We start from the raw sequence: 72,089 nt of genomic DNA on the forward strand, positions 1-72,089 counted from the left end.
GCTCTGTGAAGATTTTGAACTTACCGTGACACAGCTGAAGAGCTAATCCTAAATATCTGGGACTTGGCCATATACTTATGTTCAGCAGAGTCCCATTTTGCACTGAGTTCCTAGTGGACTACTTCTGAAAGACTGAGGCCTCTGAGTTACTTAAGCTATATATTTCAAACTAACCCTTTTCCAAAAATTACATTTTTTAATTCTATCAAATATTGTTGCTATAATGTATGTTATTAAAATAACTGTTCCTTATTTTGTTTTCCTTTTTATTTCCTTTTAAGTATAAAGTTACCAAAGCCCTGCATTATATTTGGGTCAAAAGATGATCAGCTTAAATGTGATGTTTATTTAATAATTATCCATGGAAAATGAATATGAGGGTAGAAAGGTGAATTGCAGGTCACTTAATCAGAATTTGAGCCTGATATTAATTGGACATGTTGGCTTTTGTTCTTCACTCAATAAAGACTGTGGCTTTTAAACTAGTAGGACCTAAAATGAAGTCTGTTATTTTATCCTAGTGGCATTTATTTTAAAGAAGATAAAAACCATAGGGTAAAAAATCTACAGTCATAGAATCCCTGAATGGCCAAGGTTGTCAGGGCCCTCTGGAGGTCATCTGGTCCAACCTGGTACTCAAGCATGGCCACCCAGAGCAGGCTGCCCAGGACTATGTCCAGGTGGCTTTTGAAGTTCTCCAAGGTGGGAGACTCCACAACCTCTCTGGGCAATATGTGCCAGTGCTCTATCAACCATGTGGTAAAAAAGTGCTTCCTGATGTTCAGTTGGAGCCTCCTGTATTTCAGTTTGTACCCATTGCCTCTTGTCCCAGCACTGAGCACCACTGAAAAGAACCTGTCTCTGTCCCCTTTGCACCCTCCCTTCAGATATTTATAGACATTGATGAGATTTCACCCCTAAACCTCCTCTTCTCTAGGCTGAATAGTCTCTCTTATCCTCTTCTCAACAGAGAGGTGCTCCAGTCCCTTAATTGTCTCTGTGGCCCTACCTTGGTCTCTCTCCAGTATATCCACATCTCTCTTGTACTGGGTGCCCTGAACTGGACACAGTACTCCAGGTACCGCATCACCAGTGCTCAGTGGAGGAGAAGGAACACTTCTCTTGACCTGCTGATGATACGTTGCCTAATGCCACCAAGAATGCCAGTAGCCTTCTTAGCAGCAAAGGCACATTGTTTACTCAACTTGATGTCCACCAGGAGTCCCAGGTCTTTTCCTGCAGAGTTGATTTCCAGTTGGGTGGCATCCAGCACGTACTGGTGCCTGGGATTGTTCCTCCTTAGGTGCAGGACTTTGCACTTCTGCTTGACGAACTTCATGAAATTCTTGTCAGCCCATAAATCCCTTATCATAAAAGAAAAGTGAGCAATACATGAATGTTTTCTGAAAACTTAAAAGGAAAAACAATGCTTAGAGACCAACGCTCAGATCTCTTGGTGTATCTTCCATCTGGAACACACTGAACTCTGGGAGATTTGTGCTACTGAAACTTCTTCTGTGCTTCCTGTTCTCTCTTTTCTTTCTCCTGAATGTCTTAATTCCAAACTTTCTCAGAGTTCAAGTAACAGAGTAATTAAAACTCAATTCCAGTGAAAAATATTTTCTTGTTAGAACTTGTCTGTTACCTACTCAACATTTGCTTTTCATCTGTTGTTCCTACGAAAAACTCTCTATGTGGCTGTAAGCAGTTTGTTTTCTTTCCCAGTGTTGGAAATTTGGAATTTTCTGTTGGAAATTTTCTCTTACTAGCTAAATAAGAGTTTTGTTAACTCCAGATGTTCTTGATTTTTTTTTTTTTTATTTTATTATTTTTTTTAACCTTCTATCCAAGCACTCATCAGCCACATGGTATGATTCCAATTCTGTGTCCAGTACCTGGAAGTGCTACTGTTCTTCTTCAGTGGTTATAGTAAAGCCACTAAATCTTTACTCCATAGTTTATTGAGAAGACTCAGTTTTCTTGTGTGTAATGAAGACATAAGAACATTACAGAATATATAAATTGTGGTCTGAAATTTCAGGGCAATCTGAAAGCATTAAGAGTGAAGCAACTGTGAAATATGTAAATGTTAGTGTGATTAATCTCTGACAAATCTCTAAATGTAAAAGTTAAGGTACATAAATATACTTCTGTCTGCCTGCATTTTCACATTTCAGCTCAGTTGTTGTAATGTATGTATGTATGTATTTATTTTTCTCCTGATACCTTTTTAATAGTTAATTTAGTTAATTGAACCTCTCTTTCTTTCTTTCTTTCTTTCTTTCTTTCTTTCTTTCTTTCTTTCTTTCTTTCTTTCTTTCTTTCTTTCTTTCTTTCTTTCTTTCTTTCTTTCTTTCTTTCTTTCTTTCTTTCTTTCTTTCTTTCTTTCTTTTTCTTTCTCTCCCTCTCTCTTTCTCTCTTTCTCTTTTTCTTTCTTTCTCTCTTTCTTTCTCTCTTTCTTTCTCTCCTTCTCTCCTTCTTTTTCTTTCTTTCTCCCTCTGCTCTTTTTAATGTTGTTATTGTTATTATTATATAGGAAAGATTAGTGTTATTTTTGTTGAATGGAATAAAAACATATACAGAGGTTGCCTTACTTTCAAGGACAGAACCAGAGACTTTAAAAAAATTAGAAATTCATGCAATCTTCTGAATCTGAAAGCTGTTTGACATTCATCACAGCCAAGAGGCACTCAGTACATTTAAAGTCAAGGTGCCTAAATATGGAATTAATAGCTCAGTATGAGGCACCTCTTTTGAACACCTGAAGGTTATAAGAAATGAGAACAGGGATCTAGAATGCAAATTGTTATGCGGCTGTTAGTAGCTGCTGCTGTAATAAGCAAACTTTATTATTATGTTTGCCAGGTAACTGTGCAATCTTTATAGAGCCAACTAATGTACCCAAGTCATATTATTGCTGTATTTATAGTATTAAGAATTGACGGAACATGAATTAAAATAAGGTACTTGGAGCTATAGGTAGGACTGCATGTGGAAACTTTGGAAGATGATGAATCTGAACTCCTACACTAGAGATTACAGAGATCAGCTGTGGATTTGGGATCCAAATTTGCCTTTGTTCCTCAGAAGGTGAGAGTAGGAGGACAGATCTACAGCCATTTACTGCAAGCTGCACAGCTACTCCATTTCTAAAAGCTATGGTCAGTGATGAAGGAAGTCCAAGATTCGTGGCCAAATACTGCAAAATCCAGTGTGTGTGAATTCTCCAGCTCTCAGCTTGGTTTGGTGGCATATGCTCATCTTGTGCCCAGCCCTGGAACAAGCCCTCATCCATGCCCAGCCTTGCCCTTCCCCATCCCCATACCGCTCAGGTGTGGGGAAGGTGAATTGACCTTTACTCACAAGACTGCAGTGAACAGAACTTTGCGCATTGTGAGTTCTTGTTGGACTCTAATGGACAGCTGATTTCCTTTGCTCTGTTTACATATTCTTCTGTGCCAAAATGGACTTTGGTGTCAGCAGCACTTCATTTAGAAGAAGTGTTTATCTTATCAGTACTTCGTTTTGACAGTCTCATTATACTGTTTGGATACTACAGATTCAGCAATGTGCTTCACAAAGCAGAATAAGCACCTTCAAAGGATTGTATTGAGACAGCTGAAGGGAGAAGTACCAAACACAGACAGCAGAGCTGGTGATATACTATTCTTTCTTTGTGTCTGAGAATATTTGGGTAGGTTACTTAAACTGCAGAGGTATCTGGGAAAACCAGCTACTTATTTTGCATTGTGACACCTTGACAGTAACAAATTCTTGCTGCTTATTGCCAATTGATTTTCAGTCTGCCTTCTCAAGGGTGACTTTAGACAGCAAAGGAGCCAAGTGCAGATAACTGAACATGGGAGCAAGGGAAAAGAGGTTTAAATCTCTCTTGGGATGTGCTGCATCATGTGAAAAGATGAACAAAACATATTCCATCTATGAGGTTAGGAAATGAACATGGCACTGGGCTGCTACTGTGTGTCTGTTTGTGTGAGAAGTACATTAAAACCCTGCCAAGGAAAGTATACAGTCTGTGTAAAGATGCTCCTTTTTGTTTCCTTACCAAAAATGTTTATATATGTAGCCCTTTCCTGAGAAACTCCAATTCATGTGGCAATATTTGATGTCTATAATTAGAAAGCATGGATAAGATACAGGACTTTATTTTTTATTAATTATTTTTATATTTATAATGTTATTAATTAACAAACTTATAAATATATGGAAATGCATATATAATGAATGTCATTGTTTCCAAGCACGTTTTGTTTTGCCTCAAGTTTACTTGTTTAAAAAGTACATAAAAGCTTGAGGGGGGAATGGTCAACTCTTTCCTAAATTAGAGCATTACTTATTTGTAAGAAAGATATAGTTGATTAGCAAGTCCTGTAAAATATGACTAATAAACGACCCATCTAATATAGAAGTGACAGCAGAGGATAGGATAAGAAAATTAGTCATTTTAATCATAAAAATTTAAAAGGTTAAATCCTCATAGTATAGAGAGCTGGTTAGAGCTCATTGAACTCAATGGACATACATGATCACCTGTGGACTTTGGGGCCACTTCACCTCCAAAGGGGGGTGATTTGAAATCTCACTGAAAATGCATTAGACCCTCATTTAGTATAGAATTGCTTAGAAAATTAGAATACATTTATAATAATTAGAAAAGTTAAATGATGAGCAAAGAAGTGTGTATATGTGTGTATGTATTTGTGTTCTTGTCCCTTGTGGTAGTTTTTAGATTAGAGTTTGTAACCTATAGAAGACAGCAACTTCTCTGGGCCAGTAGCATTTCCTTCTTCATACCTTCTTCATACCTATGGACTGTGTGAGGTATAATCAGAACTTTGATGATTTTCCTTACATACATGTGTCCACAAATTCATTTGCTAGATCAGAGAGGAAAAAATAAAATTAAAATAAAATAAAATAAAATAAAATAAAATAAAATAAAATAAAATAAAATAAAATAAAATAAAATAAAATAAAATAAATAAAGATGCCAGACGTAAGTTCTGCATAGAAGAGAAAAACCTGGAGGAACATCTGCCTTACGTAACAATGAATTGCTCTCCTGTTCACTTGTGGCAAAGCCATTACTGAGCCCTAAAACAGCCATAGCCATCAGGTTCTTAAAGCCAAGATCCGAATCAAAAGAAATATCAAAATCCCCTCAGACCGTACTTCAGTGTGGATATCAGGTGGTCACTTTAAAATCCTTTGAAGACCCTTCCCACATTCCAGGGGAGTGGTGCAGCCTAATAACAGTGCCAGAGATGAAAGGTTTAATCTGGTAGCTGGAAAACAAGTTGTACTGTGTGAGGTTTGCAGAGTTAGATCTATCTGTCTTATCTAGAGAAGAATGGGAGGTGGCTTGCATGTTATGTATGTCTAGGTACTTACATATGGAAAAGACATTCAGTTTCAGGGACTTTCTCAGCTTGTTGACAAAGACTGAACAAGGTCCATGGCAGAGAATTCAGCCTTGAAAGAAGTTATAGCTTTTTAGCAGAGAGGATAATTGAACTAAGTAACAGTCTTCTAAAATGAGTGTGGATGTGGGGTTGAGACTCAGCATGGGTTTAGGTCTTTAAAATAAATCTTAAAATCCTTCTAGGAGATATAATTTAATCCCCCTCAGAGGGAAATTCTGTGGCTCATAGGTCTGGGGACTCAGGTGGCGTAGTTGTGGAGGTGCTTCCTGACCTTAATGCTTGCAAATGTATGAATTAATTATTTATGTCATCCTTTCATGGACCAGGGAAAGTATAATAAGTCATGCATTACCTTTAGAGTGCCCGTAACACCTGGAGCTCTGTGCTAAGACCTCCACTGTAACCAAAGCTTATCAAGGCTTCTGGGTATCAGTGAAAAGATTTCCATTGTACACTGGGCAGATGTATTCTCAGGTCTGATGTCTTAATTTGTCTTTTTTTCTTTTTCACCTCATTCAGAAACATCAGAAGTAGCTGCAGCTGGAGACAGGTCAACAGATGTGTAGAATGCAGATGCTGGATTCTATTTTCTATTTATTTACTCCACAGATCTCCAGATTTGTCTTTTCTAAATTAAATCAGCAAATACATTTTTTTTATATTGATGTTATTACCAGAGTTAAGATGAAATCATTTGAATATCCTCTTTAACTGTCAAAATGTGCTTGGTTGATGGAAACCTACTTTAATTTTCCTCTTTTTTTTTTTTTTAATTATTATTATTATTTATTTTTTTATTCAGTTAACTAATGAGTCTTGCTATGTACAGAAACTTTTAAAAGATTACATACCTGTAAAAATAGGTTATTGAAATGGAGACAATGAGGAGGTGATGCTTCCATAGCAGAGGCTGCAAAGAAAAGCAGAACTGCCCCCAAATTCCCCATTTCTGAATAGCTAAAGAACAGAAGGGATAAAACAATGCAAAACAAACAAACAAACAAAACAGCTCTGAAATCAAAACGGCATTACTCTGTAAGAATGAATATCCTGAAATGTAAATCAAGTATAATTTTTACTGTTTTGCAATGTCACTCTGGGTAATGGGTATTTGGAAGAAATAAATGTGGTAGGAGTGCTTGCTTTGGCAGGTTCCACTGTATTTGTACTTAGTTTGTAGCAGGAGGCTGTAACTACGGTTTGTTCAGTTGAAAGGAGTCAAGAGACCCCCAAGGGAATCATGCTTTGAAGCAAATCTAAGCAAATAAGCAAAGTGACACACAATTGAAACCACTGAACAAAAATCTACAAATTAAGCAAATAGAAGACTTCAGTGCTATCCCACACAGTGGGCAAATCCAAAATACATGCAAGTGGAAATTCATGGTCAGTGGCTGCCCCAAAAGAAATAAATTATGTCTAAAAGATAAGGCAGTTCTGTCTCTGTAATTCAGCAGTTAATGCTGTGATAAACAGCAGGGGGCTAGTCACATATGGACTGGTATGAGATACTCTTTAGAAAACCTATTCCTGCATTAAGATTTCAGGATGCCCCAGATTTCCATCACAATCTCCTTTCCCATCAAGGGGAATGCACTCCAGTTTGAGAGTAAGAAGACTATCTATTTTTCATTTAACAAACTTTTACCTACCTTGCCTGTTAAGTATCCAAAGTTAGACATTCAGGTAAGGTCACTAACCTCATCTTTGGGTGACTTTGTGAAAGTCACCCTAAGATTATGCTTATCTCTGTCATCATGCTTCTTGAGGAACACAAGCATTAACAATGTTAGGCAGCAATAGTTAATAATGCACAAACATTAGGTGAACACATTTTACTTAATTTCATTGAGATTTGGGCACCTGTGTCTTTTAAGCTCCTTTAGGAAACTCACCATTTAATAAGAATACTAAGCAAAAATATTGCTGGAAAAAGAAACTCAGTAAGCTTTTTCCTAAAAAGACTGATTTTATTAGGAATGTGGAAACAGATTACCATGTATATCACACTGATGCTTCTCTTCAACTCTTATCCTAATCACTGTAGACTGAAAATTATGAGGTAAAACTGGAAAAAAGAAAAAAAAGCCACACATTTCAAGTGTTGTAACAGATGTGCTTATGTGTGTATGTTTGAAAGAAAACACATGCAATTTCCCAACCAATAGCTAAAAGAACAGTCTGGTCTGATTGCTGATTGTGCTTTGAAAGTTAAAGTTCCTTAAAAAAAAATAAAATAAATAATAATAAAAAAAAAGGTCAAAATAAAGGAAAAAGGAAAATCTGGAATTCCAGTGATCCTGGAAACCCTGGATAATTAGAGAGTTTTACTTCCATCAATTCATGTAGGCTGCAGTTCCCCATCATGGGCCTGAGGGTTCCTAAGGAGGCCAGCTAAGGAAGGCTAGCTGGTAACGCCCCTAAAAAGCATTCTTAAATGTGTCTTTGTCAAATCTGTGGGCATTTGGTGTCCATGAAAGATCTGTTTTGGTTTCATCTACAAAGAATTCAGCCTGAAAATCAGGCAGGGGGTCTAATGACTAGTTTAAAATCATTTGTCTTATAAAATAAATATGTCAAAGGATACAAACAAACAAACAAAAACCCTTACACTTGTATATACACACGCATGCACTCTTCCAAAAATAATTGTCCAAAGTATATCTAGTATTATGAAAGCAGAAATTAAAATCATGTTTTTCAACATAATCTTCCTGGTCATTCTCTGGTAGAAGTGCAAGTTCTGCAGCCTGTGATATACTGACTTGGAAAGAAGGAAAACATCTGTAGGAGACTGAATCTCAGAGGGCTATACTGTCCTTCAGACAAAGTGGTTAGATTGGGATAAACGTGTTTTCAGTGTGAGGAGTGAGAGAAAGGGTCAGATTTAATTTTATATGGGCACAAAAGGATTGGCAATTCTATTCTATTAGGGCATAATTTTGTAAAAAGACAGCTTTTTATGCAAATAACAGGAGGCTCAATGCTTCTGACAAACATGTGAACAGAATTAAGGAGAAGGTTGAATGATAAAATGGAAGTCACAAATTTCCACTCCCAAGGCACTTAGATGAAATAAATGCTAAAATAACTCTTTTATTTTATTTAAACATTCATTAGAGTTTTCAAAGATATGTAGGAAATGCCATAATGATACAGCTATTTGTCTTCAAGAGAATGTTTAAACCACAGAGTTTTTGAACTTAAGTTCAAAAAAGAGTGGATTTCCTAGGGACAGTCATTGTTACATTTCCAAAAGGGGAAGCTCTCATGAGAAAAATCAAGCCAGAAGGAATAGGATAAAAGAATTAGACCTGGTTTAATTCATTTTTATTTATTTATTTATTTTTAATATCTACATGACAAACATAGAGAACAGATACAAACATACATTACTTAAATTCTTTAATTCTTCTGTAACATTACTTTGAAACCTTTTTTTCTATTGAGCAGAATGGATTTGATTAGTTGCTATTTGACTGGAACTATATAAAATCTAAGAAAGTATTTTTTTTCGCTTTATTGTCAGCTGTGTTCACACATTGTTGGAAAAGAGCAAATGAGTACAACATGGCTACCCTTATGCAATAGAGTTAGCATTGGCCATACAGCCCACAACAGAGATACTGGCTCCAGCAACCAGGTAGGCCAAATCACTGAGATCCATATGACATGGACTGTCCTACTTCTGGCTTTCTGATCACTGTTAGCTTTAATGTCCCTGCAGCATGAATTGTGACCCACTGTGCAGTGAAGAAAATACAAAGGCCGGGATCAGCAATCTGTTGCTCAGGGACAAAGGGCTTGGTGAGAGGAGATGTCAAATGGCATTCTGCAAGACTGGGAACTGAGAACTGCTTTGTCTTGAGGGAAACATCTGTGAACATAATCTGGCTCTTGGCTCCCACTTGGTTTTGCACTCAGACACAGGAATTTCTTTTGTACCTACTGTTTCTCTTTCAGTTGTACCACAGAGCACCTAGTAGTTCTTGGATCAAGTGGTGAGGGCTTTAATGATAGAAACATAGCGTCACATCAGAGCTCTCTGATAATCCTCTGTGCCTATAGCAAACAGCTTGATCTGCCTCATGAGAGGTGTATGTCACGAGAGCACATTTTGTATCAGAGGTCTTACTCTACATTGCCATTCAACCTCTTTGCATTCAGAGAATTGCAAAATAATTTCCTCCTGCTGCTGCCACTGGTGCTCTTGGCAGATCTTGGCAGTTTGAGATTATTCTGTGAACCTGGGAGGTAAGTGGGACAGTATAGTCAGGACACTTCAATTTTCCTTTCTCCAAATCACAGTTTTGGAGAAGGGAGACCAGACTCCACAGCTCAGGTTCCATTAAAAGTGTCTTTTAGCCTGGAAACATTCAGCTTTTTGCTAAAACTATCCGTATCTTGTGGATTTTGTGAAAAAGCATGGTTACCAACAAAGTACAGATACTGGTGTGATCTCAGCATATACTGAACAGGCCACTCTTATGGGAGTGGTGACATGATGGTGCTGCTAATGACTGCTAATAATGCATGCTAATATCGAGAGTGCTAGGGATCTGTCAACAGGTACTTCCAAAGATGGGAATTTTAGACTTCATCAGTTTATGCCTGGATTTTTATGTCATGGGGAGGACTGGAGTGTGAGCTGATATCTTAAGGTACAATTGGCCAGAGGAAAGAATTCTGGAGGAAGATGGGACACATATTAAATGGATTTATCTGGACTAGATGGTCTCTGGAGGTCCCTTCCAACCTCAACCATTCTGTGATTCTCTGATATCTGCACCCAAAATCATCAAGCACCTGACTGATCCCCATCATAAAACAGCAGCTTTAGCAATCTCATTGTTACACCAAACTCCTAATTTGGAGGGAGTAAGTGAAAAAGCATGTCACATCAGCTGTCAGGTTTAACAATGTGTCCCTTTGTAGGCCAATTTTTAATGATTTATGAACATTTATTTTCCAGAGATACAATTAATTTCATCAAAATAATGTAGAAACTATTTTATGTTGATGCTGAATACAAATGCCAGTGGATTTAAGAAAATTTCCTTTAATTTCAGTGAGCTTTGATTTGAAGCTGAAAGGTGAGTACATATTGTAGTCTAACTTACACATTATCACCTTATTATACTTTGTTTTATTCCTGAGGGTGCAATTATGTATAAAGAGCCTAATTTTTACCTCCAACAAATCATTTTTGGATTTAACCCAGAATTTTAATGGTCTCAAATTAGGTATGTCATGTTAAATATCTGAACTTGGTTATAGTAAAACCTTTGCAAACTGATACAAATGGGATGGTTGTGTATAGTGCCTGGATTATTTATGCTAGTAATAATAGAGAAGAAAAATCAAACAACCTGAGCTGAAAAAACAAGATTAAAATTGAATCACGAAATTTAATATATAATCTACACGCCGAATCTAGTCTCAATATCCAGCTTGAAATCAGAAGTCTCGCAAAATTTCCATGTTTTGGGATTGGTGTAACTAATAAGAAAGCACTGTTTTTTATCAGTACTATTCAGCTTAATACATTTGTAGTGTAGTAAAGACCTAAAGACCTATTCATCAAATTGGGGACAGATTGTGCAAAGTGCTATAATGTATGTAGATAATGTATGTAGATACAGCCTCTGCTCTGAAGGAACTTTTGTACAGTGAAGACAGCTGACACATTAAGAGCAGGGAGGAAAGATTCACTGTAATGTGCTCATGTGTGTTTGTCCTTTTCATCTTCCTTCTATAAATACACATAATTTTTAATTTTATATGTCTTTATTTCTCATAGATACCACTGTTAGCCAAAAGATCCTTCAATATATCTATTATTTCTCCAAAGAATGAGATTCTTATTAACTTTCTGAAGGGATATCTACTTGCAGTTTATAGTATTTGAAATTGTAAGAAGGATTCCATTCACAGTTATAATGCTATTTTATTTTGGGTATAGGCTTTAAGAATAAGATTTTCTGTGTTACTACAGTAAAGCCCTTTAGGACAAATTTTCAGCTAGGATCTATTCTTGTTTAGCCATAGAACATCTGGCTTCAGAACTGTATTGATGTTACATCATCAGTGTTTTTACCAAAATATGAGTCAAAGCAGTAATAGAAAATTCCACATTCTGATAATGCAGATGAATGTAGAGACACTAAATTAAGCATCCATTCCTGGACATAGATAGGGTCTAGTGCCATGGTGTGCAGTATCGCTCTCAACAGGTGACACCTGCTCAACAGGCAGTACTTATACATCTGAGTTTCCAGATGTATAGACTGAAATATCATGTGCCAATATCTCATGTCAGTGACATCATTGCCAGGCACTGTGTGATGCCATCAGCCAGGCACTACAAAGCCATGCCAATCTTTCAGCTATAGGCAAATTCTAATCTAGACATAGGTTTGAGTAACTATTTCCCCTATTCTGGGGAAACCCCACTTTTGTGCCCTTTTATTTAATGGGGGTAGAAAATGTTCCCAAGCTTCTTTTCTCTGTTTTTTTTTTTTTTTTTTTTTTTTGTTTGTTTTGTTTTGTTTTGTTTGTTTTTTTCCTTTTTTTTTTTCTTTTCTTTCTGCAATTCAACCATTCAACGTTGTTTTGAAGAGTCTTATGCTCAATGGTCACTTACTCCCTAATACCTTGGGAGAAAGCAGAACGCTGTAAGTGAAATTGAATGGAATAAAGCACTGAAGGCGAAAGGCTGTCAAGAGCAATTGCTTAAAACTAGAAGGATAGACTACTTAAAATATGATCTTGAAGCTAGAACATAAGGTAGTTATTTAATTTTTTTGGCTTACAGTATCAAACTTGTCATTACTCTTTTAGGAAAGGTCTAAGAAAATTGTTGAGTACACGAAAGTAGCAAAAGTAATTTTATTTGATAGAAGAGGTTGGTGCTGGTAAACAGATACATTCATTCAATGCATCATTAGTCCCAGAAAAAATTGGATTCTTGCCAAAGTAGAAGAAAATTCTACTGGGAAAGAGAACTGATCACAGCCAGATGAATTAGACCTATTATTAAAAAAAAATGGTAATATGTCAATCATGATAAATTCTCATTTCAGATATTCGTGAAACTCTTAGAAGATATTTACATATAGGGCAATCCAAATATAATCAAACATAAACTGCCCACTGCAAGTATTGCCAGAACTGGATAACTGCTCACACCGGCTGTGGGACACTCCCTGCTCTGAAATGCCTACGATGGAAATAGAAAAGACTGAGGAAGAATGTAAAGTCACTGGCATGTCCATGTTTAGAGGGAGAGCTTGCCTCTTCTCCAACAGGAGGGTTGTTTTCTAGAACTCACTGTGGAAAGCAGTTCTGCTGAGCCCAGGAACCTGCAAGGTAAGCACAGAGATTTACAACTGGGAGAAATTACATTCTACCACCAAGTTTGCTTGAAAAACCAGGGACTCTGGGTGATATGTCAGCCTGCCTTTGAGGCACTGTGAAATAATAAAGGTGCAGAGGGTAAAGAAGGGAAGTATGGATGCAGAAAGAGAGATGGAGACAATTCCTGAGAAGTTATGAGCCAGCATAGAGTCAGCTACTTGAGACAGTAACAAATTCAACCTAATTTTCAAAAGAAGCAACAAAAGAGAGGATCAGCTTTTGATAGAGCACAGCAGGAAAAGCATATAAGTCATCTGCAATCGATAATTTTGCCATAAGGCTAAGCTACTTCCATGATAAAGAGCTGGCTTTGATGTCAAAAGGAGCAGGTGCCTGTGGGAGGTCAAAGTTTGAAATGAGATTACTCACAAGGATCAGAAAGATAATCAAATCTGCCCACTTCTGTGGCAGTGACATATCAGTACAAAAGACTCAAGTTCTAAATAGCCACAGTTAGGAATGAAAAAGGATAACTGCAAAATCCTGATGAGAGGACAAAAGGGAAGAACGGTTTCTGAGGGCAACTCATTTCCGACTGACTTGAAAGGACCAAGCTCACTGGCCTGTTAAATGGCTTTTGCTGTTCAGTAGAGAGGGAACTGGAAGCAAGGACACTCAGACCCAGATGCACAGATGGGCATGGGCCTTGCAGGGTTAGTAAATCTTGCAATTTTAGGAGTGCAGTACATGAAGCCCAAGTAAGCATCCATGGCCCTTTGCAAAGAAGGGAGAAAGAGTGACTGGGAGAAAACCAAAGCTACCCATAAGCAAATATTTAGGAATGTGTCTTAAATCCTACCTTTCTCATAAATGTACTCATAGCCCAGAATTAGGCATTTCTGTAAAACTGGGATTAGCAGACAAAAGCATCCTCCTGTGTTGTGGTACTAACACATTCTTGTGTAGTTGGTTTTCTAGCTCCTTTTCTGTCCTTGGAAAAGCAACTAGAGCTGTTTGCCTCCTGTACAGTGCCCAGTGGTTATAGCACCTGTCTAGCAACTGCAACAACAGGGTTTGAGGGCCTGGGGCTTTAAAACTGCACATCCTACACTTTAGAGTGCTCTGACCTCCGGAGTAGGGTCTGGGCTGGTGTATTGGGCTGATTCAACTAGATTCTGGACCACAATGCTGAAATTAATGCAAGGTTAGTAGAGCCAGAAAAGGGAGTAAATGTAGAAATATTCTCTCTCACTCAGTGCTGAGCTGATGTCACCTTGAAAAGGATAAGCCAAACATCTGCACTGAAAAGAATTGCTTAGTTTCACCACATTGAAGTTCTTTATGGATATTGATCATGCAGATATTCGAATATCTGATCTCAGAGGTAGGTACAGCTGAACTATACAGAAAGCTTAGTGCAGTAGTAGTGAGTTCAATGTAATTTCAAAACCTTTGTTTACAGTCTCTGTCAGGGGTGATGAAAGTATCTTAAGGGCAGGTAACAGAAAGTGTCTGGAGGACTGCCTCACAGTCTCACAGCTCTTAGTCTCTGGTTTGCAGCCAACACATGGCACCTAGTCTACAGCTCCCCAGATCAGATCCCTGAATTGATATCTTTAGTTTTGCCTATGCTAATAAACTGAATGAGGGCAAGCACAGCATCAGGTGTTGTTTGCACATCGTCAACAGTTTTATTGCTAGTGTTTCTGGCCAGAGTTGGTTAGCGCTCTCCCAGATAATTTCTGGACATAGTTGGAGGGATAAAACAGGCCTGGGACTGTCCCTAACAGGCAGTACAGAGGGGGTCACCTTATTTGAGGGGGGAAAGAAATAGAGGCTTGCATCATGTCACACCATTTATCGTCAGCCCATTTACTACTGTGAAAGCAGCATTAGTGTTCACACATGCATAAGTGTTTGTTCTCGTCACCAGAGCTGTGGCATCCTTTTCTGACTGAGCATGAGCCCACGCGCATAGGGGGATTTGAAGAGGAGGTTCAGAGTGGGAGCTGAAAGTGCTACAGCACCAGAACAGGCTCTGTCCAATGCTAACACTGATTGGCCTAAGTAGGACAAATATCCCTTCCTCCATGCATTTTCATGGCATCCCAAAGGAAGACAAAATGGCCTGGATGAGTTTGGCTAAATGAAGTGAGTAACCTGTTGTGATTTAGCCCTAGTAGGTAGCTCAGCCCCATACAACCATTCGCTCACTCTCCCCAGGTGGGATGGGAAAGAGAACCAGAAAGGTAAAAGTGAAAAAAAGAGAAATTCCTGTAACAAGAAACTCATATCATGGGTTACAACAATGTAAAGGTATATCCATCACAATCTCCACCCTTTGTCCCTTCAGACCAGGTTACAAGGTTTAACACTGAAATAAATTCCTCCCCTTGTCCCTGGCCTGGCTAGCAGTGAGGGGTTCCTGTCGTACTATTTCCTCTAACATGCAACCAAATAAGGAGAAACAACAGTTTAAAGATATGTCCAGAACAATCACCACACCTGGTCCTTTTGGACCAGGCCATAGGGTTTAACATTGCAATGAATTCCCCTCACCTCTGCTCCATTATGGGCTGTTCCATTGACCACAGTCGCTTTGAGGTGTAGCTGATGTGGAGTGGCCTTTTCCATTGGCCACAGCACTGTTAGAGGTCCCTTCAGACACCTGCAGTGGCATGGAATTCTCCATGGCCACAGATACTTTGAAATACACTTGTTCTGAAGTGGACTTCTCAGTGGCCAGAAGCACATTGGGGTGTTACATGCTCCCAGCTGGACTCATCCACAGGACATCCTAAGATTTGAGTTCAGTCTGGGGTTCCAGCCTGCCCTCTAGAACAGCACAGGAAAAGCAGCAATGCCCTTGTCATCGGCCAGCCCAGGCAGATGGCCATAGCTGTTATCAAAGTGTCCCCAGACACAGCAAAGCAAGATGATAAACAGTAGAGCAAACAGCAGAAGTAAAAAGAGCTGATAACAAGAACTGGACTCTATCATACAGTAAGGCAAGCATGCCCCGTGGCAAGCCCATGAACCTGCCAATTAGCAGCTAAACAGCTATAACATTTATAAACTTGGTCTAGCACACTCCACACTGCAATCATATCTGTCATCATCCCAAACCTTTTGGGCCCCATGGACCCCATTTCAAAAGGACTGTTGTGGTTTAACCCCAGCAGGCAGCTTGCTCACTCTCCCCAGATGGGATGGGGGTGAGAATTGAAGAGGTGAAAGTGTGAGAGCTCATGGGTTGAGATAAAGACAGTTTTCTAGATAAACCAAAAGCCCCATGCAAAAGCAAAGCAAAACAAAGAATTCATCTGCTACTTCCCACTGGTGGGCAGGTGTTCCTTTGGAAGACAAATACCATCACTCCAAATGTCCCCCCCTCCCTCCTTCTTTTACCCCAGGTTTATTGCTGAGTATGACACCAGATTGTGATGAGATAGATGACTATCTCTTTGGTCAGTGTGGGTCAGCAGCCCTGGCCTGTGTCCCCTCCCAACTCTTGGTGCACCCCCAGCCTCCTTGCTGGCAGAGCAGCACGAGAAGCAGAAATGTCCTTGTCTCTATTTAAGCACTGTTCTGCAACAACTAAAACATCCCTGTGTTATTGCCACTATTTCAATCAAAAATCCAAAACGTGGCATTGTGTGAGCCTCTAAAAATAAGATTAACTCTATCTCAGCCAAAACCATGACACCTGATCAGCCTACTTGGATGATATCAACAAGACAAAGTTCAGGGTGAGAGTATCATGATAATCTTTCATCAGACCAGAATGGTCTGTTTGTAACTAGACAACTGCCATGGAACCTTAGAACATCAATAAAAGCTGTATTTCCCCCACCTTATATATATATATATATATATATATATATATATATTTCCTTTGTAGCTGTTTCTGCCTGTTTTGTCAAAGCATGGAAAGAAACCATCATTTATAGATCATACCTGAACAACAGAACTAACTCTTTCATCCTGACGAAGAAAGATTACTTGAGAGAATCAGAGAGTGTATCCAAAATCCTGTCTCTGAAAGAAGGGCTTTGATACAGTTTGATTTTTTTTTTTTTTTTTTTTTTTTTTGCTTCGTGTAGAAATTCTATTTTAGGTTCAGAGGACTCTTTATTTTGTTTTGATTCTTTGCCCTTTGTGTATCGTGGTCAATAAATGTCCAGACTGGCACTGATTTCTCACTTCGTTGTTGCAACTGAATAGACTGAGGTCCTTATTCTTCAAACCCTGAGCCTCGTTTCACTGTTTGATGTTGTTCGGTAATGTAAATACCTTTGTCATCCTGAGCTTAATTATTCTATCAATATTAATACAACATAGTCTTATCAACAATTGTTTGTAACAACTAATCAGCTACATTAATACAACTCCAGGCTGTAGATTTACTGTCACTAGTTCCAACAGGGCTTACTCCCAGTTCATGAATGCTATCTCTATCATCTCCCTCTGTCATCTCTCTCTCGTTCTTTCTCTCTCTCTCATCTGTATCATCTCTGTCTTGATCTATACCTCTGTCTCCATCTCTCTTTCCTCCATCTCTGTCTGTCTCTCCCTGTTTCTATCTTTATAATTTTTATCTTTATTTTTCTTTATCTATCTTTATCTAAAAGAAATAATGTTATTAAAATATTAGCTTGAGTTTCAAAAATTCTACTGATTTCAGCTGTTTGCTTTGAATGTCATTTTTTATGCAATTTTTAGTCCTGCTATCGTGTTTGTGGAGTTTCCTAGGCATGAATTCAAGGTCATGTACTTCTGTGTGGCCATGTTATAGCTTGTTCCTGTTCTCTTCATGTCTTCAGGAGACACATAGCTGTTCCCATGCCTTTGAAGACTTGTGTTCTCAGCCAGTACATACATTGTCCTTTAAAATCTTGTCCAATTTGTATGAAAACTGCTTCAAATAAATGATCTCACAGTACAATTTTGCCCCAGTTTTGTAAGTCCTTCCATAAATTCTCTTGACGTCTTCACTAAATGTCTTCAGTGTTCATATCTTCCTCACTGGTAGTTTACACTACCTTGATGCTTTGTGCTTGGCACTCATGCAGATATCTATTTAAAAGTACATTTTTAGCCCAGGGATTTAGCCATCTGATTCCTATTAACAGTAATGGGAACTGCATGACTGAGTCAATTACCACGCACTGTGCTGAACATTTACTAAGTACCTTGCCCTTTGCTTTCTGTTTAAGATATTTTCTAGCCTTTCTGAAATGAGAGTACTGATCTGGCTATCAGAACTGGATATGGGTCACTAAAAATCCTTCTCATATTGATGGGTATTTGTTGTTGTATATTCTGACAAAATTGAAATGCCTCTCTTGGTATTCCATGACTTCAGTAATAGTCTTTGAGCTTTTTTTTTTTTTTTAATTTAATTTAATTTTATTTTTTAATGCTGCTTCAGATACACCCACAAACAAGCAGATGATCTGTGATTTGGAAAGAGGGTACCTCTAGAAGACTCTCACATGAGGATTCTCACTGAGTTTATTGTGGGACCTCTCCAAGTCAAGTGCGTGTAAAGTATGTAAGAGAGAATAAAAATGAGCCTGAGCTCAACTCTGAAGTGGGTGACACAAATGTTTCCCTTCTGATTGCTGCTGTTTCCCTCATTGACAAGTGCAAATGAAGGTGCGGCTGAGCAAATTCAAGAGGGTAAAACTAAGTTTATCAGTGAAGGGTATAATTGGCAAAAACATAAACTTTTGGAAAGATCATTACCATGCCAGCAGTCAACTCTCAAGCTTGTGTGTGGTCTTAACATCCCGACAGTTGCATTTTTGCTTGGGGAGATGGTACTTTTTGCCTTTTTTTTTTTTTTTCTTTCATCTTTGGCTTGCAAAGAGACTTTGTCCCTTCTTTTTAGATAAGGACCTAGTTAGTATGACCTACATTTTCCTTTTGCCATTGTAAAGATAGAACAGAATTTCTGTCTGAAATGTTAAAGGAGCCAAAGAAAAAAACATGTCTAAACCTCTTTTTTAATTTTAATTTGAAGAATGAGTGATTTTTTTTTTTATTATTATTTTTTTAATCTTTCTTTGCAAACTCTTTTGGAGAAAATAAAAAATAAGCAAAAAAGTAAAGATGTTTAGCAGATTTATCAGAAATTTTGTTTCATTAGATGTTCAAAGCTTCCCAGACAAGAGAGCAAAAGGAGGACTGTGAGGACTGGATATATATTGTAAAATTAGTCCACTGGGAGTAGACTATTAGGTGGGTGAAGAGAGAGAGGCTAAAAGCTCTTTCTGCCTCACTGTAGTAGCTGACCCTTTCCTCAGCAGGAGCAGAAGCAATAAGAGGAGAAGGCTGCATGGATAAAACACAAACATTATCTTTTGGGATGGTACACTAGTCTAGCAGCTCATCTTTGTATTTTATACACAAAGCAGGTGGTCTCCTGTCCCTACTTCTCGTACATATTCAGAAGAGTTGTCTATGCCTAAATGTGGATCATCAGAAGCAGTTCAGCACTAGGAAGATCATCTAACAGCACAATTATTCACTACCTTCTGATACAGTTCTGTCCCATTTACTCAGCTATCCACAAGCAACTTTAGAAATGTTTCATAAAAGGATAGGCCTCTTGCTGAGATTAATAGTCTGTGTTTAGGTTCATACTAGCATCTAAGCATTCTAGCCTCTGTCTTTTTCTTCTGAATTTCAGCTCTTGCTAAACGAGATGCTTAAGTGAAAGGTTGTAAGGACCAAATAATTACTAAATTTAAAATAATTTTAATCAACATGACCAATAATTTCAAATAGGATAACCTCTCTTCTGTGACAAAATTGGTCATGGAGCTTCCATAACCACTGATTTTGTTTCTTAGCATATCCTGTAATACTGTGGAAGTCTTAGAAGGTGTGTAGAGATTTTGATAGGATGAACAGAGAAATAGTATATTGTTCCTCTGTAATTTGTAAATTTTTCATCTGTAATACTGACAAATTCTTTGTAAAGCAAGTATGGCATGTGTTCTGTCATGAGTTAAAGAATAGTCATATAATAAGTGCCAATCAGGATAAGTTTTGTAGAAAACAGATCCTGTCAAACAAACGTGTAATATTTGACTTCTGAAAGGTACCTTAGTACAACGTTTCCATGAACAAGACCAGCTAGTCCCAATCCACAATAAAAATAATGAGGATTAAAAAGATGTTAGCTGAGAGTTGACCTCCCCCTGCCCCCCCAAAAAAAAACACCAAACCAAACCAAAATAAAACACCAAAAACCCCATCAGAAAACAAGGAATTCTTCTAGTAATGAGGCATTCAGCTGCAATTGGACAGTATGGTAGATACTTCATTATGGCAGGGTGCAATCCCTCATAAGCCTGCCTCATACAATTGGGGCATAGAATTGGGGCATTCCTAGAGGGGAGTGCATTCTAAAGATGATATGACTTCATGATTTTGACATGAAATAAAACCTTGTAAATTATACTGAAGCAAGTACTCATTTAAATTTCCTAACAACAACAACAATATATGTATGTATATATTATAGGAAAAAAAAAAAAGTAGATTTTATGGAAGATGTATTTTTGGCTAATAGTCACCTGAAATGAAAACTCTTAATGAACTATAACTCTAATTGTTCATGGTCATACACTTAAAAACAATTTAGGTCGGTATTCCAAAATGAGACTGTATCCAGGAATACAGAGACACTGGCAAGTGTCTTGAGACCATGAATATAAGCTTTTGCACCTTTGCTCTCAGTGTGCTTGTGCCTTGGCTCTACAAGCACAGGAGTATCAGTTAAGAATATGAAGGTTCTTTTTTCTTTTGTATACTGCTAATGAGACCATAACTGAAAAAAAAAAAACACATGACTATTTCTGGTGTTGCAGTTCAAAAAGCATTCTGTAAAAGTGAGCAATGTTCAAAAAAAGATAAATGAAAGGTCTGTGGTTTGGAAAACATATTTCATACTGCGAAACTTAAGAAGCTTCATCTACTTAGTTTGTTGAAGAGAACGCTAAGGGATAGTTTGATCATGGCCTGTGTGTACCTATGTGAGAAACAGATTTCTCGTAGCCAGCTCTTTAATCTAACAGGAAAAAAAAAAAAGCAAAAAAAAAAAAGCAAAAAAAAAAAAAAAAAAAAAAAAGCATAATGAGATTCAGCAGTTGGAAGCTGAGGCAAGACAAATTTAGATTTGAAGCACAGAACACATTTTTAACATGGAAGGTATTTAAACATTGGAATAGCTTATCTAAGAACGTGGTTGTCCTCCATTATGTGGACTCTGTTTTAGGATTAACTGTCCCTCTGAAACATATGACATAGTTCAAACAGAAACTTTTTTTTTTTTTTTTTTTTCCACAGAAATAACTGAGAGGTTTATGTGGCTATGTTCTGTTGAAAGAGAAAGAAGATAATCTTGATGGCTTCTTTCCAACTTAAAATTTATGAGTTTTACCAAGAGCGTAAAAATATGAACTGAATATTAACCATTCCTAATGTCTACCTGAGAGCACAGAAAACTTGAAACTTCAGATCTGAGATGCAAACAGCATATTTTAAAAAGAGTGATGATTCTCATGTTTATAACTGTAGAAATGTCAGCTCTTTCTCTCCCTATGAAAGCAAGAAAAAATAAGAAAATTCATATTATAAATCTCTAAATTCTGTCCTGAGCAGAGGGTCATTAAAGTCATGTGTAAATGTAGACTGGAAAATTCAGTGGTTGTTGCCTTCAGATAGAAGATCCAGCTGTGAGAGCCCAGATGAATATCTGGAGACAAACAAAACTCAGGGAGGGTTGTGCTTGAGGACCTGGATATATCCCCATAAAACAGGTGTGTCTACAGGGTGACTAGGCATGGATTTATTGAGGGGAAAGAGACATCCTTGCTTCCTTCCTTCAGTCCCACAACAGTATGGTTTTCCATGAACCCCGAGTTATGGAAGGAAGGTGTAGCCATGTGGCTATAAAACCCCACAAAGGTTACTTTATATTCAGGTCTCATGCTGTCTATAAGGGTGATTTGCTGAAAACTATTTCTGCTAACTCTGGTGGGGCAGGGTTTGTTAGCAATAGTTTGGAGGTTTGTCACTGCCTTCTTTGTTCAACTTCTGATATATATATATGATGATGATTTTTCTTATTTTCATTTATTTTATTTTATTTTATTTTATTTTATTTTATTTTATTTTATTTTATTTTATTATTTTATTTTATTTTATTTTATTTTATTTTATTTTATTTTATTTTATTTTATTTTATTTTATTTTATTTTATTTTTTAATTTTTGTGAATTTTGAATGGTTTGCAGAAAGTAACACCATAAGATTATATGTGCCACCCCTATGCAAATGATGATAAAAATACTTGTACTACAGCACATTGCTGGACACTTAGCTTTTGGCATGTACAGAAAACATTTTCTGAAATCCTAATTCTAATACTTAGATCGCACCTGCTTTTCCAGACACATGGACTCTCACTCTTAATGTATTTCTTATTGCAGCCCTGTACCTTTGACAGTCAGGTCAAATGCTCATTTACGTTGGAACTGATAAGAGGATAAAGTGTGCACCAAAGCTTTCACATCACCAAAGGATCAATAACAAAGCTTTACCTATTTAGTCATCATATGCATCCCATGCCTGAGTTGCAACACATTCAAAAAGCTGCATAGACCCCAACTTTTCTGGGCTAATGCAAATTAATTGTGAACCTGTGAAGACCCTTCATTTTTCTTTGGCAGGTTTTAGATCCCCCCATGTGATTGATCTTCCTGAGGGAACATACATTTCTCTGTATTTTAAAGAGCCTTGAGGTGTCTGGTGGATTTCAAATGAAACCAAACTAGCCACTGAATGTCTCTGTGGAGGACCAGACTTTTTTTGGGGTAAGAAAACTACACTATTGGTATAGCTTGAAGAGCCAATCAGAGATATTCCTAGTGGTTAGAGCTTTAAATAGAAGTGGAAGAGTCAAACTGCGCAAGTTAATTTTAAATGTTAAGAAGATTTTATTCATCATTGATATATTTTGTTATTGAGAATCACTTCCACCTTGACGTTGCCTCCTACAGCTACTAGTAGGACTCTCTTGCATGATAGATAGTGGTATCACTTAACATTTAATTTAGTCAGTGCTATGCTTACTTGGCTTATTTGATCTCAGCAAGAGGTGGGGAAGAAAGGGAGTTACTCCTGAAGGTATGATACTTCAGTTTAAACTTCATAAATATTGGCATGAATAAAGGAAGGAAGAAAATGGCAGAAAAGAGGTATTGGTAAGGAGGTGACAGAAAGGTAAAGGAAATTTATAATTTGTATTTTATGGTTGAAATTAAAAGAAAATATTGTGGAAGCAGGAAGGGTGTTTAGTATGAACTGAGCCTGTGTTTGGGTGATAGCTGAGAGATAAATATAACGTGGAACTTGGCACAAAGACACGGATGCCTGAACAGCTTCTGGAATCACTTCTCTTTTAGTGTTCATTGCGGATATACAATGGAGCTGTTTCAGAGGCATAAATAAATGTGACTCATAAATTTAACTATGTTAGGCTAACAAGTTGCACTAAACTAAATAAAATAAGAAAAGAAATCTGTTAAACACAGGCTACTGTAGTAGTACACTACAAATGAAATACAGCTCATGTCCCCAGCTGGAGGAGCACTCGTGGCTTATCTCATTTTTTTAATTTTTTTTTGTGAACAGGTTGGCACACATAGCCCATGAGAACTTAGAAGAAGCATCTGCTAAACAGGTATAAATCACTGTAAAACTGAGTAATGCAGCTGTATTTCCAAAGTGAACAAACAAGACACATTCCCATTATATTTCCCCTTGTCTTCCTCCTTTCTGTGTCTCTGTTTTCGTTTCTTCATTTTCTAAAGAAGGCAGGGCTTGAAGCATTGACCAAGGTTGTGGGAAAGTTCAGCTGCAAGCTCAGACAGTGTCCAGCTCTACAGACTCGAGCACATTGTTTTGTTTCTCTTTGCTTCTGTTCTCACGTAGCCCTCATCTCTATACATTTTCTTCCTACGTCCCATTGGGTAAGACGCACAAACTGCATTTGGAGTAGGGATTAAAACTTAGGAATCTCACACCATCATTACTGGGCTATGGGAGACCTGTGAGAGTTGAATATGTCTAATTTATGCTGGCCTGGTCAAGTGAAGAGAAGTGGTTGACCTCTGACTGTGCTCCTTCTCAGTTGTTATGCCACAGCTTATGAAGCATCTCATGAATTGCTTTAAATCACAGACATGATCACAGTGAAAGGGACGTGAAAAACTTAGCTCACTATGGTGGCCATCCATCTGTGGTGGGCTCAGAAGCTTATTCACAGAAGGTCAACCATTGACTGAGGTTTGCTGGAGGAGGGAGAGCAAGCTGTTCTGCTCCCACCTGCTTTATCCTGCACTTTGCTGGCTGTGAAAGAACCCACCCTCCCAAGAGAGAGGACTGTTCCTGTCTCTTGCTTGCCTGAACTTGGGGGAAACAGAAGCATTAGCCCACATAGGCAGAACTAGTCTAAAATTCAGGGTCCCTGTGCCCTCAGTGAATGTATGGTTTTTACCCCACCTTGCATGTAGCCTGATTTCTTCTACTGCTTCTTTGCTCCCTGTGAGTTGAACTGACAGTTTTGTTGTGCTTTGTATTGATTTCAATGCTGGGTGCAGTAGGTGAGCTTCAACAGTGTGTGCTTAATCATATAATGGACACTTTGTTTAGGCAGTTGTCCAGGAAACTTTGAGATTTTTTTTTTTTTTCCTAAAAAATATTACTGGAACAGGAATTATGCCCTCTCATTGATTCTCCAACAGAAATTGACTTTTGTAGAGAATATTTCTTGGAATTTCCATTCCCTCACCTTTCAGGAGATTCCCTTCATTTACTGGAGCTTCACATGAGGTCAGATATTTTAGCCTTTAACTTTCACACAAACAAGCATTTTAAAAGTGTGGGAATTCAAAATGTTTTTCAGATCAAGTCCTTCAACTTTTCTTCATGAAAGAAGAAATATATTTAGATCTACTTTTCAATGGGACAGTGATTTTTGTTGCAGCTCTACAAGTCCTGCTTTTGTCAGAGCATAACTTTCAGGAAGAAATGTCTCTGACAGTTCTAATAAGTGTTTGGCTTGAACAACAGCTCTGGACTTTGTCCCAGGAGAAAAGTAACATCCTTGAATATTTTGCAAATCATAAATCAAGGAAAAGCTTTGTTGTTGGAAACATTTATTTTTCCTGGCTTTTCTTTGAAATAGCATTGATATATCACTGACAGAGGCATTCTTTTTTACATTTTTATTTATTTTATTTTATTTTATTTTATTTTATTTTATTTTATTTTATTTTATTTTATTTTATTTTATTTTATTTTATTTTATTTTATTTTATTTTATTTCTGACACTCAAAGTATATGATTTGTTTTGTCTTTTTGTTACAACAAGGTTTTACCTTAAACTTTTATTGTATCAGTATTTATTATTATTTTGTATATTTTTTATTATTATTTTACCTATTAATGTTTTTTTCTAGTTGGAATCCTAACAATGCAGTTTTTTTTTAATGCATAAACTGATGTAGTCAGCTGCATATTTCAGGATCTCTGCACTATGTCTCATATGAATTACCTGTAAAAGTGTTTTTCAGGTAATTCAGTCAAAAAGTCCTGGCCAGTCAGAAGACAGAGAGTAGAAACATTGCTAGTCATCTTCCAAACATCTTCTTTTAGTAATTTACAATGATAAGGGATTGAAAATGAAATTAAAATTCTTTTGTAATTTCATTAGCTTGGAAATGATTTTTTAGCCTGCTGAGAATTAAACGTTGAAGTACAGCACAGTGTACAAAATAATTCCTGTTTTAATACATTTTATGGTCCTCAGAGGAGCAGAAGCACAGCTCAGCTCAGCATTAGCCTGTGTATTACTCAGCTTTCCAAGTCTTTAATTCAAATGAAAATTAAACAATATTCTTTTTACCAGAGCAGTTCATCCAGAACTAGCTAAGAAAATCATTTTTCATTTCAGAGGGCTCTTACTCAAACCCTTTCAAGGTGTTTTTTAAAAAATTATTTTATTCCAAAATTGAAAACCCAGAATCCTCTGTAATAAAAGATGTGGAGCCCCTATGCACTAATTGTGTTTCCTGTCCATTACAGCTGATATGCACTAGTTAAAAAGCTATGATACTCTGCATAAAACCATAATGTCTGAAATCAAATTCACATGGTATCCAACCCTGATGAATTTTTCAAGAGGTTCTGCTAGACTTTCAGATATCCATGTAAATAAAACATTAGTATTTAGGATTATTTTTATAATCCCATAATTAAATCCTAATGAATAATAGAAATCACGTGTTTTGTTAACCAGGTTCCTGACCTTTACAGCAGATGTATGATCAGACAGTAGAGGGCTTGATGTTGAGATCAATGCAGACAATAAGAAGCAAGTCAGAAAGGGACAGTTAAACTGGTAAACAAGAAGCAAAGAGCTTACTAGCTTCTTTCACATGATATTTTTCCTAAGGTCTGGCATGAATTCAGCTGAGAAATAAAATGTGTTCCCTCCCCATTTTTGAGTGAAAATCTTTGAGTGAACCTACAGTTTCCTTACCAGTGACTCAACTCCCAAGCACTTCTAGCCCCTCACCAATGGCACAGAAGAGCTCCTTGTGCACGTGATGGCTTTGCTTCTGATTTCCCCTTGTTGGGAACCCTCTGGTCACCTCTAGGATACTGTGCTGGCTTTTCTGTCTTCACTCCACAGCTTATGGCAGCAACAAGAGCAAGGCTGGAAGAGCAAGGCAACAAGGAACTGACTGGAATATAATGCACTTTGGCAGAGGTGGACATAGAGAGAGCTGTAACTATTGTCCTGTCTCCTCAGCACATGCTGAATACAGTAGAAAATTTGACTTGGTTGCTGCACACTAATTACTCCTTTCTTATGTGATATTCACTTCCTCTGCTTGCATGTTTTCCTTCCTTCCTTCCTTCCTTCCTTCCTTCCTTCCTTCCTTCCTTCCTTCCTTCCTTCCTTCCTTCCTTCCTTCCTTCCTTCCTTCCTTCCTTCCTTCCTTCCTTCCTCTCTTTCTCTCTTTCTCTCTTTCTCTCTTTCTCTCTCTCTTTCTCTCTTGCTTGTTTTGGATATTCATTTTATTTCATTTGAAATAAAGGAAGCCACTATTCATTTGAAATAAATGAAGACACTCCACAATCCATAATATTTGCATTCTTTGCTGAATCCAGCATTTTCTGCACCAGCCCCAACAGCAGTGTCTGCTGTCTTTGAAGTCTTTTGAAGTCTCCGCAGCTCAGGCTGAAGTCATTCAAAACGGAGAAAGTAGCAGGTCGGGGGAGGTAAGGAAGAGAGGAAGGGTTTTTTCTTTACCTACAACCACTCTTTAAACTATGAATAGCAGAATTAGAACACTTTAAAAAAAATAAAACAACCCATTGATTTTCCCTTCAAAAGAAGTTTCAGCCTAAGCCATGGTTGTTTGAAAGCCTTCTTAGGTAACAGACAAAGTGTGACCTGATGAGGTTGGAACTGCAAGCACCCTTTTTAGGGGGTAAAGAAGAAAGAGACTGGATTTTCTAAAGATCTTATTTCCACTGTTTTAAAATACCCTGGATAGGAATCAAAGCGACTATACATTTTTTGGGGAAAACCATGAGAAGAAATGCACTATTAAAACAGATTGTAATTTGCACATCATTGTACCACAATTTTTGTCTTGCTATTCAATTCCTCATGATGGGAAGGGTGTTGTTAGCTCAAAAGGCCCCAGCTGTATATCAGGGCAACTGAGCAGCTTTGTAGGGAAAAAGGACTTTTTTCAGAACCACACCTGAGGCAAGAGGCTTGATTAGAGCAGGCTTGTGGAAGGAAGCAACAAGCAGGATATGAGTTGGTCAGCTAGTATTTTGTGGAGCAACTGAAGGGTAGCCATGGTGTGAGAACATGCAGACAGAATCACATCATCTCTGGCCATATCTGCTCTGAAATAAGAAGTAAGGTATATGTGGCACTGTGTTTCACTGAATAAACACAGCAGAGAGTCAGGGATTACCTTCTCAGATGTAGCACTGTGCTAGCTTGGTCTTAGTGTTTCTGGACCATTGGTGCTTACTCTTGGAGATATGACTGATGCAACAAGTTCCTGAACTGTTCTCAACTTGTCAATGCAAAAGAATTTCATGGCTGTTAAAAGAATATTTCAGGCAATATTCTTGAAATAAATTCCAAGAGACCTAGTGGTTTATTCAAAAATACCATTTTGACAGCTTGAGTTAGAGGAGAGCTAGGAATTGTCAGGATTTTGAATATTGCCACTGTCTCATTTAGATATGAATAACTGTTATTTTTGTAAAAGTGATCTGAAAATCCAGAGGATAGAAATATCATATTGGGTCTGTCAAAATGTTTCATTTAGTTAAATTCAAGACCTTTTATGTGATTCTTATCATTTGGAGACATGTTTAGCTGTAAATTTAATCAGTTTTCAAAAGACGTTTTGATCCCCCCAAAAAGATCTTCATAATTTGGAAGATGTCACAGTAGAATTTAGTGAAAATTTCAAACCTTTTAAAAATGGGTTCTTTCTGAGGGTTCTTTCTGAGGAATTATGTCAGGACAGGCTGGGGCTATTTTTGCTTATGATTTCTGTTTTTTTTTCCTGAAAAATTTGCAATGAATTTTAGGCAGAATAAAATTGAAAGAATGTTGCCAACTAGAATAAAGACCAGAACAGGGTCCTCAAGTCAATAACAAAAATGCCTTAATCAGGTGGACAATATAAGATACAAATCCGAGCATATTTCATCACAAGTACATGCTTACGCATTTGCTAAGGTTAGATGCAAGATTTTCTGAAAGTGTGTTCTGGGTTTGTCAGTATCAGTAACAATCCTAGAAAAAAATATAAGAAAGAAGAACAGCACTGAAAGTGAGATGTTCTATTTTCTTCTGAATCGCACTGCCAAATGCAAGGCAGATGGTAAAATTAGAGTGTAGCCTGTGTTGCTTATCACCATGAGTAATTGCATTCGTCAGGTAAAAGATACTATAATCCAAAGAAACTGTCGGATATGTCCTCAGGCAGAAAGAGACTTTGGTTCTTAAGGGCAGAACTAAGAATAGGAAAACTATCTTTGTTATCAAAACACAATGACAAAAGCAATTCAGAAAATTTGCCTGACAAGTGTATGGGAATTTACTCAAATATGCTTGACTGTGTTTTCACTGTTAATGAGATATAACAAGAAGTAGAAAAACCTTTCTACTATCTCCAGGGCAATACTATGTATATAGGAAAAGACCAATGCATCACAAAAATAATTTCTTTTTACCTTATATTACAGCATGTAATAATAAATGCAATATCACTGCATGTGTGCAACACTTTTGGTTAAAAATAAAACAATGACTAATAAAAATTATGCTAAGACTGTGCAATACAAATGTTTTTCAGCAAGGTTAAGAATGCTGAATTCATCCTTATGAAATGGAGTAACTAAATATTTAAAAGTAGAAATATAAAGAAATATACAAATGTTCCCTAACACCCCAGTTATGGAATCACACCCTTCCCTTTAACAATGGAGAGTAATTCTCCTTTGTGCATTTGCTAGTGCTTTTCCTGTGCCATGGTTAAACGTTGGAAGTAATGGACCTTTTATCACTTCATTTGGAAAATAATTTTGCAGTTGAATTCATCTTTTGCTGTCACCCCATTGGAAGCCTGTTGTGTATATTTATTTTCTTAATCTTGCCCCATTTCTCCTTGCTTTAATCCCTTAAATAACTAAGCAATTTGTTTCACCACTTAAGGTTTTTACTCCTGCCTATAGGTTATCATTACTTTTTTTTTTTTTTTTTTTTTTTTTTTTTTTTTTTTTTATCACAGCTTTCATTTTTCCTCCTCCATTCAAATCTTCTATCATCAAATTCCCTTCCCAAGTACCTTTCCCTTGTTCATTTTAATGTGATGATAATGGTTCAGATTGAATCCTGTTTCTGAAGCATTGTTAGAAAACAGAGAAAGGCCTCATAGACTCATAGGTTCTCAGTGATGCAAATTCTGCCCTTTTTTATTTCTTCAGAGGCACACTCAGCTTCCAATTTTTATAATTTTTGCATCTGAAATTTGTTTTGATCTACCTGACTTTAAACAAAACCAGACTATTGGCTGTGAGCAGCCTGCTTTATCTGTTTTTACCTTGTTATCCAGTATCTGTAGCATGTGCTTTATTTTCTAACTGATTAAAATTTATGCATGTTTTGATAGGGGATGCAGGAAATATCAAGATGGTAACATGAATATTTTCAGTGGGGATATATAATCACAAGTAAATGTAGGACATTTCCTCACCTGGAATAGTCTTATTAAAAATCTTGCCTGCTAACATGACAAAAAACAATGTCTGAGGTACTGTTTGTGCATGATACAATATTTCCATTAGCATCCCTCCAATATGATATTTTTCTTTGCTTTGTTGCAGGCTTGTTTTTTAAATTAATGAATCATCCATTATATTCTTAAACAAAAAGTACCCTTTGGGCTAAATGGAGCATGTGCACCCTTTGTTCAGCTTGTCAGTTACAAAAGGAATTAGTGTCATGGGGAAAAATAATAATTACATTCCTCCCTGCTCACATGATATTAAGAAGAATAAAATTTGGCAGGCCTGTTGGGCAATTTGAATTTTTCTTGTTCCTAAAATCTTTAATGTTTACCTTCTGCATACTGCCATGGTCTGCAGAAAGAGATGACGTTTTTGATACCCACAAAATTTATATTTGACATGCTATTTTATATAGCTTGAGATCCTTATGAGCTGAAAGATTTTTCAGACATGGGATGTGCTAGCATTGATTTGAAGGCTTTCTTGTCAAAGTCCATCTCAGTTTTGCAGTTATGACCTCTTAATGCTGGGTTTGTATCTCCTTAGTGTTCAAGTATAGCTTAACAGATGGTATAAATATAGTCATGCCAGAGACACCGTATGTGTGTCTGTTTTGATTATTGGGATCCGCATGAGTGTTCAGGAGTTACACAAGCAATGGGGGTTTCAGAGATTCAACATCTAAGGTTACCTTTCTTCAACTATCTTTTAAAATTAAGATGAACAAATTTGTTATCATATAAAATTAATGTATGGCTCCAGTGGTGCTCCAAGTGGAAGAGAGATTTTTTTAGAATAAAACCCCTATTCCCAGGCAGTGCCCTGGGGGAGTCAACTATTGATCTCATTCTAACTTATGAAATCCACCAACATTTTCAATCTGAGTTTTGATCTAATTGTTGTAAAAACGTCCTATACACTAAAAGCTACTGATGACCTTCAAAAGTACCTAACAAAGGCTTGTTCTCTGCTTTAGGAGATTCAGTATTTCAACTACTTTTCAAAAAGATACATTGGATTCTTCATATGATTGTGGTTGATGAAGCGACTCTGAGGGATAGCTCTACTCTCATTTGTTCATTTGTTAATACAATATTTTTCTTCAATAGCTAGACAATTTTTAAAACCCCCAACCCTTATACATTTTCAGATTCCCTAGGGGTTTCTATTGCAATTTGTGACTTTTTGTCCTCATACCTTTCTGTTTTGTGTGATATTTCTATTATACCTATTATTATTGTACCGCAAAAATTGATCATGATCATCTTAAAACTATTCCAGTTCTTGACAATTGTTTAGGACATTGCTCTCTTAAACTTTAGTCTTAAGTTGAAAGATTTCCTATTTATTTAATTTTGTAACCTTATTCCTCCTATCTGTATTGCTGGTGATACAATTGCTTCTGTGATCTATATTTGGAAAATTGAGAGCATCCTTTGTTCTTAGTCTCTCTCTGGAGCTCCATAATAAATGCCACAGAGTTGTAATTCATCCTTGTAGAAACATCCTTAAGTTTAACTAACATTGAATCAATTTTTTTTTTTTGAACTGAAATATGAGAAGCTACAGTATGGACTAACTTCATATACAGTATGCAACTTAAATTGGTTTGGAGAACTTCTGTTCTACAAGTCTTTTTAAAAAATATGGCTGTTGACTCTGACTTCCTGCCTTCCAGATTTGCAGAGAATGGGAGTTGTGGTTGGCAGAAGATTTTGCCTTGCTTTTCCTTTTCTTGAATACTCTCCCCTTTTCTCAGAGCAGTTCATGTGGTGGGATGGGAACAGTATAACAAAATGTATCGCCTTCTTTATGTAATGGCTTTAATCTAATACACCATATGGATCTCCGTGGAAAAGCTTAAAAATAAGAAGAAAAGCAGAGATAGAAAGTAGAAGTACAGCAAAGGAGGAAATATGTTTTAGATCAGATCAGAAATAGATGGTGTCGTCATTTGTTACAGGATCCATTTCAAAGTTTTGCAGTAAAGAAGTTAGGGGCACCATGTTCATGAGTTCATGATAGATGATGAACAGCATGGTCTCTACAGACTGGCGCTATAAAATCTGAGGCTTGGCACAGCCACAGAGGAAGCAGGAGGGCTGGAGGCATGTGTAGGAGCAAGTCTGGAGAAGCAGCAGATTGATTAAACTTGTCAGAGTTCCCATTGCAGCCCCTTCTTTAGCACATGCTGAGCTTGATGCAGGTTGACTGATGCACAACACTCCTTTACATGTCTTATCGGACCTGGAGTTAATGCTGGGCAGAGGGGCAGTTGGCAGAGTGAACCTGTAGGCATACCATACACAAAATCATTCCACTGCTTCACAGTTTTCATCTATCAGCAGCCCAGGCTTGTTTTTGATATGAGGAATTCCAGCTGTATTTTGAGAGATGACAAGACTTTTCAGAAGAGTAAAGCCAGGATTCTCACGGTAGACTGGCTAGAAATGAAAATGCCTGCCTCCCATCTGGCTCCCCTGTCACATATTGTCTTTGCTGCCTGGAGCAAGACCAAAGCTCTCCGTAACTTAAGGGAGGCCAGTAGAAGAGGCACCAATAGAGGGAAGCCTTACACTCCAAGTATCTGAAAGATACTTGGTTGTTCTTATGCTCCCATCAGATATTCCACTTTCCCATGCAGTGCCAGCATGGGTGCTCCTGTGACTAGATGTTTTCAGGGAGATTTGCAGTAGTATCAGGTTCAAGGTGCCAATAAGGGAGAGAAAATGCCAGGAAAAGACGGTGAGATTCAGGAGAGAAATGGAAGCTGATTGGTTGATGGCAACAGTTAAAAATAAAGAGATAATAGCATGGTCCAGTCATTCTGTGGCAGGTGCTGACTGGGAAGAGGGGCCTGTTAAGGAAGGAAGTAAATACTGCCATTCTAACTTGAAAAGCAACATTTTAGACAGCGCTTGAACAAGTGTTTTTATTCTCTAATGTGATCAGCATATCTCCATGTTCCTTCCATCCAGGCACATCACACAGCTCTGTATTTCTAGAAACTACTTTCTTACTGTTGCTATTTACACTATAGAAAAAACTTGCTGCTTTGATTCATCTGCATTCAGATGTTCCCTTTCCACAATTCAGCACAGAGACAGTGATGAATGCAGATCTGATGCTGATGGCAGATAAGAGGGCTTATCAAAAGGGGAATGCTGAAGTGACAGAAGGGTAACCTCTCTCTCTTTCTTCGTAGGATGTTCCCAGGGGTGAGTAAAGCTTAAATCTGGTATAAATCAGACTGTACTCAATCAAAGAACTTAAATGACTTACAGATTTTGAGTGTTTTATGCACTGAGCCCAAGTATGTGTTTATGTTTTAATTTTCTTGTGTGTTAAAAATTATATCTACAGTCTCCTCAAGCTTCATGGTATCATTAGGTAATCATATGGGAACTTTTCTTTTTGCCATTATAATTGCTGTTATTGTTATTCTTATTTGTGCAATTTATTGTCTAAGGACTTAGATACTGTAAACTGATGGGTTTCCCTGTTTACAAAAGGTGGGGTTTGTTTATTGGCTTCAAGCCCGTCTCTCTCTGTTAAAAAGTTACAGAAAGAGGTGAAATATGACTGAGACAGTGAGAGCAGGACTTCCTGAACACAGAGGTTTCTGGGCCTGTGCAACTGGGAATTCCTGAAGAAGGGAAATGTCTGCTGCTAATGGCTTTTTTTGAGCTAAGCTTGTTTCCTCTCTGTAAGTGCACAGAACAAATCCAGGAGCAGGGCTGATTTGTGCTACCGATTCTTCTACCAAGTGGAAAAATTTGGGAAAATCACAACACTGCCCATCTCCACCAACACAACCACGTGATCTAACAGGACCATGGTATTTTATTTTGAAAACCTTCATGTTTCCCTTTGCACTGAACGTCACGTGTGCTGAGAAGTGACACCACCTGTGCTAAGCAAAATACCTCATCTCCCATTTCCCCCCTCTTCAGGCACAATCTAGCACTCGCAAGCATCTCAAACATCTTCATGTTCCAGTTTCAACAGGGCACTTCCAGCTTTGAGTTCAGCATTTAACTGAGATTAACCTTCTGCAAAACTTCCTTGAGACCTGTGTTAGGCAGAGCCAGGGCTTCACAGCTTCACAGCTTGTCACAAAAGTGATTAGTCTTTTCTTGAGGTTTGAAATGATTGAAGACCTTCCATCCCTTTCTCAGTCCCACAGCACTGTGTATTTAGACCACATTGTTGTCATCCCATCCTTTTCCCCACCCTTGTAACAACGGCATGCTAATCGAGCACTTCTTCATTTCAGACTCTTATTTCTCTATGAAAGGGATGAATGTTATTTAAAATTTCATCCCACCCACCATGTGAAACTAATGGATCTGCTTAATTATGGGAAAACTATGTGTATGTGTTGAAGAAAAAACCCTGAGAAAATATATTTTGAATGCTGATTGCTAATGAGATCTAATGATACCAAACAGTGTGCACTGCTCTAAGTATTTCAGCATGATAAATGTTTTAAAATTCTACTGAAAGAAACACCGAAGTAAGTTACAGTACCACTTAGTGAGACACCCTTGAGGGAAAGTAATAGGCACTGGGAAACATTATTTCAGAAAGTGGGCCCAATTACGCATATTACGCATACATTTCCTTCTGAACATAATTTCTTCCTTTCTTCTTAAACAGTCAAAATTCCCAACTGGTTTCACTAGGAGTAATGGCTAAGCAGGAGTAAGCTTCATGTTACAGTTAATGTCAGTTTTCTCTGATATATGAAAAAGACATGTACAGTTAAAAAAAATGGCTGTTGCTTCCTGTTGCTCAAAATACTTGACTGATCAGAATTAACTTGTGTGAACAATGAGAGTTAAATTTAGTGAAGAAGCATCTTTAATATATATTAAATGCTTCAAACAGTGTTATATAACTGGGAACCTCATAGTCCCAAGAGATCCCCAGAACGAGGAATTTAACATGCAACTAGAGGGATATTTCCAGGCAATGCTTACAAATAAAGAGGGAAGATCAAAACACATGCTTCAGCAGAGCTCTGTCAAAGCTTCCTAGTGGTGCAAATAAAAGCTAAATTTTACCACTGCAGACTAGTCCTTGTTGGAGTGGCAATTTTCCCACTGTGGGAAGTAGAGGAAGAGAAGAAGGGTGTTGTTAGCTTGGAGACCTGGGATAATACACCTAAGCTCTTTGCCTTTTAGAAAGCAGGAACAGATCTAGGTTTCCATGGCAGTATCCCAAAAGCAATTCTCAGAGGGCAGGGTTGGCTGCTGCTGACACCCTATAACCCTTCCCTTCCTGGAACTCTGATATGGTCAAAATACGCAGCAGTACCATTTTCCTGCCATCTGAAAACTATGACTGTAACCAGGGGTACTGGATGTGATGGTGGGATGCACTGGATTGCTCTCTTCCTCATGTGTGGGTATTGCTGGTATCCATGCAGGGATGAAATGCTGACTTTCATGGACAAGTGGGCCATGGGTTATGCGCAGAATGCAGTTCATAGGTTACGTGCAGGTCCTGTGTTTATGTCTGAGTGACACTATCGTACCAGAGCCTCAGGAGGAAAAGCAAATTTTCTCATCTGTTTTTCTTTCAAATGACCATGTAGTTCAGCTAGAGAAAGTAGCACAATGTGAAAACAGAAAGATTTGCATCAAATAGTTCTTGTTTCATTTCAGAGAAACACTTACCTGAAATCAGTCATTGCTGTCCTTCTCTGCTGGCAGATTCCTATTTTGCTTGTAGCCAGGACCCATAATTCATTTAGATAAGTGTTTGTGTAGTCTATATTATTTTGGAGATGCAAAAAAATGTGAATAAGTCTCTGAAACTTGCATTTGTTGGTACAGCTTTTATGTATGTGTATGTAGAAGTATTTTAATAGTGTAAGGGTTATCAGGGCTAGTGTTACGATTGACAAAATCTAAAGCAGAGTTTAGATTCCTACTTATATCCAGAAGACATACTTCTTCTGTGCCTTATTACCATCCAATCTCATACTTTAAGCTGTATTTTAGAGTTAGAGAAGATCCCAGAAGCTTCACTATGTGAAGGATTAATGCAGTACAAAGTCTTCTAAATGAATAGGAAACAAAAGAGATTACTATGATACAGTGAAGTTCAATATAGTCTGAACCAAAGCTCACTGAAAGTATGGGACAGATTCTAATTTACCTTGACAGACTTTGAATAGGATCATGTTATATATTGAAAACTCTGAAGCAATTATTTCCTTCATATGTTTTTCTATTTCCAGTTTCGTTATTGTAATCTGTGCAGTGGGGATTATTACTTTTATGGAGAAACTCTTGAATACTCCATTCTTAAAACATCAATGATATTTGAAAGTAGAATTTTCTTCTAAAAAATCATAGAAGAATATAATATATTCAAAACTTTTAACACAGTAATTCTTCCCTAAAGAAAATTAAAAGGTCTTTTTTTTTTTTTTTCCTTAGCAGAGCTGCTATAGTGTCTCTAGGGAATTTGAAGTTCAGGTGTATCAGACACTGGCTTTGGATGTAAGCTGAGGCTTGAGACCCCTCATTGCTTCCTAGCATGCTCTTGAGATGTGAACAAATTTTCACTCCTGATTTAATTTAAAAATTAAAAAAAAAAAAAGAAAGAGATTTTCCGTGGGATATGAATCCCACTTTTTGATGGATAAGTCCATCAAAAAGATATGATAAAAGTGGGATATGAATCCCACTTTTAAGATGGATAGAGTGGGTGAGGAAACTGGGATATGTTGCGCTTTGATCCCTGGTCCTGCAAAGCATTGAAATCATGTTGTTCTTTCAAAATAGAAGACAGAAAATAAAACAATTCCCTTATGAGACAGGGAATTTCTTGGTGTTTTTCGAGTTAGTGGAAACTATAAATGATAAACATTTTGTAAGAATAGGCAAAACAAAACAAAACAAAACAAAACAAAACAACAAATTAACACAAAAGACTCCTGTAAAATAATCAGACCAACAAAGTAAAGTACGTAAGATAAAGTAGGTATTTCACATATGAAAATACACACAATCAGTCCTAGAAACAAGTATTGTATTCTCCTGGGCCATTTATAAAAATGCATACTTTTCTATCCCTGAAATAGTATATTTTGTGAAATAAAATGTTTTATGTTTGTATGTAATAGTTTTGCAAATGTTAGTACATTACCTTAATACCAACAGTCATGGCAAAACAAAAGAAAAACCCCACCTTCAAAAACCCTGTTTTGCCGCCTTAGGTGCACTTCAATGCAACATTACATATAGTTGGTCTCTGTGGTTTCAGAGTTGCAGGTGTAGTAAGTGAAAGTCCAACTTTATTTCCTGTTCTCAGCCTTGAATAGTCAGCCAGATAGACTTACTTACATTTCTATTTATTACAACACAGCAGTAATTCTTCCATCAGTTTTCTACCCTAAGACTAGAAGCCTTTCAATTTTATGTAAGCTGTGAAGACAATCTCTTGTATCATGTAGTCCCCTTTAATATATTTTATCTCTCATAGTAAGAGTATTTTGCTGAATAACTCATAAACATTTCCACCTAATATTTTCTTCCTAAAAGAAAAGGCATACTGCTAATAGTAGCTTGCAATATATCCTTCCAATTTTCAGAGATTTACTGTGGCTTCCTCTTTTTTTTTTTTTTTTTTTAATCTTTATTTTTTATCCTCTTTTTTTTTTTTTTTTTTTCTTTTCATTTTTCTGTTTTTCTTTTTCCCTTTTCCCACATGCTCTATTCAGCTCTATTCTACCATCTCTGCCTTCTGCCTTTTGGTCTCTCATTCTGTGGTGCTGGGCCCAAGCAGAGTTCGGTTCTCACCTTAGTTTCCTGTCATAATGATGACAACAGCAACAAATAATAATAATGGGGAAAAGATTAGTGTTTTCAGTACCCCAGAATAATTTTATCTGGCTACTGGGAATAGAATACATTTAATTAGAATCCAGAAGTTAGTCTTTTTTTTTTTTTTCTCAAGATGATAAATATGAGACTCTTCTATTAAAACACAAATGGGATGCAGAAAATAACTAAATAAAAGATAAAATGTCTGAAATAACAACATAACTGTTCTTATAATGATCTTACAAATGCAGCAATAATACAGAACAAAAAGAGATGCCAAGTGGGAGATTATTTGAAGTGTCCAGTGTACACACACACAAGAACAGTGTAAAATTGCACATGCTGAGTAATGGAGAGAAACCCATTCTTAGGGTTTGCTTTATGACATTGTAAACATCTAAATTAGGTCAAATGAATTGTGCATCTTAGCTGCTCATTTCTCTTCACAGAAATGAGATTATCTAAGTGAATATATAAGTGAAATAGTGCACGTGGATACTGGTGTAGTATTAATTTACACACATATCTCATGTAACTTGTCAAATCAGGAGGGATATGCAGTGTAAAATAGTGTGTGTCACAACACTGTGTCTGTCTTGTATGATATAAAATGATTTACTGCCACTGGTATAGGGTGAAAAAAACCTGAGTAACCAAACAAAATAATGAATCCTGTGAACGTAAATAAATTGAAAGAAATATTTGAGGTCCACTTGGTATTTAATTGTAAAAATAGCCATTTTAATTTCACTTTCAATGAAGATAGCTTTTAAAATGCATTTTTAAATGCATTAAAGTGCATTTTTACTGGCTCTACTAAATTATTAGAGTCATATAGTACCAATGTTGATATCATCATCACAGGAAAAAGACCTCCATTCAACTAAGTCCTCTGTATGGAATTATTTTAGGTACAGGCTTAAATTTCCTGTAATTATTTTTTTCTAAGACCTCAGGCCTAGATTTTGTTATATTTTGGAGTCGTATGCCATGTGCACAAATACCAATAACAATATAAACCTCAAGCAATCCAGAAGTCTTTATATTTTGCTTTGAGGTCAACTGCAACTTAAGTACAGAGGTTAAGGGAGTAGAAAAATATATGTTTAAGTTGTAAAGCAAATACACTAATAAAGTAAAACCAGATTATCAGTACCATTTTTTTCTTTGATATATTTAAAGAAAATAATTTGTCACCTGAAAATAAGATCACCAGTTTGAACTTTTTTATTTTTATTTTTTTTTTTTTTGGAACCAATTGCTCATGACTGTATTGGAGGTATGTTAGAAGAATCTTGGAGTGAAGAGTAAACTTACATTTTCTCATCATCCTAAACTTTCTGAACTAATTTTATGTAGAGTAGGAGGAAAGGAACTTGACTGAAAGTTGCTTATTTTCTGCTTTAAAAAGAGATGGAATGTGTATAAATATATCCCCCTCTTTATGTTGTGCATTTTTTTCTCTAAATAGAACTTCTGGGCTTGATGGCATTTAATCAGTTTTCATCAGGTGACAGATTCATGTTCTCCAGTTGTATGAAAGTGTCTTGCAAAAACAGTTGTTGCTTCCACAGGCATATTCTTTTTTTAAAAGTGTCTGTCACAAGAGAACTTCAGGCATCAGAACCATTTTTTTTTTGCCTTCTTCACTGCTATTCTGTACCAGTGCACTGATGTCCCATTATACCTGTACAAGAAAGGCTATTATCCTTCACACGTTTAGCTGCTGATCTAAATGAAAGTACATTATCTAAATAGTTGAATCAAGGAGCATACAACTAAAGCTCATTTCAGTCTGATCTGTATTTCTTGGTGCTTTAGCAGGTTAACAGCTTCCTGTGAAATTACTTTATTCAAGGATTTTCACCATAATTTGGTCATAATGTGGTCTAGATCAAATGGTAATAAGAACTTGCAGAAAATCTGCAGTTCATTTTCATTTTATGTCTCAGTGGAATTTTTATTTTTTTTTAAATGATTCAAAAATTGCTTTCAGAAACAATATGCACATTATCAAAGTTAAGTGTAATAAAGAATTTATCTAACAACACAGAATGAGTATTTCAAATACTTATCATAGCACATGAAGATTGTAATAATGAATATTATGTTATTAATATCAAATGGTCAGTTAAGTTCCTACATATTTACAGTAGTAATGCTATTATCACTGTGGAAGTTTATACTGGAGATCATTTTGTCATTAATCTAGGCTTCTGGAAAACTTCAGAACAGGAAGCTCATGTCATGGTGGAAATCAAACAAATATATAATCTAAAACCAAAAAAAATTGGATTTCAAATGTGTATGCTGTGTTTCCTGTCTACACTCTGTGTGCTGGTTGTGATACTAACATTTGTATGTGATGCAGGATGGAAATATTTAATTTGCTTTTGAAGAAAATTTATCATATTTTGCAGTTTTTGGGTACATTTTTTTCTTGAGGTTAAAAACCTTATACTAGTAATCTGGACCCATAACGGTTTCAGTGTTGCAAGTAGGTTAAAAAAGAGAATGTCAGTTGCAATGCTTTTTCACAAATACAAAGTGCATTCACCTTTTCACTGTAAGATTTGGGAATTTTATCCAAATCTGATATATTCTTAAAAATAGGCCAGATGCTTTACCTCTTCAGAAATAATAAAGGGGTTTACTTTTCTGTTGCACCTCTCTGGTTACCCACTGTATTTCCAGTCTCCCATTCTTCCTCCCATTTCACTCTGTGTGATATTTAATGAGGATGAGATATTGTTAATAGCCTTCCCCAAAAAGCAGACACCTCCTACCACACTTGTTAAAGAAAAGTTTTGAAACACATATTTTTACCTGTACATAAAAGGTCTGAGCCACTAGATTGCAGACATGTGAAGGACAAGGGGGAATAGAGACAAGAGAACACGCAATGTGAGCAGCAGTTGTGAAGCAGCTGTAACCTCTGGTAGGGTTGTATTAATGGGTTCCTAAGCAGTAGCTTTCTTTGCTGGTGAAACTGCATCCTGAAGTGTACAGCATGTGCCTAAGCCCACATATAGGACATCCTTAATATCAAAGGATGACCCTACAAATTGGGTAGTTACAAACTCTGCTGAGTGCAGGATGTAGTAGGTATATGTTGGTATAGAAAAATAGGTATAGAAAAGACCGGAGTGCTAAATGGACACTTCAGAATAAAAATGGTTCAGGTGCATCTTGTTCATGTCCTGGATTGAAGGTAGCTGTTATGTGTGACAGATTTTCTTTACGTTATAGTGAGGTAGGTTACTGTCTTCCTCTAATTATGTCACTCTAGCTACCAAGCGGGTGCGTATATGTAAGGAGAGAATAAAAATGTTGGATGTTATTGTATTCTGATAGAAGGAGATGAGGGATCTAAAACTGGAGATTTAGTTTTTCTTACTCTCTGAAGTGTATCTTTTGTTAAAGATACCTGAACTTTCTCTGAACAAACTGGTGCAGCTCTCCAGCATAGCTCAGGCATTAGCTCAGGTCTGGGAAGCAGCAAAGCCATGTTATCTCAGCACGCCACCCTGGGGAGAGCATGTCTGGCTTTGTTGCTTCCAGTTTTGGAAAAGGCTTGGTTGCTGTTAGCTTGGGAATCTCTGTGCCACAGATGTTCACATGCCCTGAAAAGCAAATCCAGAACCATTATACTGCATACATTGACTCCGATACACAGTTTCTGCTCCTATTACCATCCTAGTCAAAACTATAAAAAAAAATTGAAATTTGCTTACTTATTTCATATCTTCAGGCTTTCTCACTTGCCAGACTTTCTATTCTCCTCTTTGACCTGTAGCATAACTCTCATGTCTGTGCTGCAAAAATGCATTCAACATTTTGAACTTTTTCTCCACACAGAGTATCTGCCTTTTGCTTTTAGGCTGTGTTCATGTTGCTGAGCAGGAAAGTACTTTCATGTCATAAGCTTTAGTTTTCTGCTTTTCCAACAGTCTTTTGCAATCTTATGGGCTGAAAGTGTTCACTCATCTTGTGCAGCAAAGGTTCTCATTTCTTTTTTGTCTCCCGACCTCTCTGTCCAGACTTGTCTCCTTACCGTTCCTTCTCTTCAGACTTTCATCTGTCTTCTTTCCACTGGTCTGTTCCTAATTTTGTTTTATTTTCTATGAATTTTCTGTTTAAAAAAAGTCAACTCTGACTCATTCCTCTCAAAATGTATTCAAAGAAATATCTTCATTCCTCATATTTCTTCAAGACCCATACAAGTGGGTTTTGTTTCTAAGATTTTGGATAGATATTTCACTTCCGTGACAGATATTTCAGGGTTCATATCACTGCATCAGAAATATAGCCAATCCAGACTCATAAATCAGTATTACTAAGGTGTATCTGAAGAACTGAAACACTTTTATTGCAAACATCAGTGATAATATGGGCCTTTGAATTGCCCTGGAATATGGATGAGTACAAACCATTTAGGAACAAATATTCTGTCTGATAACTGACAGCCAGCCAAAAGCAGCCCCTGATAAAGATAAATAACCTGTACTCAGGGAAATTTTTTGCATCATTAAACATGGTGAGCATATTAGCTAGCAGGGGGTGGAGCTGAGTCCCTAAAGAGATAAATCTAAATTATACGCGCTGCAGTGATCATAACAGTAATGCGCCATCTTGGCTAACTAGCTGACATCAATGGGGAAGGGAGTTTCAGATTTAAATGAACCAAACTAAAGAACATTGCAGTGCGCATACAGATTAATTGGAGCACATTTATGAACTTTTCAGCTTTTTCTGTGGTCTGCTTTCATTGGTGTTAAAACATGAGGAATTAGAATTGTCTTAGAATTTTCTTGTCAGTTTCAGCATCTTTTTTTTTTTTTTTTTTTTTTTTTTATGATTACTTTTTTATATGGTTTGATTAATTACTCCTTTATTTGACTTCCATTAATCACCTTATACCATGGTTGTATCAACCCTTGCCAAAAGCTTATAGATGGACACTGGAAGTTTAGCAGAACTTTTTCCATAAACAGGAAAGTTCAATTAGTGATTATACACTTAAAGTCTCAGAAAGAGAGAACTCTGAAATCAAAGTAAAGCAAACTTAGTTACACAGACATATGTCTGAGCAATCAAATTAAACTCTGTTAAAGAGAACATAAATTGGATTAAATGTTTTCCTTAAAGCAAATAAAGTATATTTTTAAAAGCATATTAAGTATATTTTCTTAGCATGAGGAATGTCTTAGTAAAATAAAATTGCTTGCTTTTAAATATTTTCCTCCTTGTTTTCAAAATCAGGAGAAAAATGTGGGTTCAAACTGTTAGAAAGGGCATGGAGAAAAAGATGAATGTTAATTGGTTGAAGTTGTCTTGGTGTAACTTGAAGTTCTGTTTTATTAATTGATTCCATTGATTTGCTGGATGACATGATAAATAAGAAAATAAACCAGATGTAACTAACACATTTTTCAGTCAAAATCAAATATTCATTTTCTTGAATAATCGGTGTCCAGGTGTGTAATTACCCTGCTAGTATGTAAAACTGTTCAAGTGGCTCATATAAAAATCAACAATCTTCTCTCTTGTATATAAAGATCCACTTGCAAGCATTTAAGCATATTTGATAATGTGGCCTGAATGAATCATCAGAGTAAAGAAATGTGAACTGCAAAGGGCAGTGCTTTTGCTCCATTCCTCCAATGGTCTCCAGGGCCTGGTCTGTGGCTAAACAACTCCTCTGCATGCTCTTGGGTAGTAGACCTGAGGTACCCAATCATCCACTAGATTTTCTGGGCTGTTTCTCCCCATGGGGAAATGACAATAATGGGTGGGATTTGCTTGCTTTGATGGTAGCAAGGAAATGTTCAGCTGTCTGTCTGTGAGACTGTGACCCAGATGGGAAGTCAGCATCCAACTGCAGCATGTGTAATTTAAATGGGCTGTTTAAAAACAAGAAACTTCAAAAGCTTTACCTGTGGCCAAAGGGGCTTGTCCCTTAGAGTAGCAAAAAAGAATTGGTAACTAGGATTTTATGATGCTGTTATACCCTGTGGAGATACAACTTCTCAGCATGGTTGCCTTGTAGTTCATGGTATTTAGCAAAATGAGAGATATATCAAGAGAGATGATCGAGTACAAGTCCCCTACTAGACAAGACCCTGTAAGGTAACAAACAGAAAAATTACTTACTACTTGAGTATATGCTGAAACTACTTAGCTCAGTGCTGAGCATTCAACAAAGTGGATGGAGAACAGTATCCTCTTAGTACTGCTTAAAGTTAACCTTAAGGAGAGCTTAAATGTATATAAATTATCCTGAAGCTATGCTGAATAACTAGGCAGCAAGAACTTTCTGAGATCACCTGCACTTATAAACAGGAATATAGCAAGGAAATGATAAAGAATATCTCCTACCTTGATTATACTTAGTTATGAGTATACGCATGCCTGGGGATGAGGGTACTGCTCCAGGTCTCTCTGCTAGTCTTCTGGGTGCAACACCCAAGCCTCTGTGTGCTAAATGTTTTTTTATGGAGCAGCTGTGAAGTGTAGACTTCATGTCTAGTTTCTCTGTCAGGAAGCCTTTTGACTGGATTCAGTAAATCAACTGATATTTATGCAGAAATAGCTCAGCCTCAAGTGAAATAGTGAATTTTTATAGAAACCTCAGTTCAGTCACAATTTGTTGGAAAATTTATGACTACTTCTGTGTTATTTATAAATGTAAAATATGGCTGAACCAGCCTTGTCTCTATCAATAGTGGCTATTGCCACTGCTCTTCAGAAAATTCTGGGTTTATATATATGAAGGACAAAAGTAACATCAGCTGAAGTGAGTACAGAACAATAAATGTTAGCCAGTTTCTTTAAGCATAGAGTTGCTTTAAGCAGGCATTAATCTATTTTTAAAAGCCACAAATATTCAATTTGACATTTTTGTCTCCAAAAAGGGTGCTGCAGTTGGACTCCATTCAGGCTAATGAGCTGTGGAAATGTTTTCCCATACTGATCCCCACCTCTGTCCTTTGCTCTCAGAGGAACTGATTCAGCAAGGTGCATCAGCTGGGGTGTAACTAACATTAAAATGCACCTTTGATTTCAGTTGCATCACTCTTGTTCAAAGCTTCAGACTCTCTTACATATTATTAAATTGAAGATGTTTTCTTCCTCCTACATTCATTTGCTCTTTTCAATTTTTACCTTTGCTTCTTTTCTATTTTTCATTTTTTTTTTCAATCTTTTTGTTCTTGTTTTGTTCCAGCAGGTCTCTTCACTTCCTCATTTCTCCTCTTTAATTTTGTTTAGAGATTCCTAATGGAATAAGATAACCGAGTAAGATAAAATAGTACAGTAAAATCAACTTTAAAATTGAAGGCTGAGTGATTTGTCTCAGATCCTGATTGAATATTAAGTTTCATGAGTTTTGGATTTTTATTTCCTTTGCTGAGTAAACCAAAATCCCTTGAACTCAATGGAAAACTTTTGACCAAATTCAGGGGGCTCTTGTGTAGAGAGTACTCTGATATTCCTTCTCAGTTTTGGTAAGAGTCTAGCAATCTTAACAATGCTATTTGTCTGCCTGGGGGGAAGAAGAAAACAAAACACACACACACAAAACAGGACAGTGCAAAATACCACATCCCTTGTGTTTTCTAAACCCATAATTTTGCAATAACCATGATGGTGTAAGATCCAGGGAGGAGAGATTAGTTCTGGCATCTAACTACTGAAGACAAATAATGCTTTGATATGTTTCTCTCAAGCTGTGAGTTATAAAGCTTTATGAAAATAGAGCAGGAAAAAAAACAACACTCTTGTGATACAATTCTGAGTAAGCAGTTCCATGTGGACTGTCATTTTCTTTCCTAATTGCAAATGCCTTCTAACACCTTCCCATCACTTTATTCAGCATTTTTAATAATCAACAGTAAATGTGAGTAAATCACATTGACCCTTAAGGTTCATATATAGATCAAAATAAACACACAGAGATTAAACATGTTGTTGCTTTTACTGCAATGATATGCAAACAATTATATACTAGGTCAGTCTAGGGCACTATTGATATTGCTTGCCAACCAATTTATTTGAGAAACCTCTGACCCCTTTTAGTGTGCTTCTTCGAAGAGGGAGGCCTAAGAGGCTCTTAGGTATGACTGATAGAAAATTGGCATGTCTATTTTTTTTTTTTTAACTAATAAAAGATTATTAATATTACTTATCATGATTTATTTTTACCTTAAATGAAAGGTAAACTGATAGCAACTTAAAATTTGTTCTGTAGGGAACAGATAGGGATTCAGAAGAAGTGTTATGAAAACACATACTACAAGGTATAATAAATTTTTACAATTTTATCTACTTTTCCATTGGCTGTAGAAGAATATGTCTGTCTGTTCTTCCAAGACATATTTTAAGATACTGTCATTCTTGAAAATGTCACTTTAGCTAAACTGGTATTCCTCTTTTTTTTTTTTTTTAAAGTAAAAGAAACCATTAACATCTAATGATTTGCTTGTATTGTTCTCATAATTATAACAGAATCTTACTTTTAAATCAACAATATATGATTCTGAGTGGGGAAAGCAACTTCAAGAACTGTATACAAAACAGACAACATAAATCATGACAAAACATTAATCTACCAGGGTTTAAAGGTAATTATATTTTTAATGCATTCTGTTCTCAGTGGTACTTCAAGAGAAGTACACACAATACTGGATTAAAAAAATGCACTCATTAGGATTCAAAAAATGAATTTAAATCTTTTAATGTCAAGCACTGCTAATCATTTCTAAATTTAATTAGTGAGCACCATTCTTGTTAACATATTTCTGAATATGATCACTTTCACAAAGGACAATAAAAATAAAGGCCAGCTAAGATGTGTATTGGCATGCAATCAGAAAATTGTCACTGCATATACTGTTTAACTTCTTGGGAGAGGTAAAGCACATAAATATGTGCACTTATCACTTCATTCCTCAAAAACTATCATGAACCCAGATCTTTGTATGCAACCATTTTCAGTTCTAGCTCTTGACTGTTATGCATTTTTCATATGAAATCAGGCTGAACACAAGCAACAACAGATTTTATTTTTATCTCCTGTTCTTATAGTCCATTATGTAATTCACTGAGATTTTACCACATCCTGAGAAAGATGTTTTTTCCAAGACAAGCATGCATTGTCTTGATTTTTTTTTTTCCTGCTGGGATCCAATTCATCATTGAAAATCATGATGTAGTTTTGGTATGAGGTGCTGATCCCTTTTAAATGTTGGTAATAAGACCAAAATGTCTGAGTGGTCCCTGGAAGCAAGCTGAGTGTGTGAAATGACAAAGGGAGAGCAAGAAATGCTTGCAGTCAGGAAAAGGGAGGTTTGATTCTACATTGCCAGCCATGGGTTAGCAACTGGCAATTACTAATAAATTCAGCAGGCTCTGAAGGATTCACAGAAGCCTGATGACACAAAACTAAAGAGATTGCATTTGTTCTAGCTAAATGAGTTCAATGACCCAATAGTTTGTCTGAATGACACTGGCACCCCAATTTTATGTTTTAAACTTTTAAAGGCTGTTTTTCACTAATGTGTTGCTCTCCTTCAGGCATTTAAAACACTGATGGTTGTACAGACTAAGAAATTAAGAAAGGCAGGGGGGTTCCAAAAAAGACAATATGCCATGATGATGGGGCTCCAACATCTCCTCTGTGCAAATACTTTTGGTAGCTCCAGATTGAGGGAGGAGCTACCTGTTCACACCTGCCTCTACTCTGGTGTGAAATGAATCATCCTTTGGTTCCCTCCCTCTTTCCACTGAAAACAGAGACAGCGAAAAAGACTTCCTTAAAACATTTATTTCTTTCATATAGTAAAAATTATGTGACATGATGCCTACCTCCAGGATTAAGCCTATTATTACCCATCTCCTTGATATTAGTAGATTCATTTCCATGACGTAGATGCTACGAATATTTTCATTGTCTTTGTCACATATCTGGGTGATATTTCCCAGATCTATTCCATAGTTCATGCCATAAATATCCCTCAAAGCTCTTTGGCTTTTGCCTACATGTCATATTAAATTGGGGTGAAGAGGCAATTAGTGCCATGAGATCTGAGTTCAGAATTTTATGCCATAGTGAGCTGAACTGTGGATTCATTTGTAGAAAACAGGCTAAGTGTTTTGAGTATTATTATCATCTAATTACACTTACCTAATTACACTTTAATTAGGATGAGTAGCCAAGGGTTCAGTATTCCCAATAAGTGGAGGCTCCTGTCCGAAGGAACTGAAGGCTCATTGGAAGGCATCACACAAGAAAATTACTGATTTCAGTCTACTTTTTTTTTTTTTTTTTTTTTTTTCTAATAGCTCTTTCCTGTCATTTTGTGTATAGACAGGCTAAAAGTTACTGAATTTTAAGTGTACCATAAATTCTGTAAGTATGGATTGCATTTTTACTTTTTTTTTTTTTTTTTTCCCCACAAAATGATTTTACCATGGGACATGGAAATGTGTTCACAGAATGTCATTTCATAGAATTTTTAAAATGATTAGCACAAAAATTAAGAAACATGGATTACACTACCTCTGCATATATTCCAGAGGAGACTGTAGTAAAGTCTATGGTTTTGACCTATTTGATGTTTTCAATTTGTTTTGTTAACCATTTCCAGTCTTCTCCATTTGTAATCTTGGTAGTTTGTGAGAAAGGTGTGAAACAGTTAGTCCATCAACACATGTAATAATGAAAGGTAAATAATGAAAGGTAAGAAATGCTGATACTAGTGAACAGGAAACCTGATGATAGTGAACCTTGTTGGAAACCTAGAATCATAGAATCAAAGAATGTCCCAAGTTGGAAGGGACCCATCCAACTCCTCGCACCTCACAGGTCTACCCAAAATTTTAGACCATGTGCCTAAGTGTACAGTCCAAACACTTAAATTCAGACAGGCTTGGTGCAATGACTATGTCCCTGGGGAACCTGTTCCAGTGTGCAACCACCCTCTCAGTGAAGAACCTCTTCCTGATGTCTAGTCTAAACCTCCCTTGCCTCAGCTTGACACTTGGTCACCTCCAAGTGGGCTTGTAATTTGAGAAGTGGCATTGTGACTTTACATTTATTGTCTTTCTGTTTCTTTCTAATAAGATTTATTAATTTATTTTGTTAAGAAGTTGTCTTTTTATTTTTTTTTCCCTTCTAATTACAGCATAAGCATTTATCATGCTACAATTATTTTAACTACTGATATTATAAAGCATAAAAGTATATTCAGAAGTTATAGCTTTATCTACTGCTACTGAGACAAGTAACATCTTTTATGATATTTGAAGGTCTCTGCTTAGTATATACTAATGCAATGATTTCTCCAGGACTGCTTACATGCTTAGGATAAGATATGCATATGCATTGCGTATTTCAGATTTGTCCCTCAGTTAACAACTATTTTAATCATATGCAACTTCTTTCTAACTTTGTATATATACCCCAGATTGCAGTTTCATGGGAATAAAAGATAATAAATCATATTCTTCAGATAAGCAGATATGGTGACTCAAAAGACACAAAGTTTACACATCTGTTGAATAAAGCACTTCCATGTTTATATAATAACTTTCCAAAGAGGAAACGTGCTTTAATCACTCATGTTTTTTGTTTCTTTGCCTGACATTCCCAGAAGCAAGTTCTTCTGGGCATCACATTAAAGGTTTGAGAAATCCTAGTCAGTGATGCAGCAGTATCATTTCCAGCCGTACTTTGCCTTTCTTTGCTCTGATAGTGAACAAATCAAATTGTGATGTCTAAATTCTCACGAGAAAGAGTGTAGTGAGAGCCAAATGTGATTCCAATAAGAGACAAAGTAGAAGCTACTAACATAAACATAATCTGGTTACAGCCCTGCAACTGTGACTTTGAAGACTTTCCTGGATACTCTCTTTTGGATCATTCTATCACCATGTTGATGTACTTAATCCAAGATCATGCTATTAGAACAAAACAAAGTTACATGAGATTCTACCAAAGAGTTGTGCATAAAGCGTAATTACAAGACATTGTAAGAAGCATGGTTCAGTCAATTATATTGAATTGTTTGCATAGATCTAAATGTTAGAATCTTCAGAAAGAATAAGTTTCCTTTTGTTAGACTGGGACAGAAAGAACAAACATACAGTTCTGCAGACTGTGTTGAAGGAACTTTAACATACTTAATATCAGGGCATTAAAATGATAAAAACCCTTTGCAGGTTTGCTCACTCTAGTTTTTTTCATCTTTTTTTTTCAGATGCTCTCTCACTGTTATGCATTAGACATATTTTGAAAGGATCTGTGCCAGAACATGTTTGTGATGATATAAAGACCATAACCTTTTCAGTACCTCTTCATAGGAAGTTTGCCTTTAATTACTTCCATCTGCAGTTTCTGAACATTCAGTTTTCAGCTATAAGGGGAGTGATTTCTGTTAGTGCATTTTAATATGCTTCCCTTTATCCATATCCTATCATCATAAAAGATGTTGGCATCATAACAGAATTTTGGCACCTCTGTTTGTGAGAATCTTACTTTATAGCGGAACCTAAATTTATTAACTAGGGAAAGGATTTAGGGTGAAGATAGAAAAGACATGATAGACACTTTAATACTGACTACTGCTCGTTTACATTGCAAAAAAGTTAATGTAAGTTCTTACACAAAAACACTACATACTGGATAAACACAAGATCTTGTTACATAATTGTTATGCTCTTTTTGTCCCAGTTATGCAATGTTTATTCTTTGGATTTTGAGGCCCCCTTGACTAGCTTCTTTGTTTCCTAGAAGTTCCCCTAGAAAAATACTATCACCACTTTCCTATTACTTGATACATCTCCTCTCACAGATATGTTAGATTTAATTATATCACTACAGCTTTAACTTCTGTTGCTGAACTGTTTTTCCTTCAAGCTGCAAATCAAACTATGTGTGCTACTTCGAGCTCAGTTCAAAATTAAGGCAGTTCTCCTTTCTGCTAAAAATTAGTATCAGGTAAAGGCTGAGTGCAGAAATTTGGGGTGTCTGCTAGACATAGTACCCTCTGAATATTGGTTAATGGCAAAGGACCACAAGGAACTGCTTCAACAGAGAGAGGAATAAAGAAAAGAAAATCCTGTGGTCATTGGCCACTCATTTACTTTTTTTTTTTTTCATTAAATCAGTTTCAGCCTGGCCTTTGCCATATTAAAAATAGTTTTCTCCTCTGTTTCCCAGAGAAAACAACAGAGGAGAATGAAACCTCATTCATAGAAAAACAAACAAACAAACAAACAAACAAACAAAAAAAAAAACAAAAAAAAAAACAGCTTATAAACGTCGCTCAGAAATTACCATCTGTTAACTCCTGATGTCAAAGTGCTACTCTATAGTGGTCATTCCAGTAGTTTGGGATGTTAATTATGAAATGGAATTCATTAAAACATACTGAATGTCTTGCACATGTTGATGGCATTGTATTACTCCAGACCTTGTTACTTTGTCTTTCATGGACTGTAATGCTGCCTAGTTACCAAGTAAGCATCATGACTGGAAAACTAAGTTGTAAATTATAAGAACTATTTTAAAGAACAGATATAAAAATTCCAATCCTCTGCATGCTCACTGTATTCCTGACACTTTCTCCAAATTCCTTCTCTAGTTCATCTTCCTCACATGAAGTTTTATGGACTTGGTTACAAGGGATACATCTAAATGTCTGTACAGATAGAGGACTTGTTAAATGGGGATGTGGGAGAGAACAGGTTGTGCAGAAACTGCAGAGTACTGGAAATCACAGGGCTCATCACAGTATATTTATAGGGAAAAATCCATGGATTCTACTCTCAAGCTTTTTTATTATCCCAATATTTCAGTAAGGCAAAAATATTTATTCATCAATTTAAAAATATTTGATGATAGCTAGTTGCTCAGTGCTTTGAGATTTAACAAACCAATTAAAAATTGCATGATAAAAAATAAGTAAAGAACTGTTTACAAATGTACCAAGATCAGTTTGCAATGTATTCGAAAGCCTTGGGAGTGGTAAAAGAAAGGTGACTTAAATATGATGTCCAGCTATTTAAGAGACCAATGGTCTCATAGGTAAACTTAAATTAGGCCATCAGACAGTGTTTCTTGTTTGTACATGAACAGATGACCTTAGGTTCACTGAATTAAAAGGAATGCAATTTTCACTCACTTTTTCCATAGAGGAAGCAAACTCAGTGTCTTCCTTGCTTTTATGTTTGGATCAGTAAATTTTACTGTGGCAGAGTGGATTTCAAACAATGATTAAGTTACAAATACCAGCACAGTTGCTAACACCTAACGGTTTTCCAAGATGTACTCCAATTTCTTGCACATTTATGAGAGTTTCCTGGGCTCAGGAATTAATAATGCTGCTTAAACAGTTTTCAAAGGAACAGTCTGGCTCAGTACAGGTTGCTTTTTACTGCTTCCATGTTCTAGGTACTCATTACCACCTGTAAGACCCTCCTTTACAGGACTGAGCATTTTAGCTTATACACTGATCACAACATGGCAAACTGGTATTTTTTGGCACCAGAAAATTTTCCAGAGAAGGAAGTGAAAAGGTACATGGCTAACTAGCGCACAGGAGATACCTTGTTGCCTTGAGAGTACTATGGGGTGAATCTGGCAGAGGGGTGTTGCAAAAACATCCAATATGCCTAGGAGGAATAGTCCTAAGAGAATGGCTATATCTAATTGATCTTGTGCTGATTCATACCCTTGACTAGTGCAAACCAGACAGGAAAAACTGAGAGCTGTGAAACAGAATAACTTCCTTTCCTGGTTTCAAGCTTGTGTTCTTTCCAATTCTCTTCTAGTTTGTAGCATTTCCAGCAGAAATGTCAACAATTATGTTAAACTGTGGATTGATACTGTGATATTTAGTATTGAGAAATCATAAAGAATAATTTCCATTTGTGACCTGAGATTAGATTTACATGTGTACAGTTCAAACAAAGAACAGCCTTCACAGAACCCAGTGGGAAGGTATGTTCCTGAGGTAATAGCTTTACAAAAGGTATATCTAGGATTTTAAGAAGTGAATGACTGCGTGATTACAGATCTCTGTTATCTCAGAGTCTTAAGAAACCAAAGGTTTGTAATTCAATTTTTAGATTGAAATTTTTAAGATAGTATGAGAAAAGAACTGAAGTAAATGAGAACTAGAAATTATAATGGAAAAGAGAGGAATGGAAGATACTTCTCTGACAAAAACTTTGAGAAATATACCGATGAGTGGATAATGTGAATAGACTAAGATCTTGTCTGTCCTGTATCTCTTTGTAGAAAGCCCAATATTATAGGAAAAAAAAAGTTTGTTTGAAATCTTTAATCTCAGGTGCTCTTAGTGAACAGTTCATTTCATATCTTTTAAGTCTGTGTAAATTAGATGTAACAGAACTGTTTGCACTAGAAAGACTTGCTGAAGATCAATGGGAAAATCATTGTTTTTTGCTAAGATGGCAAATAGAGCTCACAACTGAACTTTCTAATTTTGAACTTTTCCTTAAGATTTTACAAAGGAAAAAAAGTGGTCTAAGATACCAAATAGAGATGTGCAGATATACTAATGGCAAATGGTTTTCCGTTTGTGTAGCTCACACAACTGCTCTTAGAACAAATAGTTTTGATGAGAAGCCAGTCTTTGATTGCACCAGGTGAGGTTTATGTTCTTCGTTTGGTTCAGTCTTGTGAAATTTAGTTACTAGAGCAGACAGGCAAAATTGAGCTATTTATATATTCAACCTGTATAACTGTTGTACTAAATTCACTTAATGCCATCATGCACAAAGAACTTATGAAATATATAGCTTTCACCAGAAATTTGCAACAGTGGGCTTTTTTGTTGTTTATTTGTTAGGATGCACACATCCAAAGGGAATTTTAACTTACTTCAAAACTGTATATATAGAAACTGATAAAAACATGTCTTAAAATAGCTCAAATGTAACTTTTTTTGTTTGTTTGTTTGTTTATTTTGTTATAGCATTCATGTCTTTGTTGTGAAAGTCCAAGAATTGCAATAGTGGAAGAAGTAAATGCATGAAAATAGGGAGCATTAATCACAGTAACAGAAAAGAGGCAGACTTCCTTTTTAATACAAAAATAATGTATTACTCTCATGACAGTATATTCTTTCATTATCATTTTGATTATCACAGAACTGACTTCTCTCATAAGTGGCGGTGACTCCAATGCTTGCAATTCATGCTGAAATAAATATTACATTCATCCTCTCTGAACTGAACCTAACCCAAAGTCAACACAGTTATGCTTCTGTATTTACAGAGTTGAGGGTCAGTTGATATTTCCGTTATATCCTTTATTTTTAAAGGTCTTAACTTGGATTTTGCTTTTCATTGTGTTTATTTTAAGCTTTCTATACTAAATATATTAACTGGATGAAAACCGCATGTGTATGCAAAATAAAATATGTATGCCAAAGAAAAATCTTTATACAACTTTAAAATATACGGTTTTCCAGTGCCTCTAAAGCCAAAACCTCCTCCCATGAGAAACAGGCCAAAATAGACTTTGTCCAAAGACAACAGTCTGTGGTTCACAGATTCCAGGGAAACAGGTAATTTTGTCAGAACTTTAGGAAGGTAATAGTGACTGGGGGTATAAAAGTAAAATATAAATGTCTATGCTTGTATGCATGACACACCCACAAATTCAGATACACAGATGATATCAGTCTAGGTTACTATTATGCCAAAGCCAGAGCAGCCAGAGTTTTTTGCACACAACATTGAAAGCACTGGAGTTGTCTGAGTAAAATAAAAATAAAAATAATAATAAAAAATAATCATAAAAAAAAAAGACCACTTATTCACCATAATCTTCTTTCATTCCCCGCATACCACCTCATTCCTTAACTGAAGCCCAGGTGTATCAGTACCAAGATGGATGTTGCAGTTGAAGCTGGTACATAACTAGCAATCCCAATATTATAAGGCACAATATTATTGCCTAGATTTGAAATATAGCACACTGGGTGTCATCTGAATATAAGAATTGCCTTGATACTGTCACTGTAGAGCTAATACAAAATTACTGAATATCAGCAATGCCTGAGAATACTTAAATCAAAACTGTCCTGCAAGGTAGGTTCCATCCTGGTAAAGGATATATAAATTGTTATTGGTACGCTTCTATACCATGACAATCAACTTGAACCAATCTTTTCTGGTTCAATTTTTTCTTTTTAAACTTAACCTTTGTTTTCTTGGCTTCAGTTGATCCAACTGATACAGTTAGAGAAAAGATTACTATATTGTTTTAGAAGACAGATGGTATATGCAATCAAACTGAGTTGAAAAAAAAACAACACTACCTATGAAATAATAATTAAGAAAAAAGATGTTTACATTATTATTTCACTGCTCTATATTCAAGTGTTCTGACAAGATTATGTTTCCTGGGCAAAGTTTTTTCATATCATCTCAGGAACAAGACAATGTGCTTTTCGTAATATAATCTATCCCTTTTTCATATATTTCCTAAAATTTTCCTTTGTTTTTCCTGGCAAAAAAACTTTAACTTGCTGACACTAGTATAATTTACTCAATTAGTTGATTTAAAACAGGACTTGCTACATTTCCTTCTTTTGCTACATTTCCTTCTTTCGCAAGTATAATCACTTTAATAACAATCAGTAATGCTCTCCTCACCAATGCTACTTAAAAGGTTGACATCCATAACAGATTTCTAAATAGGGTGAAAATGCTTGGTCCCACATGTCCAGTAAAAGCTTCAGGTGATACAAGCTGCGACAAAGTCCTTTCCCCTTGTATATTATTCAAGCCAGGAGAGGAACACAGATGCAAAAGCTACCTGATCTGTGGAGGCAGCAGATGAGTAAGCCACCCACCCCAAGAGCTGGTAGATACAGGCTGGGAGAGCTGGGCTTGGTGTCATATATAGGTCTATGTACAGTAAGATGCCATTTATGTGAATTCCCATAAAGGTTATGAGATGGCTAGGGTACCAGACCATGCTGGCCCTTGCTATGCAAGCCTAACCTGTCACAGGGATTTTATTGCTCTCTAAAAGGCTCAGTTCTGAATCAGTGGGAACTTTGCCTGGTATGGGAACTGGGGAAGTCCTCTCCCTGCTTGCTGCAATGAAGTCATGGAGCTTGAGCAGTGAGATCTAGGAGTAATGTCCCAGGGGCTCATAGCTTCCCTGACTTCAGAGAAGCAGTAACAACTCTTGCTGCCTGAGATGCCACACAGGAACCTTGGAGAAGTAAGCAAATGGCAGGGTGAAAGCCTGTTTGCTGAAATGCTAGCAGATCATGTCCACAGTCTGAGTGAGCAGATGTTAGCTAATCTCAAACATTTGCTGCAGTAGTGTGAATTTCCTATTGACAGCACTGGGCTAGAGATCTGTAATGATGATTAAGAATGCCTACTGAATCACTGTCATTTTGATTGTTATGCTATTGGTGGTTGTAAGTACACCATGGATTATTTTTAAGTCTAAAGCCTGAATTATTATCTTGGTCAGAACAACATGATGATTTTCTAATCCTTTAATTTGGTTCTGGAAGGAGACCGGGGTTCATGTTGCCCCCTATGGCTATTCTTTTCTTTGAATTACGTGAGGGAAATGAAACAAAGACAATTCCAGTGAAGCTCTGAGCTCTTGAATGAAAAGTTCTGGAAGTCCAGCGATGTAAATAGGAAGGCATAAGCTGAAGAAAAAAAAATAATAAAAAACCCACAACCACTACCGCAAAACAAACAACAACAACAACAAAAACCACAAAACAACCCCCCACCAAAACAAAACAAAACAAAACAAACAAACAAACAAACAAACAAAAAACGCACCTTAAAATAAAAGAACAATGTTTAAAGGGTAGGGACAGGAAGTTACTTGTGAGAAACATGTAACACTGAGTGATTTCTCTTTTAAATGTATGATGCCAGTTTAGTGTTTAAAGCTGCTCAATGGCTGGGATAGAAACTTCATGTGAAATATATTAGGTGTTTAGAGTGACTTAGTGGTTAGTAAAAAAGCCCTCCTAATGAAACAATGTATTAATTGCTCAGGGCCACTCAAAGCAAACAGATATAAAATATTTAAATGTCTGGAGATGTTCAGCAGCTTGATAACCAACCTTTAATAAAGTCTATTCAGTGTTTAGAGTTGATCAGCAGCTAGGAAAACAGCCCATACTCAGCAGTAGAATGCAAGGCTAATAAAATACAGAGCTGCTCAATGGCTGCAACAAGGTTTTTAAAGTTACACTAAAATTAGAGAGACAGAATTATGTAATAACAGTAGAGACACTGGGTAGTTCCATATAATTAATGGCTGGTTGGTATGACTTGATGGCCTGTAGCTACACTTCAGGTCATTAACCCCAGCTGGTCATTCGTCCCCAGAAAATGCCCAGCACCGAAGTCATTATTACTGCTTGAAGCAGGTAAAAAAAAAAAAAAAAAAAGGAAAAAAGGAAAAAATAACACACACAACAAACAGCCAAACATAACAAAGAATTCCTCAGCAGCTCTATATGTATTATCATAGACTATATTGGGTTGGAAGGGCCCTTAAAGAACATCTGGTTCCAACCATGGGCAGGGACACCTCCCACTAGATCAGGTTGTCCAAAGCCCCATCCGGCCTGGCCTTGAACACCTCCAGGGATGGGGCATGCACAGCCTCTCTGGGCACTTTGTGTCATAATTTCCTCCTAAAATCTAATCCAAATCTACTGTCTTTTAGTTGAAAACCATTTCCCCTTGTCCTTTCATTATCCACCTGAGTAAATAGTCTTTTATATAGAGGAGTTCTCCATCTTTTTTATAAGACCTCTTTAAGTACTGAAAGGTTACATTGAGGTCTTGCCTTTGTCTTCTCTCCTTGAGGCTGAACATCGCCAGCTCTCTCAGCCTGTCTTCATAGAAGAGGCACTCCAGCCCTCCAGTCACCTTTGTGGCCGTCCTCTGTAACCGCTCCACATCCTGCTTGTGCTGGGGGCCCCAGACCTGGATGCAACACTCCAAGTGGGGTCTCACAAAGGCAGAGCAGAGGGGGACAATCACCTCCCTTCCCTGCTGGCTACTTCTTGTTTGATGCAACCCAGGATACAATTAGCTGTATTATGGTATGTAGATGCATGTAGTGTGTATATATATTTTAGGGAGAGATTTATGCATTCATATATACATGGATTTTCTCCAGAGCAACTGCAATGTTTTCTAGCCAGTAAGATTATTGAGAAATCTACTTCCCTTTCAACTCAGCACATGAATCAAAATCAAAGTTTTTTGTTCACTGCACTTCCCAGTTGCTACTGTCTGCCATCTAGAAAGGCAAGAAGGAGCACTTCAAGGAGCATATGAGGCACACTCAGCATGGCCTCATGTGGGTTAAATGCCAGCTGCATTTGGGAGCCTTCCCAACAACCTGTGTCCTTCACATACTAGCCTACTTTTCTTTTTATGAATAGCAGAGTGGCAGTGTTACATACTGTTATACTTCACATTTTTATAGAAACACATACCCAGAAGGATACTAGAGAACTTTCCAGCGACACTACAGAGATTTCTGGGCTTGCTGTTGAAAAGCAGTTTCCCTTGGGATAACAGCAACCCTTTCTGGGACAGCAATATTACACAGTAGTGTTTTAACAAGATGAAATTAAGATAAATTGAAACAACAGCAGGAATTTAGGCAGGTAGAACATAAATACCTGCTGGAGTTTGGCCAGATTAACTTTCCTGAGTAATTCTACAGCTCTTTCTGACTCAGTCCAGCCATAAACATATCTATTTTGTCATGGGTTTAACATTTACTTTAATTTTCTCAGTTTAATCATTTAGGAGGTAGCTGCCATGTTTCATGTTCCAGAACTAAAAACTATATTTGCAGACTGCCACTAATATGTAGACAAAGATTTTACATTTCAGGACTGGGATACAGCTTTGCAAATCAGCAGGAAACACCATGATTATTTAAATGTTTTGAATTGTGTGCGGGACTATACTCTGGAAGCATGTTGTGAATGTTTTTGCTGTGATTGGGAGCATCTGTTCTTGGTTGTCCAAGACATCCTGCAGATGAAGGGATTAAAGGTCTTCTTCTAGAAAGAAGACCATCAGATATCAAAAAAGGTACTTGATCCTGCCAAGGAGAGATTCCTTCTTTTATTTTCAGCTGATCGGTTTATTGAGCTCTTTTCTTTCTTTCTCAGGGTGATCAAAGTGGATTCACAACTCCAAGCCTTGTTGACTGAAGCTAGATTGTTATATGGCTCTTAACTATTCAGGTTAACATATCAAAAGAAGAAGTCTGAGGAACTAAATATATGCTTCTGTGCTCATTTTCCAAACTCCTAAATTTGACTGTTGTGACAGTTATCTGTGCTTCTCTGTTCTTCGGCTGAATGAGATAGATCTATGCAGATAGCATTCAGACATTTTATGAAGAGCTTTCAGGCAGTCTGTCCTAGGACAGCAAATGCTTCCCTATTTCCCAGTACTATTTCTTACCCTTTCAACACCTCTCTTCCGTCTGCCTAGAATGTGCATGTCAGGGTATGACAAATGACCAGCACCATGAATCCTTTACTGGGTTGACCATGATGTTGATATTGTTGGTTTCTTCTTTCTCTTTTGTTTATTTATTTATATTCACTTGGGGCTGTTTCTATATATTTTAACATTTTTTTTTTCTTGGTCTACAGCTTGACATTTCATCTGAATTCATATTGCGTTTTATGTCTGTAATTCCTTATTCTTTCTCTGATGTTCCTAAAACTGGTTTTGTCCAGCTCCAGGTTCTGCATTTCTTTGACTGTTCTGTGATGAGCTGTTTACAGTCTTGAGGTCTCCAGTGTTTAGCAGTACCCCTTATCTTTGGTCTCAGTATCTTAACAGCTACTTAGACTTAAGTATCTCCTATACTTTGCTTGTGTGTCTCTGTGCTGCATCATGTATGCCCAGTTCTCAAGGCATCTGCTGTCCTACTCCTCTGAAGTGCACAGTTACGTTAAAGACATAAATACCTAATTTAACACAGCATACCTACTTGATATTACTTGTTAGTAATGGTCATGAGAAGAAATATTTTTACAATTAACACATGTTTTGTAAAAACAGAGCTCTAGGTAGCTCAAGAGAAGTTCAGACAAATCACTCCTGACAAACCTCAGTCCTGAGTCCTTACAAACTCAATGAAAACCTGTAGCTCATTACTAGCTATGTCAATGTCAGCACTGTATTACTAACCTGCAAGGCTATCGTAGGAGGATTTCTTTCCTCAGGAATGCAGTCTGCACTTCCTTCTCTGCTTCTATCCCTCTCTCCATCGATGCAGGGTAGATGAGGAAGAAAGAAAGGTGAATTAATCTTTCCCTCCCTTTTTCACCTATATATGAACTATGCACAAATAGTACCTTGCATGAAACCTTTGCAAAACCCTTGAGCTATTGACCTTCTTCATCTTGCAGAGTCTTGCAAAGCTGAATAATTTTGTCCTAAATTGCACACAAGATCGCAATGACACAAAACATTAACGTTAACTGCTGATGAACCTATTTCATTACTTTTAATAACATTATAACTGTTTGTCTGCTCAATGCGGTGATAACTTAGTGAAGGAGAATTAATTCCACATATTATCCACATAAGCAATAATGAGGGAAATCAGTTTCCTCCAGACATTCAGAGAGAAGTTTAATTAAATTTGGGTATGATTTCAATTGATTTCAGGTTGGTCACTTGCTTTCTGGCTGACAGTGGGACAAAAACAGATGCAAAATAATGTAAATCCAAGAGTGAAAATACCCATGGCTGAAGCAAGTCTTTGGGGCTTAAGAACAGAGACGCAACAGAAGTATTTTGAGATTAATAGTGCAGAAGACTTTTTTTTTTTCACAGAATCACAGAATTTCTAGGTTGGAAGAGACCTCAAGATCATCGAGTCCAACCTCTGACCTAACACTAATAGTCCTCCACTAAACCATATCTCTATGCTCTACATCTAAACATCTTTTAAAGACTTCCAAGGATGGTGACTACACCCTGGGCAGCCCGTTCCAATGTCTAACAACCCTTTCGGTAAAGAAGTTCCTCCTAACATCCAACCTAAAACTCCCCTGGTGCAACTTTAGCCCATTCCCCCTCGTCCTGTCACCAGGCACGTGGGAGAACAGACCAACCCCCACCTCACTACAGCCTCCTTTAAGGTATCTGTAGAGAGCAATAAGGTCACCCCTGAGCCTCCTTTTCTCCAGGCTGAACAAGCCCAGCTCCCTCAGCCGCTCCTCGTAGGACTTGTTCTCCAGGCCCCTCACCAGCTTCGTTGCCCTTCTCTGGACTCGCTCAAGCACCTCGGTGTCCTTCTTATAGTGAGGGGCCCAAAACTGAACACAGTACTCGAGGTGCGGCCTCACCAGAGCTGAGTACAGGGGGACGATCACCTCCCTAGCCCTGCTGGCCACACTGCTTCTTATACAAGCCAGGATACTGTTGGCCTTCTTGGCCACCTGAGCACACTGCTGGCTCATATTCATCCGACTATCAACCAATACTCCCAGGTCCTTCTCCAACCTTTTGTAAGGTTGTTTTTATTCATTTTGTACTCATGTATCCATGGCTTTGAATAGCTATAAAAATGCATATATCTAGCAAACTTTGAGGTAGTAATATTGGTCAAGTGAGAAAGAAAATTCCATGATACTGTCTGTCATTGCTGGTATATTGTTATGTTATGAATGATGAGAAAAGCAAAATACAGACTGGTGCGTGGTAGAGATAACCTCAGATTCTTGAGATGCTTTGTGCTGTATGTACTCCATTACAATAAAATGATTAGAACTTTTGAATACTTAAACAAATGTGGTCTATTTCATCACATCCACTACATTTATTGGGAAAAAATTCGGTGGGCACTGATAGGCTAAGTGAACCGAGTATGGCATGTTATGTCATATATTTGCTTCTCAAGGAACCGGTTCTATCTGAACACCCAATAAAAAAAATAAAGTGTTGCTCATATCTTAATGAATCAACCCATGTAATTGGCTTATTTAATAAATAAATACATTAATGAAAAATTACTTTTGAGTCAGTGAGTTCCCATAAATCAAATGAAGTGGCTAACCTACTAACTGTAAGTCATACTGAATTGATAGGAAACTAAAACTTGGGATTAAAAATTGTGATATTTTCACTTTAAAACATATGGAAATTGAATGTCGAATGATACGGTACTATTAACCTGCAACAAAATAAATTAGAGAAGGATCCAGGATTCCACTCATTTTTTTTTTTTTTCTGAATCACTGACTCTCACAAATTAGAGGAGTTTTGGACAAAGATCTTGGAGATGAAAAGAAACAGAAAAGACACACAACACTATACTCACAGCTACAAAATAAAGCTGTGGGATCAAGACTGCTGCAACCTGAAAGAACAAGGGTTATGCAGCTGACTTAAACAGGTACAGGATCAAGCTGTTAATCATCTGTGTGACCTTCACTTTGTCACAACTCACTTCTCAGTGCAGGGCAAACCCAGGATCTATCTGAAAGTATTTTTATTCCTCTAAGACAAAGGACAACTTGCAGCCTAAATGCTGAATATTGCCAGGGGGTTCCTGTAGGCTTCAGGAGCCTGGCAAAGACAGGAGTGGAGGAGTGAACTTGTGGAGGAATGAGCAGATTTGTTAAAGCTGTACTAAGCTGTTACTCTTTATTAAATTCAATTTGTCAAAGGTGTAGTATAAATTGCTCTATCAGTTCTTTGTAAATGACATCATTCAGTATCAGAAAGGGTAAAGAAAGGGTAAAGCAATGTATTTAACTTTCAATAAACATCTAAAATATGTCATCCTAGAAAGCTGGGAGTGACACATTCACTGAAAAAGAAAAGCAAGCACTGTGACCTTGTTGCTTTTCCTCCCTCTCCCCACATTTCCAGGGAAAATATGAAGTCTGGCCAGACTATGAATCCTTGGCAACATATATGGGCAAGAAAGAGCTGAAATTGCTATACCAAGTCATCATATCAAACTACTGGGAGTAACACTGTCAATATTAAATTGCTATGTTGCAAGACAGCAGGTAGCAGAGGAAGCTCCTAGCAGGTAGAGATGGATCAGAGATTCAGTAGCTTACACCCCACTGGAAAGGATTACCAATGAAACCCCAAAGGAATATGAACAATTTGATAAAACTTGGACAGAGATTTTAGTAGCACAGACAGGCTTTTTCTTTGAAATCCTCTGCTCCAATGCTAAACACGTCAGGTGAAAGTCTATGTTGTGCCTCTAGGAGATACAGCACAGACCTCTAAGCCAAGAGTCAAGAGGGAAAATAATGACTTTACATTTCCTCTGTATCCTCATAATTCTGGGCTGCTCCTGCACAGCTGGCCTGAAATTCTGCTGTTATGTGTTGCGGCCATGCATCCAACACATCTATTCTATTCCAGCCTGGCTCTGTCCCTTCCTTGCTCCAGATTGAGCCAGAGCTTGGAAGACAGATTACACAAATGTGTTATCTGCAAGCAAATTCATCTTGACACAGACATATGCCATAAAAAACCTTAGTCTAAATGTTTATAGTTTGGCAAAGCAATAAACATCTGAAGAGTCTAAAAACAGGATTCACAAAAGCCTTTATGATATCTTAATGTGATTTTTATGTATATATATATACATATATATAACTTCATTATTAACTATTAATATATGTAATAAAACACAACAAAACAAAACAAAACAAAACCCAAACAAACAAACAAAAAAACAGAAAAACAAATTTCAAATTCTTGAGATAATTTATATACCTATTCACTTTCATTATTGTCCTCATATCAACAATGGTCCACAGCAGAATTCTAGATCTGTGAATTTTATTTTGGAAGGCTTCAAACCTGTATTACAATGTTTTGTCTTATAACTGTCTCAGATAAAAGTAGTGCTATTATCTTTATAAATTGGTAAGGAAGTGATACCTCTCTGTACATTGATTTATTTAGTTTTTATTATTTTTTACAAGGAAACAATTTTCTGTCCTACAACCTTATTCAAAAATTAACATTTCAAGTACTGCCATTTTCCATGCAGCTTGACTCCCATGCCTATTACATTTTTTCTGATTAGCCTGCTGTCCTGTTTAATCAATAGAGCTACAAAGCCAGCTATCTCTCACTCTATGGTTATCTTTCATTGTACAGTACATAATGCCGCTAGCCCTGCTGATAACAAAGAGCACACAGAGGGAATGTGGCACTACGTGTTTGTTATCTTCCACTCAACTAAACATACCTCTTTCTCTCTTGGCTCTTATCAATGCAAAAATGCCGAAAACAAGTTACTCCTAGTGTTAACACTGCGCATGATGCACAGTTGGAGTGGAGATTTTTTGCCTATCTTAAGGCTGCCGTTTGCCAGCACTACAAAAGCCTGCCAATTTGATACATCGCCTTGTCAGCCTTTAAGAAGGCAGTGCAAAGCAGCTCCATCGGCAGCCAGCCTTACACAGCTAACCAGAATACTCTGGATGCTCTGAGAGTGTAAGGCAGGGAGATTGACCCAAAAGCTGTTTGTGGTTGACCTTAGACCCACAAAAAAGAAAGTAATCCAGTTCTATTCTTTTTCATTTCCTACAAAACATGAAAGCTGATAAGCTTTGGTCTCTCTCATGGCAATAAGAAAACAGTTAAATTGAACCTTCACTTCAGTTAGAGAACAATCTAGCGGTTTCCGTTCTTGCAGGTCTGCCACTTGCTAAGGTTGAAAGCTTCTTTTTCAAAAAAAAAAAAAAAAGACCATCTTTTTGTGTTTCTTGACACAAAACACCCTGATAGATGCTAGTCTTGTCACTCTAATCTTGAGAATTTTTACTAAGATATATTTTACTGGCACTTGCAACATATATGGCAGAATCTTAAGTTCCACAACAATCACATATTTAGACAAAATTTGCAAGAGACTTGCTATTTTTCCCTTTGCTCTTTATTGTTATATTCTGGTTGATCCTTAAAAAAGCTTAAGCAGATGATTATTGATTTCCACAGTATTTTCCTGTTTACTTTTATTTCTTTGGGCTATCAGGGTCCATAAAAGAGCAAAATGTGAAAGCTCCTTAAAGAGAAAACAAATAAATATTTGCTTCTTTCATGAGGCCATAAGTATACTGTTTTATGTGTGTACAGTCTGTGTGCAACAAAATACTTAACTGAGAATGGTTTGAAGAAAACACACCCGCATATGTATAAATGTATATACCCATCTTTAGAAATATATATGTAAATTCACATTACATATTTTGATACATGACTTTTATCAGAAGTGTGTGAACTTTGCAAGTATATAAGAAATATAAAAATATTTTTTCTACAGTATTGCATTTGATAACAATCAATCTCCAAAGCACAGTTATACTTGTCTTGGAATCACTTCAGAATTTGTAATTTCTAACAGTTATTGCAGTGTTCTGAACTTTTCGGTAAGAGATGATCCTACAGTTGAGATTTATGCCTTGCTTGATAATATGACCTTTGATAATGGGTGTTGGCAATGGAATTCAAAGGGTACAGAGTATTTATGATGTGTTCATAACCGTATTACTTCAAGATCTAGGCAAACACTACATATCTTCATTTTGATTTTTAAACAGATTTACTCAGGTGTGTTGATATAATGCTTGAGTTTGCTTTCTACGGATATTCATCAATGAGTAGAACTAGTGTGAAAAACTTGAGGTAAACAAATTTACTGTTAAATACTCAAATATCTTCTTGAAGCTGGTTATTAGATTTTGTGCTCGATTCTACATTTTGGAGTTCCTTTAAGTACTCTGCTAAAAAAAAAATCATACAAAACCCAACATATTACTTGATACACTTCAACAGCCAACACAATAACATCTGAACATTCATAGTGAACTGAGCATTCAGTGAAGTGAAATATTTCTAAGGAATAATTTTGTTGTACGATTACCCTTGCTAAAATCGTCCACCTGAAAGTTTTCTTTTTAAAAAAATGCTTTAATATTAATTAATTTTCCCTTCAATTTAAACTCTGCTCTACAGAACTAGATAATTTAACTCTCTGAAAGATATTTTCTGTAATAGAGATAACACAGGTGTCAGAGATTTATAGTTGAAATTGTCCCAATTGCAAAACTATGTACAATTCCTTGCAACAGTGCCAAAATTAAGCCATTAAATATGAAATTTTGTATACTGAATGCCTATATTTGAGTGATATGAAGAAGTGTGTGTGTCTGTCTCTGAATAAGTAAGCGAATATATGAACATTTGTAAATGATCATGAAATCAGAGATTCTTTATCAGTATAATTTAATAGGGTATATAAACGCTGTCAAACTGGAATTTTACTAAAAGTTATAAGAATAAAAATGGTTGGCAGCCCATTTATCAGAGTCCCTTTTAGAGGTGTGCACTTAGCTGGATAGATGTACAGACTCTCAATGCTTTCATTAACACTTGTCCCATACATCTCTTTTGCAAGCAAATGCATCTATAAAAATATTTATATTGAATTAAATTAAATTAAATTAAATTAATGAAGTAAAAAAATAGATAAGTATAAATATTTTGGAAACAAATTCTTATCTATAGAAAATAGTTACAGTTCCCTAATCTCTAAGTGAAAGTAAGGTGTTTTAACCAAACAGCATAAGTCTAGATTTGAGTACAGAATATATTAGCTGTGGTGAATCCCAGAGTTTATTACACAGATCATCCCCAATGAGTACCAATAAAACCTTTATATCACATATGCAGTGTAACAAATTTAACATAAAAAGTGTTTTAGAAATGGTTCAGGAACTTTTATGATTTTATATTGATATTGTTATTGCACTTCCTTCTCCATTAAAGCCAAATTAACTTGCTATTATGAGACAACTACATAGGCCTCAGAATGATTACTGATACTGTTCTGAACCTCTAAATGATCTTAAGCAACTTGTCTATAAATCTCTGTGTCCCACTCTTGAGGTCTAATGTATGCCAACATACCCAAGCTAGAAGCATGTGCTGGTTCTGCTGGAAAGAGCTGCTTATCAGCTCTTTTTCCCTGAAGGAAAACATGCTTCTGCTTTCCTATGAATAAGGAGAACATCAAACATCTCCCTGTTTCAGAAATGAGTATTGCCTGTATTCTTTCTTCACACAGTGTAATTTGTATGTGTGTGTTGGGGGGAGGGAATTGCACATGTTGTGGTGAGCAATAAATTTATTTATTTATTTAATAAAGAATGTTAAAAGATAGCAGATGCTTGAGAGCTGCTCAGAGGTTAAGAATGCTAGAATGAATTCTGACAGAGATAGATTAGTAGGCAAAATGCAGGTGAGGCAGTCAAAGGTGCATGATAAATGTAATTTATCACATGGATCAGCACTTTACCACATAAATATCAACTCCACTTTTGGGCAAGTCTCTTATATAATATGGTAAAACTGTCTCTTGTATTGTCATAACAAATGTGACTAGTTAATATCAGGTCTCATGACCAAGTAATTATAACATTTCCCCTTAATTAGTAAGCAGAAGGAAACAAAGCCAATTTAAGGAGTATTAAACTGGAGACAGAGACGTAAAATGGAAGAAAGATTTCATCTGGAGTCTTTGCTTTCCATGTAAAGTACAGATCTAGAGAGTAAGAGTGGACCTGTAAACGGATTTATGAGCATTGTGGTGTGTGGCACTGCACTATTGGTAGGTTAAGAGAATGGAATCTGTGAAGCTCCAGATAATGATGATAAAACTTGTGTGTGTGTCTCTCTGAGTGTGTGTGCACATGGAAATTGTGGGAGCAAGTGTTCCCAGTGGGGAGTGATCTGTCCCACTCCTTGTGTCATACCTGAATCAGTAGGTCCAAAGAAGATCCCTGGCACCCCAACCTTACCTCCAAATCAGCCCTGCATTTTATCACATGGCAGAACAAAGTTGGTGTTAGCTTAGAGAAAATGTTTTTAAGTTCCCTCTACTGTAATGTCTGAGGAGATATTGAAGAGCTGAATCTTCCATGTCTGAAAGTGACACTATGGAACAACAAAAAAGATGAAACTGAAGAAGATGCAAGGGGACAAGGAAATCTTATGGAGAAGTAGAGGGAGAAGAAAAGACTATGATGACAGAGCACAAGAGATACAAGGGTTCATGGAGAGAAATAAGAAGGAAGAAGAGTGCCAAGAGGGGAATTGTTAAAAAAAAAAAAAAAAAAAAAGAAAGAAAGAAAGAGAAAAAGGCACATTAGAATAATAATATCAACATAGTCTGGCTTTGGGGTTAACATCTGTAAAACTCACTCTTCGAGGAAAATGTGTTTTCAAAGGTAATAGAGAATTATTTTACAATCTCAAGAACTATTTATATTTCCCCTATAGGCAATAAATACCTGTGGTTCATGACAATGCAGCTAGTGCTTTTGTTTACATTTATATGCAAATAATGTTATTTATAATAGTACTTAATACTAATGTTGCCATCCCAGTTCAAGTCTATTGTCTAATTTTCCTCCAGCTCCACATTTTACATTAAAAGTATGTTAATACACTTCACCCTGAACTGTGGCATATTAATAATATGTCATGCTCCTAGAGCAATACCTATCTATGGATTTCAAAAGACCTTACAAACTATGAAGCAGATGCATTGCTCAATCTCTTATAAATCATAAGCCATTGAATGAAAAAAATAAAAAATCCCTTTCAGGGATTTCTGTGTGTCAAGAAACAAATTAGTAAAAGAACAAGCTAGAGTTGTATTCAAGAGCTATATCTTCTCGGCTGTTGTTGGTATTGTTCACTGCAAATCTTATGGTGAAAATATTTTTTTTATCAAAGCTATGATTGCAGAATAGAAGAAACAATCCAGTCTCTTAGACCTTATTCATGCTTTTCCCAGCATACTTTTGGGGATAGGTATACTAACAAAAACATATGAATAAATGGAAAACACACACAGAAGGAAGATGGACTTATTTACCTGTAAGTGGTCACCAGTAAAAACAGACTTCTGCCTGCAAAGTCTACCATTGTTGCCAAAGGACATCTCTGAAATCATGAAATTCTCCTCTCTTACAAAGACAGTCTGAGACAGTTGGGGTAGTTAAGCCTGATAAAGAGAAGGATCTGGGGAGACCTTGAAACAACTTTCAGATACCAAAAGGGGACATACAGGAAAGCTGAGGAGGGACTTTTTATCAGATTTTAATGGCTCTAAACTAAAAGAGGTTTAGATTTGATATTTGGAATATTGCAGATTTGATATAAGGAAGAAATTCTTTACTCTGAGGGTGGTGAGGCACAGGCACAGGTTGCCCAGAGTGGTTGTAGATGCCCCATCCCTGGAGGTGTACAAGTGGAACACGGCTTTGAGCAACCTGGTCTAGTGGGAGATGTCCCTGCCCGTGACAGGGGTGTGGTGGAATTGGATGATCTTTAAGGTCCCTCCCAACCCAAGTCATTAAATGATTCTATGATAAATAACTCTTGTGCCAAGGGAGGTCAAAAACTGGGCTTCAATGAACATTGAAGTGCTTTACAGAAAGCTGAACACTTCAAAGGAGGGACATTCTTTCATAAAATATCTTTTGTACTCTGCACCTGGGTCACTATAGTGGGAATGCTATATACCAATTCAAATCTCCCTGTGTGACAAAGAACTGAACTATACCACCTTTCCTCAAGGAAATACTGTCCGGATTTTGGATGAAAAGAAATAATATTCTCCATCTGAGATTTGTATGAAATGCCTAAAAACATGTAATTTGTGTTTTGGGTGGTGTATGGGAGAGAGGTCCTGCCCAAATGAATGTTGTACTCAGGGATCCTGATCAGTAGGAAGCTGTGGTTTCCAGAGGTACAGTAAGATCACATCCCAGCTCGCCTTTATAAGAACTCTCACAGGGGCATGCCTTTATTCTACATTTTATAGGGACTTAGTCATAAGTCCCCAGATAACTACCAGTATCAAAACCAGGCATGCTTGGCAATGTGCAATACATGAAAATAGAAATATTCCAGAGACCTGGAGTCCATTAAGGTAAAAAAATGGAGTCAGTAATAGATTTCAGGTATATCCAGATTTAGGTGGTAGCTTAGTGAGGGTTTTAAAGATGACAGTTTGGAACATAAAGGACTAAATTACTTCTTTGTCTTATAAACCTGACTCCTGACCACTTGTCTCCCCTTCCCTGAATTGTATAAAACTGCACAGCCTTGGGGCTGTGGCTTCTGATGGTAAAGTACCAATGACTGTTGTAATACACCAGTTCTTTCATGCATCTTGCCCTAGGTGCCTAATGTTAAGTAGTAATTTTTGACAGTTTTGGCTCAAGATCTGAAGGATGTACTGGTCCTTTCTGATACACAGGTGCTTTAGGTCTAAATTCCCAGAATACTACCATCAAAGCCTCATTTTATATTGTTTCTACTATGTAACCATTTATGCTAGTCAGCCCAAAGTTTCATGTTGTTTGTTATAAGGATTGATGAGGAGGATGAAAATGAAGAAGGGGATTGTCTTTGGGCTGGCTAATAAGATACTTGCCTGTTAATAAGGGTAATAATTTAAAAAGTTTGAAAGACAGTTGTACTTAAAGGCTCTTAGGCTCAGACTTTGAGAGACATATTCCTTTAATTTATATATGTGAATCCATACAACTGGGTTTGTGCATTCCTTACTTTGGTATATTATTGCTTTCCTGGTATTTTTCATTAAGCTGGTTGCCAAAAAATCCTGAGTTGCAGATTGCTGGAAGCTGGGAGAATAATCTAGGCATTCATCTCTATGTGCTTGCCCTCATCCTACACTTTTTACTAAACACTTAGGTAGCTGGGTACTCTTGTAGACAGAATGCTAAGTTAGCCTGACCTTGTCTCTGACCAGGTACAGCTGTTCTCACATTCCTTAAAAATGCTGACATTTAGCATTTGAAAGTCATTTTCATAAGGCAGCATTACATTATTTCCTTGTATAAAATGTTAGATCAATATTAAAGTCACTCTGTGCATGATGTAATGGAAACGTCTGTTATGTTGCAGAATGTTACAAAGGAAAGCCTGCAGCATGCGGTATTGGAAAATTAAGGGAAACTGCCTATATGCTCGCACAGACAGTTCATGAGCCCATACCGTTTAAAAGATTAGTGCCTTGGGAATAAGTCTTCAGATAATTTGGTGTGTGTTACCAGAAAATCAGAAAAAGAGTTAGTGTAAGGAGGAGTGGGACAACAGGCTTGGGGGACTGGAAGCAGGCAGCGTGAGTGAGAGCAGTTCTCCTGCACTTCCCACATGCTGTTGACTTGTTTATTATCTGCATGAAGACCACTGGCTATTGGATACATATGGCAAATGCTAACATCTTAAGGTTCTCACTTAGTCATAATAAAAATGTTTACATTTTATTTTAGAAGTGGCAGTGGTCTTGAAATTCAGCAGTGCCCACTGACAATATTTGGTGAACTATTTTATGTTTCTTTCAATATGGAGTGCCATATATTAAGAGAATTTATATTTTAGAAATTGATGGAAATGCCTTTTTTGACTTCACTTATTAAAAAAAAATATCAGTATGTAATGCATCATGAAAAAGGTCACCTAATTATAGCAGTTTTTCATTAACTCACCTGATTCCTGCCTGTACATGCACAAGTCATTCATCAGGTGGTATTGCCTATTAATGTACCTCAGCTTTAACTTTTGTATGCACAGGTTCAGTAATAATGTTCTGCATCTACCTTTATATATATTGTAAATGTATTTTATTAGGAGATTCAAACCCAACACATAGAATAAAGCCACCCACAGGTCTTCCAGACATTTATACAGGTGTTGAACTTTATATATTTGAAAGAGCTGTTGACATTTTTCCCACCTATTCTTTAATGAGAAATGCCCTTTAAAAAATAAATAAATTGAGCACAGAAATCTGCAGTGGTTTAAAAATCTAAATAAATACATGACTGAAAAAGAACATTATTATATTTACTTCCACTTTTTTTTTTTTTTTTTCTGCTTTCT

This window comes from Aythya marila (assembly GCF_965140915.1).
Source record: "Aythya marila genome assembly, chromosome: 3".
Lineage (NCBI taxonomy): Eukaryota > Metazoa > Chordata > Aves > Anseriformes > Anatidae > Aythya > Aythya marila.